General features: G+C 46.2%; 1 protein-coding gene across 2 annotated transcripts; it reads left to right on the top strand.

Moving 5' to 3' along the window:
• The first annotated feature begins 12,387 nt into the window (after nt 1-12,387).
• On the top strand, nt 12,388-57,436 carry IL1RAP (interleukin 1 receptor accessory protein). Of its 2 annotated transcripts, none has more exons than XM_082767139.1 (11): nt 12,388-12,614; nt 28,282-28,349; nt 38,025-38,310; nt 39,054-39,246; nt 40,944-41,109; nt 42,058-42,129; nt 43,247-43,376; nt 44,017-44,165; nt 46,497-46,646; nt 47,321-47,464; nt 56,699-57,436. In XM_082767139.1, exons 2-11 carry the CDS (start codon nt 28,283-28,285, stop codon nt 57,406-57,408), a joined length of 2,067 nt encoding a protein of 688 aa, XP_082623265.1. In that variant the 5' UTR covers nt 12,388-12,614; nt 28,282; the 3' UTR covers nt 57,409-57,436. The 2 variants fall into 2 exon arrangements, with proteins under 2 accessions (XP_082623265.1, XP_082623266.1); XM_082767140.1 differs by lacking the exons at nt 12,388-12,614; nt 56,699-57,436 and adding exons at nt 25,579-25,650; nt 50,615-53,945.
• The last annotated feature ends 13,530 nt before the right edge of the window (nt 57,437-70,966 follow it).

The following is a 70,966-nucleotide window of genomic DNA, read 5'->3' as shown; positions in this document are numbered from 1 at the left end:
ATGTGGGAAGGGTGAGCAGGGCTAACTACACTTCATCAGAAAACTGTTTTGCAAAGCTTGTGTATTCAGGTGCTGAAGAATTGCTCTTGGCAGATAGCAAATGCACATCACATCCTGTAAATCTTTTCTAAAAGGGCATCACAAATTAATCTCCCTGCTGGAATTCTTCATTTTTAGAACATCGTTTATCAATTTAATTTAACATTACTTCAGTTGCTAAGGAGCCATGATTGGAAACTTGCACCACACAGGTTTGAACAGTAATGCCTGGTCACTAATGAGAAAATATTAAAAAAATCTAGCTAAAGTCTATCGCTTCTAGCCACACTGTGCACAGACACATAGAAATTCTCCCTGTTATATATAATAACACTTTTTTATTAGTCAAGACTTGTAGTTGTTGGAGAGAATAGCAAAATCACAAAAAGTTCAATAAAAGTGACTTGCAAATTAATCTCATTAGGTTTGAAATTGAACTGCTTTCCATGCTCCTGGCAGAGAACTCAAGGATACCATAATTGCCTGTGCCTCTGTATTGCATTTCATATCATGATCCTTCTGCCGTACAAAAAACGCAGTAAGTCTCTACCATGCCAGTGATCGAAGGGGGATGTGTTCGCAGTGATATATGAAATGGTGCCTAAAACTTCAGGAAGCTTTTTGGGGAAGGGACAGTGGGGAGAGCTTTATTGTATTATTAGGTCATCACCAACACTAGAAACCTAGGAATTTTGTACATCTTTCAAATAATGAGCATCAAATGGGGGGAAAAAAAGAAACACTCGATGCCAGTTCAAATTTCTGCACATCTAAGAATGTATCTGCATTTGAATTAAATCTTGACCTATTTTCAATCAAAAGAGCCCTCTTTTCCTTGCTCCTTCAGAAGACCTGCACTTTCAGCAGGATGCTGAAGTCTCTGGTACTGGGTCCCTGGGTCTCTCATGGCACTGCGTTGTGCCTCTCATCATGGGCATGGATGTAGAGCAGCGCTAGAGCAGGCACAAGGAGCGAAATCACCCATCTGGTGTGGCAGAGCAGGTCTTAGATCTATCAGCAGTTGGACCCTGGAGCAGGAATCAGGCCCTGCAGCAGCCTGTCCCCGTGCGATGGAGGCTGCGGCACTGTGCTGAAGCCCACAGTGGGGTCACACAAAGAGTCCTGAGCTGTCACTGAAAGGAACAAGGCAGAGACACAGGTCTGTGATTTTTCTACATGAGTGTTTTCCAAAGAAAAAGATAGAGGGATGTTTTGAATAAACTCCCACAACATAAATAATAAATAAACAAAATCATATCAATATACAGACACACACACATATACACATGCATTATGAAGAGCTCTTCTTTACTCGTTAATTCCCTTGAGAGGTAGAATATCACAGCTGAAAACAATCACTTACATGTGGAAATATGGAATTTTCTGCTTTTAACTAAGGAGATACATTTTTGGTTAAAATAAAATAAAAAAAAAAAGTTAGTCATAATAGTGTAAAAAAGTGGAAAAAAAAGTTGAAAAAGGAAGGAATGAAAAGAAGATCAATTTTTGTGTTTGTAAGTCATTTTTTATAAATTTTATCTTTATAATGGCATTTATATTTAAACTTTATAATGGGACATTCAGTCCCATGTCTGCCCCAGCCCTTCCACTTGTCAGTGGGATCTTCAAACCACATCCCACGAATCTTCAAGCAATAGCATTCAATCTGATATTGCATAATTTGCTGAACATATAGAAATCAGGGAGACCAGACTAAATTCTCTCTTGGACCAGATGAACAAGTTTGATGTTATCTCCTGGTTTAAAAATAGATAAAGTAAAACAAAACAAAACAAAACAAAATAAAACAAAACAAAACAATAAAATAAAATAAAATAAAATAAAATAAAATAAAATAAAATAAAATAAAATAAAATAAAATAGATATTTTCCCTGGGTCTGGGAAGACAATATGCTCCCTAACACTTGAAATGATTTCCAGCCAACGTTTCCTGCAGCTTTCCTGGCCTTTTGCAGAATCCCACAACTTTATTTCTGATCTTAAACACTTAAGATTTAATCAATCATTAAATGATCTTGGAAATTTAATCAATCATCCAGTGCTCTTGGAGTAAAGCAGTTCAAAGCACTTGCATTTGCTGAATGTCATTAGGTCATGGTGATGAAGTGGCTCTGCTTGTGTCCTCAATCCCCAGCTTATTACAGGGGAACACAAGATAGAGCTATCTCTGCCCGGTAGCACTTTACTAAGTTAAGCCATGGACTCCGTACCGAAGCACAGTGATGGGAGGAGGAAAGGACAGATCTTCTACATTTCTTTAGGCTAATCTTAAAGGTTAATGGAAAGAGGACAACAGATTTCTTGTGAGTTATTGCCTTGCATATTAAACCTTCTTTCCCATGTTGAATGCAGGGCTGGAGTGTTGTTTGTTTTGTTACAGCAACTCACAGTAGCTGATTTTATCCATAGTGCCACCAAAATTTATCTACCTCTTGCCTGGAGAGCTGTTTCAGGAGAAGATGACAGATGCTACCAGCAATAACAAAAGCACATGCCCTTTGGAAATATAAATGAAATGCAAAGGACTCAACAAGCTGCTTCCAGAAGTGCAAGCACACCTGGCTACGGGGAGAAAAACATTCAGAGCTGCTCCCTGGGGCTTTGCAACATCTCCTTTCCTCTGCGGGCAGGCAGAGGAGGAGGCCTGAGGGATTCACCAGCTCTGTCAGGCTGGGTGCACACACCACTCTTTTGGGCATATCTCTAGCAATCCACCTGGCTCGGTGTTTTACTGTCTAGAGCACGATGCAGAGAGGACTTGTGTGATGGTTGTTCCACAGACCCTGCACCACTGAGCTGCAGAGCTTCAGGGGCCAAATGCTCCCTTGGTGGAGCTCACCAGCAGCTCAGCTAACTACAATATTTGTTATAAATGCTGTCAGGAATGACTAAACTTCACCCCATGTTGCAGTTCAGTTGTTGGCTGTGCCATGCTGTTCATAAATACAAGCTGAATATTTTGAACAAATCAACCTTAAACTATAGATTCTTCCCTCCAGGATATTCCCCAGTGACAGTTTGTGCTTTACATCGAAAGAAACTGCTTCCTCATCCAAAAAATGAAATGTTTTCCAGAACAGTCTAATAAAACCAAACTCTCTTCCCATCTGCCACCAGGCAGGAGCTGCTTTTAGCAGCCTGCAGAGGGGACCATGCTGCTGTTTTACCACCAGCTCATCCTTCGAGATTTCCCCAGAGCCCTCCTCACGGTGCTCTCCTTGCCTGCACCTCCGGCAAACACCCCCACAGCCAATGCATCGAAGGTCACCATGGCCTCTGGGGACTGCAGAGAACAGAGATATCTGCCCAGAGACAGTACTTATTAAAGCCAAGTACACACAAATTCTTTCACAAGCATGTGCACCATCTCTGAGCTCTTTTGGTCCAAAGATCTGGAACATTTCTTTCCCTTGGACAAGTAATTAAATAGGTGTTACCCTTGCTATATACAAAAGAGCATTTACGTTTGTCCTTTACTTGAAGAATAACATTTAAGGTTAAGATCATGTTTAAGTAACAAGTATTTTTCTTTTAATTAAGATTTATACAGGCTCCCATCTGCAGACTAAACGATGAAATCCTAATAAACAGCGAGCCTAATTATGGTCATTCTGTAACTGAAATAATGGTGTGCCTCAGAACAAGGCTATTACGTTTCCAGTTAATGGACTAATGAGCTCCAAAGAAGGACTAACAAAGGTCTGTAAAAGACTTGCAGTTCTTATGAGGACGTGCCTACTTGCAAACACCTCATTGTAGTATTCATACATGTACAACGTGATATAAAATATGACATGTCTAAAGATTTATATCAAGGTGTTGGTAATGGCTGCAGCCCAAGAGCATGCCTAAAAGCAAGGGAATCAATTATTAATGCAAGTCAGAAGAAGATATGCCAGAGGAGATTGCATGATGTTATGTAGGAGACAGATTAAATGTATAAAAAGGGAAGTCAGTGGGAGTCAACACCAGGAGAAACAATCAACATCTGCCACAATATTGGCCCCATCAGCTGAAAACAGCTCCTTCCATGCTCTTATTGATGAAATATGCTTGACTCCGATATTTTTTTCTTGCCTAAATGACCAGCTCTAATCATGAGCTCCACACATTGCTTCTCTCTTCATCGTTCAGCTGGCCAGGAAAGAAAAGGTAATTACAGAATGTTTGTTTAGTAATTGTCTGGTTCTATTTTGGAGTTTGTTTCTGGTGCTAACGAATGCGACTCCATTATGTCATTTATCATATGAACAGTCAGGTTGAGGAACATTTTAAATCAGGAACTATTTTGGTTTGCATGAGAAATAACCCCACAGAATGACTGACAGCATGTGTGAGCAAAAGAACTCCATGCCTGTAAATGATAGGTGAGATGATTTTTTCAAGTAAAAAGCTTAAGAAGGTCTCTTTTTTTCACCAGTAGAGCAGAGATCTCATGGGGAAGGGAAGAGTTGCAGCGCGCCATATTTACCCGCACAAGGAAATCCAAATTACAAGTTGTTTAATTGGCTTGCTAGGAGACTTCTCTGTAGAAAACTGTCACCCAGTGCAAGGTAAAGCTTTTATTTAGAATGTGAGCTTGCTAAATATTCTCCAAACCTGACTTAAGTACAGATGGATTTGGTTGTAATTACATCTCAGATGAGGCAAGAGCAAGAAATGGGAGCACTCATCCAGTAGGGTGGTATCTCAGGTGTATCCCCTGCCCTATGGACAGGAGTCATTCACCAAGCATGGTGACTTGGGCTCAGACAAAAAATAAGGCAGCTGGGAGCACAAGCTGTGTCAGAGCAAACTGAAAAATTACTCTAAGGGTATTTTTGGCCTCAAATTGCTAACTGATTGCACAACTGTGTGTTGAGAAACCTGTCTCAAGTGGCTGGTCAAAGCAAAAATATCCATTCAATAGGGTGTCTTCCCAGTAACAGTGGAACAGAAATTGTTTGACAATACTCTTTGGATAATATCTTGAAGGCTGTAGGTGACTAATAATAGCAGCTTTTTTTTTTTTTTTCTTTTTTTTTCTAGAAATATGAAAGTCAAAAAAATGATGGTTTAGAGGGACCAAAACTATTTATAAACTGAAGAAGAATTCAGTGAAGAGCTTTGACTAAAAAGAAGTGGAGGGGAGAATTTTAATGTGCTGGAAATAGAAGTCAAATCTTAAAGCAAAAAAATGCAAATTTAAAGTATTTTAAATGGTTTTTAAAAGAGTTGAGTGGCACATACATGAAAGGACACCTTTTGTTTCAGATTAGATGAAGATTTTATGTTTATCGGGATGAGTAACCTTGCTTTGAAATGTCCTCTAACTTTGGCCTTCTGAGGATGGGCAGAGGCCTTCATTTCACTCAGGACCTGTCATCCGTGCCATGCTCTAAGACATAATAAGACATGGCAATGTAACTAAAAAAAATAATAGAAGTTCCCAGGAGTGTTAACTGTGATCGTAGGCTTTATCGTTAATTCCATTTCGGCCAATTACCTTCCTCAGAAGTTTCTCCAGCATATTATCAGAAGTAAGTGTTGAACTCACGAGGTCATTTAACCTGCAGCCTGTCGAGCACATCTTCACATCGCTGGTTAACGACTTGTGAACCTCAGTGTTGGAGGCTGCCTTGCGACTCTGCCTCTCCCAGCCGATGGCTTCTTGCCACCAGCTGAGCAACTGGAGGTTTGAGGACGCCTTGCGCCCTTGTGAAATTCAAGTTCATTCTTTTTCTGCTCCCCTCGCTTTCTCCCGGCAAATTTATGACTTGCTAACAAATGCATTGCTCTTGATTCCCTCCTCTTCAGTGATCTTTAAGATCTCTCATTTCATAAGGAAGAGGCAGGTGGGTAATCTGCTTCCAAAAAAGAAGAGTTACCATAAGTATGGCTTGTGTCTTAAGGCTGCCTGTATTTCTAACAGTTTTTCCTTGACTTAATTCAGTCTTTTTTTGTCAAATTACATAGCAGTAATTAACTGCCCTAACCAAAGCTTTTTCCTCAAAGGTGCCCACATTCCTGTAAGAGCTGTAGGTTGCTGTACCCACACACGCAGGCAGCATCCTTTCATCATTTTTCACACAAACTGAATACTTCCTCTGCTGATTTTTAAGGCTGCTCTCTGAATATCATCCACAATTAATGAAATATTACTGTGGCTCAGCCAGTCGTTCAAAAAACTTTGTCCAACCTTGTTATGCCCTAGGAGGCTAATAATATTTATTGCACCTTGGCAAATTTTGGCTCAATTCCTCTTCATGCTACAGGAAAGAATATAGTACTAAGCACTGCTGATTTTCCCTTGAATACAGAAGAGGAAACCCTGTACTGGAAGTTACTGCAAGCATCTCTGAGTCCTGCCCTGTGTTTTCATGGAGCTCACGATGACATTTATAATCCCACTGATTTCCATTTAGAAATTGATCACTCTGATAGGCTATTTTACTGCCTCTTACCAGGAGGCTGCTCCAGAAACTTTCCTCCCTGGTTCTTCAGGAGGTGAGGATAAATGTGGGGGGTTCAGGGTTCACCTGCACCCCTGGTCGAGCTGCACCAGCACAGTGCTGGCCCTCTGCAGCTGCATGGGCTGCATTGCGCTGCTCCAGTGCCCGGGAAATCAATAGCATTTGGTCTGGGAGGAATTAGAGCACATTCCTGGTAATTGTACAAATGCAAATTTATTACTCTGAAGTCCTGTCTAATGTAAATCCAGTGAGGTCAATGGAGTTAGAGCAAAACCAGCCATTTTGTTTTGTCTGTTATGCTCGTTTTTATAATGATGGATCACTGCTATTGAGAGAAAAAGGAACTTTCAAGTGCCTGGAAATACACTAACCTGGGAAACAAGCTGCAAGGATGCCAGGAATCACTCTTTGTGCAGATGGTTATGCTGCCTAACCACAGCACTGGCCATTGCCAGAAATCTCCACCAGCATGAGCCACTGCAGCTCCATTAGCAGACGGTCCTGTCCTTTGTTTAAAACATGCCAGCCTGATGTGGAGGAATTCCCAGTTTTGGGACCTATTGCATCTGTACCTCAAAGCCTTGCTAACCTGCAGCTGCCCTCTCCAGGGACCCTGTAAGGTTTTCTGCAGTTTCTGAGTTTGCTCCGAAAATCTTCTGTTGCTTGTGTAACCTTTCGCAGAGTTACACAAAAGGATTGTTTTCCTTAAGAAATCCTTAACTTATGCACAGATAAACTGAAAGTCTAAAGGTTAATGTTGTTTCATCTGTGCTGAAGTGAAATCAAAGATTTAAAAGGCCATTCTGCAGGATGATCTTGCATTTTTAGGGGGAAAAATAAACTATTATTGATTATAATAAGTCTGTGGAATGTGCTAATGGAATTTTTTTTCATTTCCCAGACATGATGTTCTCTTTCTTCCATAACCATTGCAGTTCATTATGGGACAGAAAAGTTACTCAGAAAAGCTGGGTTGTGTTCAGAATAAAAGACTATCGAAAGGACTATTAAAGCATCAAAACATCTACATAGGCATATGTCAAAACAGGGAGAGGTTTTACAGTTAGATGAGATAAAACCATGATGTACTAAGGCCTTTCCTTCTTTTCTTAGATCTTTTCAGCGGCTCCATTGACTCAGGAGAGACAGTGTGTTACTTCAGCACCTTTTCCCTTTGCAATGGTCAGGCACAGCACTGTCAGCAAACCGTCAGACAGAAGCACGGTGTCTGAAAACAACTCCAGAGACTGCTCTGTGTAGAAATACCCAGCGGTAGGGAATCGTCTAGACGGCCAAGGCTGTATCCAGACTATCTAGTTTTATTAAATTGCTGACAGCCTGCTGCTTCTCGCTGGCACTGGTGAGCAAGCGAGGTGAGCTGCAGCTAATTAATTTGCAGGTTAGAGGCTTTCTTCAAAGGCTGGTTGAGACCGACGCTGGTCTTGCCCAATGAAATTCCAACCCAATTGAAGGGTCCCTACAAACTCCACTGTCAGACAGTTTATACAAATCATACATGATTGTATACAATGAGCTGTGCAGAAGGATGTTCAGGCATCCTAAACCCAAACTGTGTCCTATGTGTGTCCTGGTGGGTCAGATACCTGCCAAAAGTCAAAACCTTTTGGCAGGATGAGAAGATATTCCTCTCCATCACTGAATTGAAGTGGTTTTAGTTTGTGTTAAACACAGACTCACAGGACTGGAAAATCTCTCTGGCCTTAGGCAGTATCAAACCATTTGTGACAGAGATTTGAATGGACTTAGGTGCAAGTCATGTAAGGTCAAGTTTCCTTTTGCGAACTGTTTGCATTAGCAGTGCTACCACCGTGGTAATGCAAAGGAAGAGACACTAACGATGTTTAGCACATGAACATGGACAACAGCTATTTGCTACATCCCCAGGAATAAATGCAGGCAAACTCCTAATGATGCTGTGCTTCCAAGCCCTCCTCACACAGCAGGGCTTTTGCAGAGGCTCACGCAACATGCTTCACTGAGGGGAGAGGTGATTTGAGATCTGGTCTGGACATAGCCAACACAGCAAATAACGCATGGTGTATGTTAGTCAAGATTACCTGGCACCAAAACAATTGCAATTCTTTGTGTGTTTTGGTAAAAGAGTAGCAGATATCTGTGGGAAAGCCACGTGTGCTTGCACAGCCAGCACAGGTTTCTCACCAGAAAATGGTCTCAGCAGAAAATAGCCATCCCTACATGCGTGTGTGGGTAACCTCAGCTTCCTTGACACAAGCAGATGGGAGGTGCATGTGCTGCTGTGTTAGCAACGTCTGTCATTCTCCGGTTTCTCCTGTGTCCTGTATCTTAGGTTATCAGGCATGCTCTTCTCAATGCCTTTTAAAACGTAGGTGTAAAACACAGAAGGCACGTTCATTTATAACTACACAGACTATAATTATATGTAGTCTAGGGCTTGTTTCCTGAGCTGGGAAGGAGGAAAATTGGGTTAGGTGGGTGTGAGTAAAGTAACAGGCATGAACATGTCTTTTAGAGGTTACAAAACTGCCTTGATCTCCCGGTATCAGAAACGCTGGCTAAGAACAAACAAACCAGAAAACCGTGTGCAGGCTGGGAGCTGGGACAAATACAAGAGATTTGGGAACTGACAGGGGGAGAGTAACAAGACTCTGATCTAGCCTGGGAACTTACCACTGGAAGTAAAAATGGAGGAGAAATATGAGGCCACCGGTATGGCTTAGCTACAGAAAGATAAATGCAATCATGGAATTAACAGGTGAGATATTTCAGTGAGAAATGGGGATCTTAATATCGTTGTATAAAGCATCAGTGAGACCTCCTCCCACTTAATGCTATAACTGCTTTGGGTCATCGATATGCACTTTGAGATTAATTTAAATGAGAACGCATTCAGAGAAGAGGTCTGAGGTGAATGGAGAGTCATTTAGGAAAGAAGATTGAAAAGCCAGTCCTGTGGAGCTTGGGGGGAAAATGATCTCTGATCTCTGTAAAATCCCTGAGTAAGGAGCCATGAGCAAAACAGCTTCCGAAATGAGAGCCAGAGCTGGTGCCAGAACGTGAGGGAGCAAACTGGCGATGGAATGACAAAAAGGTTTCTGTTCATCAGGGACATAGACAGTCAAATTTGCCCAGGAAGAATAGTGGCCAGAAAACAAAACTTGTTTTTAAGTTGGAACATGGCTTGTTCGTGAAAACACCACACACCACAGTGCCTGATGCGACAGAGAAGTGGGCTGCACGATCCATGCTCCTTGTGTGCTTCTAGCACTAAATCAGCAACAGGAATAGCAGAACAGCAGCAAACCAAGGCCCAATTTGGCCACTTGTTACTGAAGTTCTGTGGAATATTTTTGTTGCAGTTGCAATGCCAGCAGCTCCAGTGTCCTGGCTAAACACCAACACATTCCGCTGCTATTTAAGTCCCCCCCTGTGGTTTCACTTAGTAATGCTACTTTTTGCTCTCTGCCCAAAAATTGTGGCATAATGCTGCTTTTTTGTGCTTAAAAAATGTTTTCTATTTACTGAATTGCTCTGCAAATTGTAGTACAATTCACTCTGGGGTGTAACTGTGTTGCATTTTAACCTGCACAGAAATAGCATTCACAAGCATAGAGAAAAGATGGGAGAAAAAATAGCAATACAGAAATAATCCTTATGAAAGCCCTGAGCCCAACTGAGCAATATTACCCTCATTTTACAGTAGGGAATTGCAGAAGGCTTTTTTTTTTTTCATCTATAAGCAAATAAGAATCTGAAACATTTCCTATGAAAACACAATAAGCAGGTGTGGCCCGGGGCTTTGCTATCAGCTGTCGCCTTAAAACTCCCTGGAAACTTGGCCTTGAACCTGAATTTGTGAGCCTTTCAATGACATCTAATGTTGAATTCTAGCTTCCCGTCAACATCAGGGAAAACTGATGACGTTGGGGTAAAGACCCTAATTTGCACTGATGAAGCCAGGCTAGGAGTTTGGAATGGAGGGAATTTCTCAGGGTATTTGTGTAAATGACTGTTAACCTGCAGTGCTAGTATTGCAACAGTGCCTGGATCCTCCCAAAAGTGAACAATGACATGTCCTATCCGAGATCTGTATCTATGGATGGATTACATTGCACAGAACAAGGTAGCGTTATTATTATTATTTAATTCTTCTAACAATCAGCAGAGCAGCTGAGCTACTCCCACAGCTGCATTAAATATCTTGACTAAAATATGCAATCCTTTTGTTATTTCATCTTCTGTGAGAAAAGTGGACTGTCTTGTTTCAACAGATTTTAAGCTTATATTTCTTCATAAAAATGCTGCAGAATGCAGCTCACGAAATGTGCCTGGCCATTCCAGTTTTGTGCATATTCAGTATCACAGCTGAGTGTATGAATACCTAAAGTAGTTCCAGACAAGATAGCTTGGATCCTGGAGCACAGGGCAAAACACAGATTAATCTGCTCCAGGTGGGGTAGATCAGTCCATGCAGAGCTCTGCCTTAACAAGTTGCTTGTGGCACTGGGATGCATTGGGTTAGAGGTGGCTTGAGTAGAGCTGACTCTAAGCAAAAGCCAAGCAGGCAGTTTTTCAAGGGCATTCGCCGCTGGGACAAGAAAGATGCTGAGACAAGAAGCTTTCTGCCTAATTTTGCTGTTCCAGAGCCCTGGTAAGGGAATGGTAGGAAGGTGCAAGAGGACGAGCTGCTCCTGCCTCCCACCACAGCTCCTTCACACCCAGTGGCCCAACCTTGGGGTGGGGGAAATTGTGGTGACGAGCTGGGGTGGGCTGGCGAGGACAAGTCCCCCGTTTCACAGCAGCAGGGTGCGTGCAGTGGTGCCTCCTGTGGCCTCGAGGGAAAGGTGGGGATGGCTGTGTGAGGCTGCTGCAAGCTCCTGCCCAAGCCCTGCTCTCTGGGTCAGGTATGCTGCAGAGGAGCTTCAGCAGGTAGAGTGACATTCAGTCTCCTGGATCTCCTGGAGCCCCATCCTGGGGATACCAACAGAAATCTCAAACTCAGTCCAAGGTGGAAGCAGTGCCATAGCCAACAGTGCCAAGAAGTGCTGCAGCACTTTGAAATGATAAAAGTTTCCTCAGCTTTGTGTCCAGACACATCACTTTGCTGTCCAGCTGCCAAGAGGTGACAAAAGCATGAATTAAGCCAGGTCACTCGCTGGCAGGAAGGAAGCCTCTTGGCCACCCTGCAAGGGGGGAGAGCTCCGGACCCTGCCCATGGTAAGGGCACTCCTGAGCTACAGGCTGCGTTGGTCATTGCTGCCCCATTGTCCCACAGAAGGTGCCAGCCCCAATTTCTGCAAATTCTTCTTCCACTCATCAGCCTCGCCGTGCTTTCCCTAGGAGTCTGCTTCAGGCCTTCCCTCCTCATCCACGAGCAAACTCAAACTCATCACCAACCCAGCACCGTGCCTGGGGCAGGGCTGGGGCAAAAAGTACCAGTGTTGCAGGCGGCGAGCTGGGGGCCAGGTGTGTGGGGCTGCCTCTGGGGATGTGGAAGGGGAGATGCAGGGATGAAAACCGGCGGAGCAGCACCCGCAGCACCCCCTGCAAGCGTCCTGGCACAGCGTGCATGTTCCCTCAACACCTGCAGCACGGTGCCACGGCTCCCACCCACGCCCCTTTCCCTCCCCACGCTCTGCGGTGGGCAGAGGGGGCTCGGCACGAAGCCCCTTCGCCCCCAGCCCTTTTTCCTTTCCTCGGGGGCTGCCGCAGCGCTGGGGCCGCGCCTCCTCCTCCCCCCCGAGCAGCTCCAGGCTGGGAGCGCAGCTCGGGCCAGGAGGGGGAGCCCTGGCCCACGCGTGGCCGTGCCACCCGCCTCCTGCCGGCAGGACCCCGCCAGCTGCGGGAGGGACGCGGCGGGGACTTGGCTGCGAGCCCCCTGCCTCCCTCCCGGGGTCCCCCAGACCGGCTGCTGCCGAGTGCCCCCCGCGGGCCGGGGGGGGGGGGCCCGGAGCCTCCTCCTCGCCGGTGCAACGAGCGGAGAGGCGGGGCTGGAGAGTGCGGGCCGAGGAAGAGGAGGAGGAGGAGGAGAAGGAGGAAGAGGGAGAAGAAGAAGAAGGAGAGCGCGGCGCGCGTGGGGCGCGCGTTCTTCGCGTGCGCAGGTGAGCCACGGTGATCGCGCGTGGGGCTGGGGACGGGAACGGGGATGGGAACGGGACGGGGATGCAAATGGAGCAGGGATGGGAACGGGACAGGGATGGGAAAAGGGAAGGGAATGGGAATGGGAAAAGGGATGGGGATGGGATTGGGGATAAAGTCGGGGATGGGGATAGGGATAGAGATAGAGATGGGGATGGGGAAGGGGATGGGACCCGAGGGTGCGGGCAGCAGGAGGGGGGCGCAGCCCCACTGCGCGCCGGGACAGGAAGGGTGGCCCGGCACGGCTCGGCTCGGCACGGCTCGGCTCGGGCCGGCCGTGAACTTCCCGTACTCGGAGGGAAAGTTTTGGGCGGAGGAGGCGGCTTCCAGCGTGGTTGCGGACGGTCGCGGCGCGCTGCCGGTAATCAGCCCCTTCTCGGCCGGCCCGGCGGGGGAAAATCACCCCTAAAAAAAAAAAAAAAAAGAGGCGGAAACACTCGGATGCGGTCGGGAAGGCGACGGGGAGCCCGAGGTCCCCGCACCGTGGGAACTGCCGGGAGGGACCCGCAGCTCCGCGCCCCCGGGCCGGGCTGGGGGACGGGAGCACGGGGACAAGGGGACAAGGGGAAGGGGAAAGGTCCCTGCGGCGTGTGCTGCTGCCGGATTTGCACCTCGGCAGAGGACGCAGCCGATGCTAAAGAAGGCGTAGAGCCGAGCTGCGGGAGCCCCGCTGCCCGAAATGCGGAGTGGGTCGCTGGTGGCCCTCCTCTGCGCCAGGGGCGCTTGGATTATCCAGCGATAAACGCAACTTTAATTTTCGTCTGCATTGCAAACGCACCGGCCTGATACGTGGTCTCTCCGGTTAGAATGGAAGGGGGAGAGGAAAGGGGACAGCTTCAAGCCGCGGCAGAAAAATAAAGTGGAAGGGACACGTCCAAGGAAGGCGCCTGCAAGTGAGCAGGTGCTGGCGGCAGGTGTGTGCTGGGGGCAGCGTGTGCCCTTCTGTTGTGGGAGGGGGTCTGGTGGAAATAGGTCGGGTGGGAATGCTTTCCTGAAAGGGCAGGGGGGAGAAGAAACGATCGGGGCTCCAGTTCTTCAGGTGGCCTTTTTCTGTGCCACTGCCACTTCCCCTCGGTGCAGTGGCTGTGCTTGTTCCTCAGGCTGCTTCCTCGGACTGTGTCTGCACGGTGCTCAGCATACCGGGATCCTGTTCGCAGGGCCTTCGGATGCTGCTGAACACCAGATTATAAATACACTTTCACAGGCACACTCTCTCTTTCCATCCCAGCCTCTGCTTTGTGAATAGCTGGTTATAATGCATGGAAAAAAAAATGTTTTCTTTTACGTATCTTCTTTTCTTATTAAGTACATTTAGTTTTGTTGTCATAAGAAAGATATGAAAGGGTTTTTATTTCTGGATTTGGGAGATCGCAGCAAGCTTCTTATCTTTTTTTTTTTTTTTTTTTTTTTATTTGCTATGTAATTAAAAAGTAGTATTTTCCTGACGCTCCATTTTTAACCGTGTCCTCCCTCAGATAAGCGAGCTGTCACAGAACTTATGATTCCATACACAGAGGGCTCGGAGTATTATTTATGAACCGTGCAGTGGAGAGTCCATATCTCATAACTTAGAGGGCCATTTATAACAGGTTGCTTTTGGCAGCTCCAGAAGATTTACGTGCAGTATTGTGTTCCATGCAGGAAGAGTCTCTCCTGCTTGCATGGAGAGAGCATCACTCCAGCCCAAGGACTTTCTGGTGGGAACGTTCATTGCCCAGATTTCTGCCCCCATTGCCTGCTTGGCTGTGGTGAGCAGGGAAGGGCGACCTGAGAGGGTTAAGCTCTAAAACCCGATGTCCTCCTTACCTGGATTTGGTGTAGAGTGATTCGAGTCACTCGCAGCATCCTTTCCACAGCAGCTTTCGTTCCATTTCTGGATGGTTTGAGTTGCAGGATATTTATGGGCTTGGGGAATAAGGCTGTGAGGATCTGGCATGGTGGAAGCAGTAAGCTGGGAAGGTAGAAGCTGGTGCATGGAGGTGGAACAGGGAGCTGTGGGACAAGAGGTTAAGCTGTTAACAAAGTGCCAGCATGCAAGCATAGGGCAGCTTTACATGCGTGCAGCCCTGTGACTTTCTTTCCATGTTTCTGGGTGTAGCTTGAGTTCAGTGTCTACACAGTGCATGGGAAGAGCTGTACTTGCTCAAATCTGTCCGTGCCAGGTCCCTCTGAGAGTCGGTGAAGGAAAGTTTGTGTATGAACATGTCTGGGCTTTCTCCTTCCCCATCTTTGAGGTCTGTGCAGGTATCCTGCATCTGAGTGCTGCTGGTGTACAACGGGGATGAGTGCTGCCAGGTCTGGGCTAGAGCAGGCTCATACCTGGGCCAGGTCACCCTGATGAGCTTGGAAGGATTGTGTAGGTGGGAGAGACTTCAGGGGGGTGGGTGAGCAGTGTAGCAGGAGGTTAGATGATGCCTGGAAATGTGGAGGGATGGGGAATGCCTCCTCACTGGCCCTGGCGCTCTAATGTTGTGCTCATAAATATGCGTATGGGAAGGAGGAGGTGGAGGGAGAGCTTGTCCCAGCTCCGTTCCTCCAAAGCCAGCATGTGCCAGATGCCAGCACCAGGGAAGAAGCGTTTTGCTCCCACAGAAAAAGAGGCAAGACCATGCTTTTTTAATTACTATTATTCTTTCTTCTTTCCTCTCACTTATTATGTTTGGATTTTTATGCTGGCTATTTTGGCAGGCACACAATTCATATGTCTTTTCCCATCTGTCCCGGGTTCCCCACTGTTGTCAAATGCCCTCCTTTTTCGGCAAGGCTCTGACTTGCAAAAACTTGCCATGGAGATGGCCCCTGCAGCTGGCAGCATGGCCAAGGAGTGTCCTGGCTTGGCTCTCAGAGCACAGGTAGCATCAGCAAGGTGCACGGTTAGGAAGATTACAACCAGCATGTGAACGTGTTCAGATAGCTGAGAGCATCCGTGCTGTCCGATCCTTCTTTTCATCATACAGCAACCGGGAATGCTTCGTGAATAAAAATAGATATATGGAAAAGCCTATATAAGCTGAAATCTGTGAACAGCGCCACGTTATCTGGGAACTGAAACACTTTCTATGGTGAAGCTTGCAGTTCAGACGTTGCCTGCTCTCTTCCTTCCTCCCCAGCCCTTCTCTTGCCACAGCGGATGGATTTTGGTGTCCCCACGAGCTGTGCCTGGCAGATGAGAGCTGGTGGCCCTCCGGCTGTGCAGGGTGGGCCAGCTGGAGAGCAGGAGGAAAGCAGAGCCCGTGGTTGTGTTTGCCATGCTTGAGCTGACTTCCTCAACGAAACCCTGTGGGCTGGGTGTAGCTCGGGGGCCGGTGGGTTTCCTTCCCCACGTTGTTTGTAACCGCTTCGTTCGGCTCCACCAGCAGCAGAACGGATGGCTGAGATTTGGTCGCTGTAAAACTAGAACAAAAGAGCTTCGTGTTCTGGGAGGTGTTTTAGGGTTTCTCCTCCCTCCTCTCCAATGTGTTTGCAAAGCAGAAGGCTCATCTCATGTTTCTCACCGAAGATTTGTTACACGTGGGGCTTTTGCGTGCGACTGAGCCATGTGTACACTCAGAGTGCAAAAAGGAAACAGATTTGGGGAAATTAGCTCCAGAGGTGCCTACGCCTTTGGGATCTCTGAGGTCAAGGGTAGTAAGTGCACAGGCTGAGGTCCAAATTCCCAATGAGAAGCATAGAGAAATCCTGATATTTGTAGATTTAGAGTCTTATTTGATAGAAAATAAAATACAGGAACATGAATGTACAAGCACACATATTTTGTTATAGGGTTCCTTACAAATAGTTGCTAGTAAAACAGGATTTCTACTATGAACAAAGAATCATTTCTTCAGTCAGTCCCTTCTTCATTTATCAGCTCTCAGTTTTATCAAACAGGAGCTACCTCCGCAGGAATTCCTCTGACAAAGGGTTTCCCTGGGGTCTGGGAGATTATCCAATTACAGTTTTAACAAAATTGCAGCAAGGATATCTGGCTGAAGATAGAAGTCTGAGAGAGCATTAGGAAAAGAACAAGAAAGTATAAGGGAGCCAGAGCTTCACTTTTGTGTATCAGTAAATCGGGGAGAATTATTCCCATTCTTACCTTCTGTGGTGAGCAGAGCAAAGGTCCTGGTGTCATGTATACCTGCTTGCTTTCCTTCTTCTTTCCTCCTGCTTCTTGCACTCCATATTTACATGTATAGGAAAACCCTACATTAATTCTCACGGAGTCCTTTTAGACAAAAAGGGGCTGCTAACCTAAAGGCTGTGTGTGGTGTGGGGGAGTATGGGCAGACAATAAGAAATTGGTTTGGGTCCTAGGCTGAGTCAGGGGGTGGGAGGAGGCTTTTCCTGGAAGCAGAGACCCTTTACCCTGGAAATCCCACCTGGAGCAGGGTCTTCCAGAGCAAAATAGCTCTTTCCAGGTGCTGGGAGGTGCCTGAGAAGGAGCACTGCGTGGTCCTGCACTCCCACCCTGCATCCATCATAGCTGCAGGCATCCCCAAGCTGCCACAGGAGGGTGCCCAGTTGGTGCGGAGCTATTTGAGAACCTGCCATCAAGCTCCTTTACTCTTCTTTACCACTAACATCTTGCTTACCACGGCTGGGCAAACCTTACTGTTTAACACGGTCAGCTTGGGGCTCTGCTTGGAGATACCCCACTGAGAGGTGGGTAATTGCCTGGGCAGGCAGCTCCACGGACAGTTTTGTGGTGCAGCTGGGAGGCAGCAAATCACACCCTCGCACAAATAATTTAGAATAGAAGTCTCTTCAGCTTGAGTGAGCAGAGGTGTTATCAGAATTAGAATAGGACTTTAAAAAAAAACAACAAAACAAAACACAAAAAACTTTTAATAACCCTGTATCTAACTAGAAAAGCTGCTGTTTGTTTGTTTGTTTGTTTTTTTTGTATTGATTCCAGTTTTGCTTAATCCCTTTCATTACTGACATAGAAGTGTAATGGAATATCTTGGCTCTCTTAGGCCTGATCCTGTCCACTCATGTGGTATTTTCAGATCTTCAGAGAACGATTCTTATATGTTCAGTCAACTTGTGTGTAAAAGCTTGCAAAGCTGTGACCTAAATGTTTATCCTTAGTGCTGACAGGATGCTGCGGAGCTGTTTAACTCGATATTTATAACAATTATGTTGCTTGGTGAGAAAGATGTGACACTTTCTTCTTAGAGGGAGTTTTTACTTATTTTTTGCCTTTTTCTGCCTGTTATTTGTGGTCGCAATTGCCTTTCTTTATGTTTTACCTTTTGTCCTACATGTAAATAATGAGCTAATTACAGTTAATCTCAGAGCAAAGGAATGAGACTTTTAAAGAGTGAAAAATAATTCCCATCTGTTAGATCTGCGGTAGCATTTTGGGGTTTGCCTTCTACTCGGAAGGAAGCCAGAACTTATCTTGCTCAATTTCAAGTTTTCCTTGCAATATTTAAACTGGATTTTTAATCATTTAAAAAACAAACAGAAATGGAAATAGCTTTTCAAATTATGTTTGGCCACGTTCTTAACACATTGGCGGATAAACCTGAACAGCTCTGTTGTACTCCTACTGAAATGAGTTGAAATCTCACTACCAAATTCTATAGAAACAGGTTTGAGGCTTTATTCTGGAAAGGCATCTATTTTTCATAGTCATATATTGCATTTCTGTGTTTCCTGCCTGCTGGGGCTCCCAGTGCCCAGCCAAAGAGGACTTGTTCCAAGGGAACTGCTGCTTAAGTACTTACTGTTTAAGACAGGCTCAAACCCAAGTTTTCTGTGGTGGGTATGTGGTACATTTATCCCCATCAGCTCCAGTGGCTGCTGAGCCTGGGGAATTAATCTATACTTTGCACTCATATGTCATCTTTCATCTCAGCATCTCTAAGCATTTTAGAGACATTAAGACGCACAGCTGTGGTGCGAGGTGGGGAGAGGCTGTTATAAATGTGGCTAGAGAAATGGAGGCACAGATTTTAGGAGCCTCTGATAATGTCTTCAATTCAGGGGACAGCCGTTTGTACACTGCCTGATGCCTGATTACCAGGGAGGCACTACATCTTTTCATACACTACACGCAGTAATAAATGGCTCTGTAGGCTTCATGTAGATTAACCAGATACTCATATTGGTATGCTAAACTAGTGGACTATTTAAAAACTTCAGTGTTAGGGACTAACAGGAGCACAGCACAGGGGTGGGAGCCCAAAATTCCACTCTCTCTTTTTTTTTTTCCTCAAGCAGACCTTATTGCAAAAAGCAAACTTCACCAAGAACCAGAATTAAAATAACCTCACCTCCATCCCACTGTGGTAACATCCAGGGCCCCACCTACACATGTTGATCAGCAGTTTGTTGATTCAAAGCTCCAGGATCTGTAGAAAATACTTATCCTGAACAAGAAGGCTGTACGAATTCACTCTAATACACGTAATTGGATTTGTTCTGCTGGGATATAGCTGCCTACCCCTCCCCACCCCCAAGAACAACCTCCTTCCAGCCCATGTTTACAAAAGGGATCCTGATAATGGGAGGAGATACATGTTGCTGCCTAACACGATAATGGTGGCAGGCTGCAAGGGCTAGTAGGGCACCCAACCTCTCCAGACAAGCACTGGCGTGCTGCACAATCCCAGAATGTGTCACTCTAGCAAATTGTGCCTGTTACAGTTGAAACCCCATGGGTTGTCTTCCCTTCTCCTCCATCAAGCAAAACCAGCCACAGCCTCAGTGCATTTTCTCTTTTTCTACCTCCCCGGTTCTGTCTGGCACTGCAGTGGGGACTTTGGGGAGACCCTGCTTAATCTGGCTCCCTGGGAGGCTGCAGAGAAGGGAAATGCTTTTCTCCAGGCTTGTTGTGTCCTCTTCCATTACACAGAAGAGCCACACCTAGCAGCCTGGCATGCCAGTCCTATTGAATGGCCCATGCTGTGGCTACCCAGGTGGGCCACGTTTCCCCTCTACAAGCCTTTTTTCCTTGCCTACCAGGTGTGATGACTTTGTAGTTGTTGACAAGAAGTATCAAAGAGCAAGAGGGAAACTCAACCCAACTTTCCAAGGGCACTCAGCAGTTGCTTCCTCGTGGCAATGGACCAGCCCAGGGCAGGGGTCAGTGCAGCTTTGAGAATATCGAGGTACCCATTTCCTGGCATTGAGAGAGCTCAAGAAAGACAGTGTTGGAGACTTTTCAGTGTTATATCCCTTTGCAGCAGGGTTTTTAATGTGTAGTGGTATTTCCTCGTGTCACCGCTCCTTTAGAAATGTCAGCAGTGCTTATATTGCCTTTTGTTTGTCATTCAGCTGGAGAAATGAATTCATTGCCCTCAAGAGATCACATTCTCCCCAAATAATTAATACCGATGACAATCACAGCTTGCTGCTGCCTGCAGCTCCCTCTTGGCCTTCCCACCCTGTAGGTGCAGGGGTCACAGAGCGGACAGGAGAGCCTTGCAGGAGGCTGCTGGACTCAAAACTTCAGGGTGCCATGGTTTGAAGGCTGCGGTTGGTACAGACAGAGCCTGAGCAAGTTCTCTGTAGGGACCAGCCCATTATAAGGCTAAATGCAATTAAATTAACCTGATTATAAGTAATGCCAGGTTTGGAAACCCTGTGTGGCCCAAATTTGAGAATGAAAAATCTCAGTTGGCTTGGTTTTACCCTTGAATATCTTGCTCATCCCAAGATAAATGGAGTCACCTGAGGAAATCTTTCCTTATGCTGTAGGTAGGGTTAGACACCAGTTCTTCATCCCTTAACAGCAGTGTGGGTAAGCCTGTCTGTAGTGTTGGAAACGTTGCAATCTGCATGGGGGGATTGTGGTAATTGCACAGTAAGAAGGTTGCTTGGAAGGGGCAGTGAGACGTTGCGTTGTGCCTCAGGGTGCTTGGGGCTTTTTGCCTGCTGTGGGAAATGAAATGGGAAAGAGACTGGAGCTCAGTAGCCATCCTGGGAATGTGGTCTGCAAGCACTGAGGGGTATAAAGGGAAGGAGGCAAAGTGAAAGAGCAGGTATGTACCTGGCAGTAAGTGCTTGAACTTAAAGAGTGTGATTTTATTTATTTTTTTTTTTTATATTGAGTGCTTATTACAGCTAGTGCTTAGCAGAGCTTGTGCAGTCCCTGTTGTGACGGGTGGGCTGTGCAAAGACACTGCTGTTCCCTGGCATTTGGAGCCAAGCACTTGCTGTGCTTAAAAGGAGATGCTGTTGGGAAAGCTGTTCTGGGTCTGAGAGTCCCAAGCTGCTCCTATGAAAGACGGTAAGCCCAGCTGAGGGACCTGCCCAGGTCTGCATTCTGCTCTGGGTTTAGAGCCTTGGGCTGAGCAAGCTGGGGACTGCTGCTGGGTGCTCTGTTGTGCAATGTGGATGTGCTGCCGTATCCATATGGAGAGTGGAATAACCTCTTAAGGAAGGCAGTGGCGTTGCCTACATCTAAAAGCCATTAAAAAGGTCAAGGGGATGAACGTATAAACGAAATGCTCATTCTCAGATGTCTCCAGATATTCCACAGGAGCTCACCAGGGCTCTTGAAGAGGGGGAGGAATCTGAATTCCTTAAGTTTCCCCAGGTCTTTAAGCCACATTGGTTGCAGATTTATATTTATTTTTATTTTTTCCTGTGCAAAGATTATTTTGTCAGTTTATTTTCTGCTGGGGCAGCACACTGGTGTTTCTTGGAGCTCTTCTTTCACTATAACATCGCCATCCAAAATAGAAGCATTGTCTGGCTTCGCAGAAGGTCTCAGCTCTCTTTGAAGCTCTGTTGGAAGCTTTTCATTCCCTGGCTATTCAGACTTAAAAAATAGAAAATCTTGGCTGGATACCTTTTGCCTGAGCACAGAAGTGCTCTTGTAGATTGGTGTTTGAACTGTTTGGTGGCCAGCATGTATGCATTAGTAATCTGTGCCGTTTGATTTCATAGCTGTGGCTCAGCCTGTCCCTCTTCAGCCCACTCCACAGATCTCTCTGTAACAGTCACAGCTGTTTATTTGTCCTGTCCAGGTGTGCATACATTTCTGAGAGATGCTGGATTATTGAACTAGTTTATTTTAAATGTATGAAATGCAATGTGCTCTGCCTGCTAAGCAGCTGCCAGAGTATAATCGGTGGCACCCTGGGCTCCAGCAGAGCAGTGTGTAGGATCTGTAGCACTTCTGCTTTGCCAAGCCCTGAGAGGACCCCACAAGAACTGAAAAGGAAAGGTGGCAATGATGGCTTTCTCCAGATGTATCTTCAATACCTCTCTTTTCCTCTTCGCCTGTCTGGGTCATTTTCCTTTTTTATTTCTTGGTGTGTGTGTAAATGGCCACTTCCTCTGAATTCTGATTATTAGCTTTAAATCTTTTGAGCTGAAAGGACTCTAGGAGATGGTATCTAAATGTCAATAATACATCACAAATTTCCTGCTTGGCAGTCACCTGTGACCTAAGCAGATGAGCATTGATGGAGCCAAAGCTTGCACCACCAGAAAGCTCCCAGAAATGACTTGCTCCCAGGAAACCTCTTCCCACTTTCCCCTGAGCCTCTGAGCTCAAGGCTGCTCTCTGCTCACTGGAGCTTTTGGTCAGCCTTCGACAGGCACCTTGCTGCTGCAGTTTGCTTTGCTGGGTTAAAGCAGAAACAGCCTGGGAGTTGTTCTGTCCCCGCTTCCCTGTGTGACCCCTAGGGTGATGCACCTCTGTGTTTTGTTCATCCACAAGATTTGCTGTCAAAAAAAGCAGAAGAAAAAATGTTTCTAGAGGTCAATACGTCTTGCCTCAAAGGATGTCCTTAAAATCAAGGTGATGAAAGGATTGTGTCCTTTCAGGACAGCAGGGCTTTAGGATGATGTGCAGGAGGAAATGAAATCCTTCCTTCCTCCCACTCTGATGCCCTTTGTGTAGGCAGGCTGGCTTTGGGCAGGGCAGTGAGCTCCAGCTTTCCTTTGGGTCGGCTGCCAAGCACCAGAGGCAGGTGCATGGGACTCCTGTGAGGGCTCCCATGAGCCTGGCTTTCCCCTGGGATCTCAGGCAGGGCATGGGATGCTCGAACCTAGCAGGCTGCTGCCCTGCTAGCCTGGTGTTGTGACTGGGAGCTGGCAAGGAGCTGGCTGAGCTACTGACCAAGAAGATCGCTTCCAGGTCAGGTTTAATAGGTTTGTTTCATTAATTATTATTTTTTGGTTGGGTGGGGAGTAGTTGCTGTAAAGCTGAGTGTGAGTGCTGTAGCTCCCAGTGCTTCCAGAGATGGTGTAATGGAGACCAGCTCTGGCCAGAGAGGACAGAAGATGCTTTGTGCTAGCAGCAGGGGAGCTGTCTCACCAGGGCAGCTTTCCATCCGACTCCCACTAGTTTCCTTTGCTTCCCCTCTCTGCAAAAGCAAGTGTGTAATTGTTGCTGTGATTTTAGCTGGTAGAGAAAGTTTGTCTGCCCAAATCTGTTTCCTTTGTTTTTGATGGCATAAATTGCCTTTGTATTAGAAACACCTCAGAAGGAAATGCTTTCAGCCTGCTCTGCTGTCAGGTGCACAATTGCCTGCACAAGTTTCTGAGGATGGGAAAACTGGGGGGTGGAAGGTCTACAGGGACAACCATGGGTAATATGCAAAGCTTGTGGTAAAAGTGGGATTTCCGTGTTGGTCTCGCAGTCTCCGCAGCGGATGCGTCACCCAAGATGTGCTGACTGGGTCATGCTTGCTGCTCTTGTGCTTGTCCCTGACTGAGGGATGGGTTTAGCCCTGGCACAGCCTGCCAAAATGTGCCTGGTTCATGGAGCTGCTGCAAAATGGGCTCCCTGCACTTAGGAGAAATGCAAATATGTTTTTGAAGGAGAGCATTTGGGACCCTTTGTTGGTCAGTGGGCCTGTGTTTGAAGTGATGTGACAAAGCTTGTGAGAGCAGAGAAAGTGTGCTCAGCTGCTTGTGGTGGTCATTATCAAACCACTGCTGGTTTAATGTTGATAAATGTGCTGCTTCATCCTGGAGAGGGAAGGCTGGACTTCCAAAACCTGTCACGTGTCCTTCAACTCATGTCTCCAGGGGCTTCAGTGTAATGTTACATTGCTTGGGAGGGCTTTCCAAGGGGCTGGCAAACTCACTGCAGGAGTGGCTTTGCTTCAGGCAGGGATGAGAGTGGAAACCCGGACTCTGTAGCAGAGGCTGGTGCTGCTCAGCACCCCAATGGCCTCGGGAGGAGAGGCAGGGGCAGCATGAGCTGTGCAAGTCCCAGCTAAGTGGCACCAAGCTTTATGCTACAATAATCCCCCCTATTGTCTGCCTTGGTCCTAAATGTACTGAAAAGCAAAAATGTTCCCTGGAGCCTGAAAAGCCTTTTCCCACTCAGTGTTTTTCTCTTTCTGTTACTTAGGCTGCAAAGGCAGCTGCAGATACCCTTTGTCTGCCTTTTGGGTTCTCTAAATTTTGCTTTGATTGTACACATAAGAAACACAGTAAATGCATCAAGCAGCCTTCTTCAGTGCTGTGTGAGGATGCAGGGACCCTGGGCTCATGCTCACACGGTGACATGGGAGCAGAGGAGCCCTGCCTGTCTCCTGCATGCTGGCCCCGCTATGCAGCATGGCCCTGCACAGCCAACTTGCCTGCCAGCAAAGGGAGTGGGGCTCTCTTGCTGATGCGTGCTTTGAAGCCCTGGCAGCATCAGCCCAGAAGTTTGTTCCCTTACTGGTGCCCCAAAGAGCCCCAAACCTATTGAGTTTAGAAACAAAGCAACTCTGAAGCTGGCCTACTCTGTTTTTAGTTTGTCTTCCAATGTCAGCATCCCTCTTCTTAGAGCCAGTCCTGTATTCTCAAATTCCTTTGACTCAGAGGGGCTTGGGACAGAATTACATAATGAAAAATATGTAACACCGTTCAAATGACCAGAGCAGTTTTATTTTTTCCCCTCTTCCCAACAACTGTTTTATTTTAAATGCCCTTTCAGCCAGAGCACTTAGTGGCTATGTTTTGAAGGGTGCTTTTGTTCTGTGTACAGTAGTGTGACTTCAGTGAAAAGGAAAAAGGCTGTCAGATCTCTCTGGGTGCCTGTAGTTAGAAGGGGCAAAGGCAGTTTCTTAAAATATGGCATTGTTTTGTAGAATTAGTAGGGTTGTCTTTAAGAACAAGTGTACAGTAGCTACTTTGAGAGCAGCTCTCTTCATTAATTGTTTGATATGTCTTTGTTTTTACAGTTGTTGGGAAAAAGCAGAGGCTTTGTGGGGTCCATGCTGCTAAAAGCAATAGTGAACAATCCCTCACTTAGATCTGTTTGGGAAAGGTGTTTTAAAAAAATGTTTTATATGAAAACACCATGTGTTTTGGTGACAGTAAGTCTGCTTTTAGTCAGTATCAAATGCAAAACCAACCCTCTCTACCACCTTGGTTTTGAGAACAGGAGACCCCACCATGACCATGCTCCCCCTGCTCCTTTTCTTTCTTGCCCAGTAGCAGACAAGGTGGAAGGTGAAAGTTTGAAGAAGAAAGCACTCAGAAACAGAAAGAAAATAAATTCCTTAATAGGATTCTTAACGGCGGTGGTGAATTGTTTTCCCCAACTGCTCTATGAATTATTATTAACATGTTAATTTATGGAGGCATTAAGAACACTTCAGAGTATATTGGTCTCGTGAGAAGTTCCTGGAGTGCTGAGGATGTATCTGAGCTATCCAGCCTTCTTCTGGCTTCTCTGATTACCTGCTGTCTAGCTGCTGTGTGATTTCTGAGCCGGTATGCTCCTCTGCTCACTGATTTATTCCTGGCTCCTGTTGGGGTTTGCTTTTTGTGCAATTTGCCTGTGTGCCGGAGCTGAGGTCTGTGACCAATTTGGGTGAACACAGCTGGGGGAGCCCCACCAGCGCAGTTTGGGGTTTGCACTCCCTGATTTCTGGCTCCTCAGTTGCAGCCGGAGGTGCTGGTTTTGCAGGCAGTGATGCCAAATTGTGCAAGAAGTTAACCAGTCACTGCTGCAGTTGTCACGTACTGGTAAAATTACAACATGCTTTCCGGTGTCATGAAACAAAGAAGCAGGTTGCTGGAAAAGGCTGAGGAAAAATCCTTCTGTTCCTGGTAAGAGCGGGTGGGTTTTAGTGCGATTGCTTACAGCATTACAAAACCCATCTCTTCTGTCTGCAACAAAATGGGTGCAATGCTCTTTTCCTGATGTCACGGGCAGAAACATGTTGTGCTTCTGGGGATAAATGACCACACTGCGTGACAACGGGACTGTTCTGTGAACACCTTTCTCTTTGGGGCACATCACAGCTTTTTGGGCCATGTAAGTAAAGCATCACAGTTCTAGCAGCATTGAAGGGGGTCTTTCAGCTTTTAAGTGCTGGGGTGGTCAGGGCATCGAGGAGGTTGTCTGCTCCCCTCAGCCAGCCTGTGGTTCAGTGCCTTGTGGGTTTCATAAAGTGTCAGAGCAGCCAGGGCTGAGGAGAAACGATTCACAATCCAGTAATGGAGAAATTGCTGTAATCTGACAAGCTCTGTGTCTGTCTGTCTCCACTGATAAAATCTCTGGAGAGCCTGGAATGAACCAGAGGTAAATCAAGCTGTGCAGGACTTCTGACTTCATAGCTAGGTAGAAAAAGAAATGAGAATTTCCATCTTAGCAGGCAGAATATGGGAATTCTAGATACCTTGCTCTTGGGAACAGACCTACTGGCTCTGAGACCGCTGAAAGGAGTGTGTTCTTACAAGCAGTTAATGGATGTAAATATTAGCTCACTGCAGAGTTTATGTATCACAGAGCGAAACATAGTAGTTTATTTTGGCCTCAGGCCACATGAATGGCCTTGCTCTAAAGGGGAGAAACTCATCCAAAGTCAGTAGTTGCTCCTGTTTGCCTGGTCAGGTCTGAATTCAGTCTGATCTGTGCAAAACACAGGAGAGAATCGGTGGAAAATAAGGGTGAATTAGGACGTGCTGTGCACTTATCTAATGACAAATGGAGAGGGAGTTGTGAAGAAACTTTATTATGGAAATGATCTCCTGCTGTTTATATGTCCTCTGTTCCAGCATCTGAATCCCCAGAAGCTCTTACATTGCCACCGAAGGTGTAACATACTGGTTCTTTCTCGCCAAGCTAATAGTGCAAAGATGTTTCAACCATTCTTGATCATTTCCAAAGGATGGATGTACTTAACTGTGTTTCTTCCCCATGGAGGCTTCCTGTGTGACATTGGAGGTGGTTATAGATGGTTGTAGCAGGGGGTTTGGCTAGTGGCTGCCCTGTCAATTTGGGTGACAGAGGTAGGGGATGACCGGCTGTCTCAGCTGGACCTTAGGGAATACAACTGAGCAGCTGCCCGCGGGTTTCTGAAGGACTCCTGGCTTCCAGGGCAGCCAGGTGCGTGGGCTGTGCAGGGAAGAGCGGGCTTGCTCCAGATTCCCTTTTGTCTCTTAGAGATGAGCCCAGCATAGGGAAAGCATTGTTCCAAGGCTTTTCAAATCCAGGCATTGAAAAGGAAGGATTAAATATCTGCTGCTGGATTTCGAGTAGTTCACACATCCCATTCTTGTTAATACCTGCAATCTGTGCAATCTTAGCCGCTCTCCGCTTGTGCCTGAAGACCTTCAGCATAATGTGTGTATTATGGAGAGGCTTCTGAGGGACGTGTTTCAGGGAGCCCTGTGGCTTCTCTCCCTGCCCTTGCAGCACACTCTGATGGAACAGTCTTCCATGTCACCTCAGGAGCGTGCTCCTGGCAGTGTCACCGTGCTCATTACTACATCTGCCTGGCAGGGCTGAGCTGCTTTGAGGTTCATCCTTTTTAACCATCTCTTCTCCCTCTGTGCTCTGACGGCACCCAGGAATATCACGTGCAACCTTTGCTCCATTAACAAGAGTGCCTGGTAAATGTCAGCTGTCGTGACTAGCAGCTTCCAGGTTGTGTCCTGGAAAACCTAGAAACACGGGGAAATTGAATCTAGTGAGTGAGCAGCTCTCAGAGCAAGCCGAATGCCAAACACCAGAGCACGTGGCAAGTGAAACTGGCAGCATTCGTTCATCTCAAATTACAGGAAATGAGCAAATAGCAGGAACCGAGAAGCCTGGGATTGTTTTCTGCCTGCCTTAGGAAGTACAAAGGTTTGTCTGGATTACTTCTGAAGTGTGCACAAGTCAGGGACTTGTTGCCCCGTGTGGGGAGGTTTTGGTGGGCTGGCTGTCCTGTAGGGCCACAGCAGCGTGCAGGCCCTGTAGAGGCTCTGTGTGGGCCTTTGTTGTGCCCAGCAGTCAGGTGTGTGTTTGGTGCAAATGTGCTTCAGCCCTCTTTTTTTCTGAAAAGCAAGTGTGTGCACTGGCAGAATGACTCCTGAAATATTGAAGTCCTTTGCTGAAACCTCAAAGTTGGGATTTCTCCCCTGCTGTATGTGACAGGCAAGTAGCTTCCTTACTCTTTGTGTGCATGAATATCGGCTGTTCCAGTGAATAAAGAGGCTTGGCTGTCCTCTTCTGAGCTGTCACCTCCTAGGCTGGGAGAGCTCCCGTGGGCAGGACAACACTGCCATGCAGATTGATGCTCTTCTTAGAGTGTCTTAATGAAAAATATATATATACAAGAACTAAAGGATCTGTGGGTGGGCAAAGGATCTGTGGGAATAAACACATGCTCAGTTTTCTTAAAAAGTAACAAATGCCTGCAGCAATGAAGTGTTATGGAATAACCAGAACCCCTTGGTGTACTGTGTTGGCAGGATGAAGATGGTCGGTGCCCTGCTGGTGACACTGTGGCTGTGCGTGATCCCCTTCTGCAGCAGCTCTGGTAAGTGCCTGCTTATTGCGGGAATTAATCAGCCGAGGCCAGCAGAAGAAAACTGACTTTTGGTTATTTTAGGTGTTTGCACATATTCTGGATGAAATGGACATGCGTAAAATGCTTTGTCTTTGTGCATTTTGCCAACACTGGCTGTCTTTAGGGGTTGTATAGTGGTCACACAGTGGCTACGAGCATGTTGTGAACGGTTCGTAAGCAAACTGATAGTGGAAACCACCATCTCTGACTAAAAGCGTTTTGCAAATTCAAGTCTCCCTGCTTGGTCAGCATTGTTATTCCCCTTCTGCAAGGCATGAAACCAGGGCTCAGCACATGGCAGCGACTTGTTGTGGAGTTGCAGGCAGGACCTGGGCTTGAAATCTTCTATTTCTGCTTGGATCCGGAGGGGACTGAAATTCTGGCTCTCGGCTTCTGACTCATGCCTCAGCAACGCGAGGGGAGAGGGGAACTTCTCGGGTAAGAGGAGCTCTTGCAGCCGTCTCACTGAGTCACTTTCCTGACAGGAAATATGCTGTCATGCTCGCGGCTCCCCTGGCACGCAGTCAGCCGGGCTCTGGTGAAGAGGCAGATTGTGTGCGTCTCGGCTCTGGACTTCCTATTTGGGGGTGGAAGGAGACAGCACGATTTGCAGAAGGCAAAGGGGGAGGGAGGAAAGAACAGGCAGTGGCTTTGAGGGGACAGCAATCAAAAATAAACCCTGGGGATTTAGCAAGCCCACCCCCCAAAGTGCTTGCCTCTCTGCAGTGCTGGCAAACAAACAGCAAAGGAGAAGGAATACACTGCCCAGGTCTCTTCTGCCACTCCCCACGTGTTAGGAGTGCCTGGAAAAGAGGGACCCAGCCGTGAAGATCCACTGCTCTCAGGGAAAATCTGTGTGGATTTCTGGACCTGCCGTTCTGTTGCTGCTGACGTGACGTCCTTCTGCTGTCACAGCAGCATGGTGACCTCCCCAGGCAGTCGCTGTGGGGTGTTGGGAGCTGGGTCTGACACGGTGGGGACTGCCCAGGAAATGTGGCAGCAACTCTGAAGGCTCAGAGAGTGAGTTTGGCATTTGGGTTACACAGGCTCGTGCCAAGTGATCTGACAGGGCTCTCTCCCTGCTTTTCTGTGTGGTGTTTAGTGCTTTTTAAATATTCCTCCTCAGGTTTTCTGTACGGTATAGTTAAAGTCATGGTAGAGTGTTGCAGGAAGATAAATGTCAAAGGGTGATGCATGGGACACATGATCACTCGAAACATCCCTTCAGCAAAGCTGCTATAGTATATGCATTTAATTTTCTGGATGTCTGTGGATGGCAGACCCACTGCTCAGTGCAGAGCTCTTTTTTGTTTTGTGTATGCCATAAGCCACTTTGGCTGTCAGAACATCTACTGTCCTTACTAATGGGCTTTCATGGCTGTTTGTGTTTGGAGGGAGGGGCAGCCGCCTGTGCAACCCTCTGCTATGCTGTGTGGTTTCCTGTGGCTGGCACCAAAAGGCAGCTAAAGCCCGTTTCACCCCAGCAAAGCCATAAATAGTCTAGTGTGGGAGACTGGAAATGCGCTGGTAATGGTGTATGGTGTTTGGGCTGTCTAATTTCTTCCCTAACTGCAGAAGTTGGGGAGGGAACTCAGAAAGGCTGGATGTGGCCTGAAGCTGCCCCAGTGCTCTCCTGACACCAAGCAGCTCCATGCAGGTGTGGGCCTTGCACCACGGCACCTGGCTCCTGAATGCACTTTAAATATCCCAGCTGAAGTTTTTCAGATGCCTTGGAGCCCAGTTTCACAGGACATTGTGTGGATGAGAGCTGGATCTGTGTATGGGTATGAACTGTTTGCCTGGGCACCTCTGCTGGCTCAATCGTCATGGAGATGAGCCCTGGCTGACAAGGTGGGTTGGATTTGTGTCAGGGCATGGTCTGACTGGGGAGGACAGAAGAGGAGGTGATGAGTGGAAGGAGCAGGCAGGTGAAAGTAGCTACACAGTGTGGGATACAAACAGGCTTGGGGAAGGGAAGGAATTTGTCATTTCAATTGGATGCCTGAGTCTACTACTTGTTCATGCTGTGCACATGGGCGAATATCTTCTGGTCTTGAAACTATATATAATCTGCAGTGCCTGGGTTTGATTTCCTTACATGTGACCTCTGGGACATTGTTTGCAACAGTATTCAGGGTCTTCTGTTTTCCTTGTCTCTGCTAAGCTATCCTTAAGATGGAAATAAGGCTTAGATCTCTACTTGTGTTGTAGATGCTTAATGAACCCAAATGTTTTTTTTATTCAGAAAAAAAAAAGACAGCAAAAACCAATGAACCTAGTTTCAGTCTTCTAATGACTTCTTTGACAACACTGGGGTGATGTAGATACACAGTGGTTTAAGAGATGAAAAACCAGTCTAAGACAGTAACAGTCAGTATGAATACAAAGTAATGTTATCCCTTTGTCTTCAAACAAAGCTGGACTATGTTAGATACTGATTTAACAGGTAACAGCAGTCCACAGATAATCCTTCAGTGCCAGGAGGCACCGTGCTTGTGTAAGAAACTCCTCCGAGAGCTGCTCTGGGGGTATTGGGCAGGCTGTGTTAGGGTGAGCCCAGCATGGGCTCAAATCCTGAATGGATTTACACCTGCAGCTGTAGGGCAGCCAGGAGCTCTGGTCTGGCCTGGGAGGTTAGAGCTGCCTTCTGCACTCCCTCTCGAGTGTCAGTCTGCACCCTGTGTCTCCCTGCTCTCTGCAGAGAGGCAGAGTAGTTACTTGTGGCCAGGGGAAATCTGCGGATTAATAAATTACTGTCTGTAAAACACTTTGAAGATGGAAAGCCCTGCGCAGCTCCTCAGGATTATTACTGTATCGCTCTTATTCTACTGATGGGGTTCCAGTGGCCTTATTTTCCTTATGATTTGTGACAGCCCCAGAAGCTGAGAAGCTTATTTTAGTGTGTAAAGTCAAAAGAAAAATAGATTAAACTGCATTATTGTCTTCTAAAGAGACTAAATCCCTCCCCCACCATCTTCTCCTGGGATTTCCTGACTTCCTCCTACTCTTCCCATCGCAGCTTCTTGCTGTCCTAATTTAGGACATGATTTTATAACCATCCATACCAGTCTGAGTTACTGCGGTTGTAGAAGTTTATGGCACTTGGAGGGCATGAAGTTGAGGGTGTTGAAAGGTGTGTGTGGCCCTGAAGTAGAGACAAAACCTCCAGGATGGAGCTACCCAGGGTGTCTACACGTAGCTGCAGCCTTCAGCCTCTCTCCGTGTCAGCCAGAATCATGCCTGGCAAGGAGAGAGGAACAGTGTTCACTTCCTCTTCTTGGCCACAGAGAGGCTGAGAGGGGTGAGTTTTGTACAGACATGAATGCAGAGTGACCTTTCTGCACAGAAATGCAGAAACGTGTGGAAGAAAGCTCATTTTGGGAATGTCACTGTTACAGTATTAGATGGCCACTTGTGCAGTCACAGTGCAGGATCTTTTGCTGTCTTTTAAGAAGGACGGGATGCAACCAAGATCCTGGCTCAGTGCAGTAACGAGGCTGCACAGGTTTAATTCTGCAAGTCCATGGTAGGGCCAGGAGTTCAGCCTGGACCTTGACTTGACTGGATGTCCCGGGTGTGTGGAAGAGACCCTGCCAGCTTGAGCATGGTTTTATCATGGCATGAATCAGGCAAACCACCTCTGCCTTTCATACAGATAATATTGCAACAGGCTGTTCTGTTTTCTCTTTATCTCTCTTTCTCTCTCTCTCTCTTCCTCTTGTGCTGCTCTACTTTGCTTCATGCAGCAATTTCCTCAATGAAGTGGGATGGAAAGTAGCTATTTGCTCCTTTTCTCCTTCAGGCTTTGAAGCAGTTCATACCCATACCTTTATCATTTTGATCTCATGGTGTTTTTTTTTTTTTTTTTTTTTTTCCTCTAAAGCCTTCAGGAAAACATGTCAAGCTTGCTAGAGAAAACTGAACACTTTTTTTTTTGTGTGCCTGTTTTTTTGTGTGCTGGAGGTAACCAAAACACTCTGTGCCACATTCAGTAAACACAGCTTTAATCACAGATAGAGAGTGAAGGCACAGAGCTCACTGTGGAGGAGTCTTAAGACAAACAACAACCACCCTTCTCCTCATTACAGACTGCTTGATCGGTAAGGAGGCTCTGAGTCAAGTGCTGTGGGCTCTGTTACAGGTTGGTCGTTTTTGGATGTCATGCTCTGGCTGCTTCCTCTGAAGTCCTGGCTTGTGCTGAAGTCAACATAAGTTCACACAGCTTGTTTTTTGTGAAGCTGGCACAAGCACAGGCTGTCACACCTGTTTGAACTAGACTTGCAGGACCTGAAGTTTATCAACCACACTGTATAAGTGCTTCTGGAAACACCGAGTCTCTTTCCTCCTTCCTTTCTTGTCCATCCCATGTATTGAAATGATAAGCATTCAGAGGGAGATGCTGCTCTGTCAGCAGCATCCTGTGGAGATGCTTTCACAGCAGCACTGCAGCTCAGCAGCACGGCAGGAGGAGCCCTGGGAGAAGTGTGAAGCCCCACTGCTGGTGCCGTCGCAGCAGGAACGCACGCACGGGGCTGGGCTGCACGCTGTGCCTCCCAGCTGATCGCAGGAGGTTTGTGCTGGCACCGCTTTCGCTTATGTTGGAGAGGCTGGGGGAAGGAGGTAGTGAGGCTATGACAGGCTCTTTTTGATGTGTTCACACTGGAAGTCAGATTATAAACTCCCGCAGAGTTCATGCAGCTTCTAGGCTGAGCCTCCAAGGTGGTGCTGAGCTCCTCCTGATTTCCAGACCCTCTGACCAATGTCTCTGCTTTGGAGATGGTGGGAATGAATGCGAAAAGCTAGCTGATCTAGGCTGGGGCTACCCGAGTCCTCTAATACCCACTGATTTCAGAGTGTTTGGATCTGCTTCTTCTCCCAGCACAGGGAGAATGTTCTCTCGCTCTGCTCGGTGCCACCCTTCCTCGGTTGTGTGCGTGGTCAGATGGGGTACAGGCCAAGTGGGAGATGCTCTCCTGCTACGCTGCCTCGTTTCTCAGCTGCTGAACAAAACATGCTGTCGTGGAGCACGCTGTGCCACACTCCTATGCAGGCTGCACGTGTGAAAGCAAAACTCCAGGCCTAGTGGAAGCGTGGGCGCTCCTGGCACCCGTGTGAATAGAAAGCGCACCCACGCGTGGTGGCTGGCCACAGCTGGTGCCTCCTTTACTCCGAGAGCAGCTCCACCATTCAGCCTGGCTTCCTCTGCTTCCCACTCGCTGGCAAACTGCTGTGCGCTTGAAAGAGGGTGGGGGAAATTTTTTCTTAGAGGTGGTAGTGATTAATTCAGTCTTAATTGCTTTCCTGGACCGGCTTTCTGCCTTATTGATGCTCGTATCAAGCTAACCATTGGTGTGACTGCCCTCTGCACAAAGAGATGGACTCAGCTCAGCTTTGCCTTAAGATAATGCAGAAGGAAGTAGGAAGATGGTACAGCCCCCTTTAGTACTACTGGTGGCATGGAGTGGGGAAAAGCATATCCCAAATGTCAGCACAGCCCCTCTCTGCGTGGGGTGGGCCCCCTCCTAGGGATTGGAGATGACTACAAAGGATGCATCAATTTGGCAAATAGCAGGATGATTTGTGCTGGTGTGATGGATGGCCTGTCACAAGAGTGGCTCTATATTTCTTTGCAGAAGTTTTAGCTAGTGGAAGGCTTTTGTTTGTAGCCCCAGGGGAGGGACAGAGAGATGGGGTGGAAGCAGGGTGGAGCTGGTGGTTTTGTGGTGGAGATTTTTTTTTTTTTTTTCTTTAAATGGAGGTACCGTGAGCATACTTAAAATGACTGCACAGAACTGCTAAACAGGAGGGAGAAAAAAGGGCATTGTGCTTCTTGATGTGGCCTTGCTCTCTTCTTATTTTTAATCCGTAGGTTCTGCAGTTTGTCTCCCCTTGAAAATCCAAATAATTGCACCAATTTTATCTCATTTTTGGCTGTGTGGGTGCTTCTAATAGGTGCTGCAGACACATCTTGAAGGGAGCGTTTCAGTTGGGTGTACTCAGTGTTCAGTTCCCTAGGGGGTAAATCAGTGCGGTAAATTAAAGGTTGGGAAAGGTTTCCAGAAATGTCTGTTTTCACCTCTGTGCAGCTAAGCAACATCATTATTTTTCTCTCCTCTCATTTTCTGCTTTGCGTGTGGAGAAGCCACTTTCTTCAGCTTTGTTTGGCTTCTGAGGAGCAGTCTGTACTGGGATGCCTGATGTTGAAGGGTGTTACAGCACCAGATTTTGAAATGGGGCAGATCAGGCTGCTTCTGTAACAGAAGAGCTTGCCGTCCCTAGTACAATAGTAGGTATTCCTATGAATGAGGGCTGCAACATACACACCAAGCAAGGAAGACGCTTTTGAATTAACTTTGCTGATTCACCTACGTATGCAAGCTACTTCTCAGTGTGCATCAGGGCAGAGCCATAGTGCAGCAGCATGCTCATGTATTTATCTTGAGGCACGTGAAGCAAGGTGGGCATCCGTACCATGGCCTTTCTGCCTGCACTTTCTCTTCCTGTGCTGGAGGCATTTTTTCCTACCATGCAGCCTACCACTTCTGGTGCTCTCTGGGACCTGTGAAGCACTGGGGCCTTTAGGTGGATCAACCCCTGCTGGCAGTTTGCTGTCAATGCAGCAAATACATTTAAAAATACACATCTTCCTTACCTCTATCTGCGTTGTCTGTCAGGGAAGGTGTTACGGGTTATAGATTGCTTTGCTGCATGGTTGCAGAGCACTCAGCATAAGGGGGTCAGCTGAACCATGAGCAGTAAGAAGAAAAGGGGGGCTGCTTTCAAGTGTTCTGCAAAGGCATTTCTGGGAAGATTCATTTGTGTGATGGATTTTTTTTTATAGAATTTTCTCTCCTTCTGTTACGGGTGTAGTGCTGTTTGCTGCAGTGTGGAAGGGACTGTGGTGTTGTATATAGCTCCCGTAGCTTCACTGGGTTTCTGTTTGTCAAGGGAAGCCCTGAATTCGGAGTATGAATGCTGATCCCACTCGATTTAAGCCTTGTCAGTGCAGTGGTAAGCACAACCTGCAGGCTCAAGCCACAGGTCTGCTGCTGTCATCTCTGTGTAGCAGCTTGCTCTTGGCTTGGTTACGTGCTGCGCTTGGGGTTGAGCTTGGAAGTGTGCCGGACACCTGAACACGACCTGATGGGGCAGCCTTAGGGCTGGCCACCTGGTGTGTTGGCATTCCTGAAATCATGTGAACTGGCCAGCTCCGAGACAAAATCTCCATGTACTGCTCTTACAGTGCAGAGCAATGGTCTCACTTCCTCCCCCAGCTAAGAAAGCAAGGCCCATACAATGATGTATTTTTTTCCCCTCTGCATTACTCAAAAGCAATATATTTATTTTCAATTACTCATTCAGGTAGAACGAGTAAGTAGCTTTACAATGCTGATTTATGAGCTCTTGCAAAATGCAAGACCTGCTCATGATTGCAAAATTCATTGATCTTTACTCCAAGAATTTCAATACGGTAATTTTTTATATAGTTTACTTCCTTTTCAGTCCTGCTATTTGAAGTAATAAGGATAATTTTCCTTTTTGCAACCCAAGAGGACACTGCAAAGTCAGGTGCAGGGAAGAGAACCTGGGTGTCCTGATGTACAGGCACAGGTCTGCATTGAGACCTTGCTCCTTTCAGAGGGGAAGGCTTTCTTTATGAAAACAAATGCCCCTCACGTGAATGGTAATGAGATCTTCATCATGCAATTAGAGCCAGGCACTGGCAGGCTCATTTGTCTTGTTTTTGACTACATGGAAACTTGACCTAATGCAATTGCCTGATGAGCATGAACCAGCATACTGGTTCCAGTTGGCCTCCACCATGGTGGTGCAGGGTGACTGTACCTTCTCATGGTGTGATGCTTCTGGTAGTGATTTTGGTCTTTCATAATGAGCCTTGTCACTGGCTGCAATAGCAGTGGTACAGACTGATGGGTGCAGGCTGAAGCAGAGTAGCTCTGAAAGAAATCTGTATGTCTGAGATGATGAGCTAAGGCATTCCTCATGGTTCGGGTTGTTTTCCTAATACTTGGACTCTTGCTAACCTTGCTACCTCCTCCCAGCCCATTTCCCTCTGTCCAGAAGTAGCACTCCATCACATGGGTGTTTGCCATGCTGTAGCAGCCATGCAGTTTGTATTTACATTTATGTATAAAACAGCCAGAAAGCATTTCATTTATTATTGGCCCAAATTCTGTCTCCCCATGACTAAACACTGCTGAGCCACACGAGTTAGCATTGCTGCCTTAAAGCACTGTGGGCCTGTCTTCTCAAAGGTTTCTATTTGCTTTTTTTAATTAAGTATGAATTTGGGGCCAAGCTACATCCTACTGTCTATTTAAGGAAGATAAAATGCCAGAAATTGTGCTTTGGGCCTGTGAAGTCAGTTCAGAAGAATTGGGCTCAAAGAGCATATTGTATTCTGTTTTTCCTTTCTGTCCAAGTTCTTCTAAAATCTGCAAACTAGAGAAGCTTTGCAGTGCTGTCTCTGGAGTGGCTGCGATGCCTCTCCTGGGGCAGCTGCAGGCAGCAACCCCTTTTCTGTTGGACTCATTTAGGGCTCAGACATCAGGCTGCCCTAGCTAATGCCTCGCTGCAGCTGCAGGGGTGTGCTGGGAAGCGTGCCGTGTCACCTCTGCCCTGTCAGCATATGGGGATTTGGGAAGTGCAGGTTGTTCCCAGGTTAGCTGGCACCCTGCTTTGCTTGCACCCCATCCCTTTGTGATGGGGCATTCTCATGGGTGGGAGGAATAGGGTGGGAAGGAGCTCTTAGAAGATAAATGAGTGTTGAGCGTGCTGTTTGTCTTGGTCCTGTTCACTAGAAGCAATTTCAAAAAATAATAAAAATAATTGAACAGCTTTTACTCTTACTGCCCAGTTTCTGTTAGCTGGAGTCTGCTGTGAGCCACGCTGATCCTGTTGGACAGTACTTGGGGAAAGCACCAGGGGGCTGCTTGTGATCCCCAAGTGAACCTGCTGCTGTCTCCTTTGTAATGTCTCTCCTGATCCTTAGCCTCCCTTCCCAAACTTTGCTGTGAACAGTCACTATGTGTCACTTTGTAGTTTGTAGTGTTAGTATGGCATGCACAGGAGTTGCACAAATCCATCACAGAAGAGGCAGCGCCTGCTTCCAGCTCCGCCAGCCCAGCTTCCTCTGGCAGGGGCAATGGCCCATAGCTCTAAGGGATGGTTGATATTTGCAGTGCTCATTTTTTCCTCTTCTCAGGACACCTCTATTTCCATCTTCCCTGTCATTCTGTGTGATTGGACGCACCTCTAGCATTGTTTTCATGCAGATCTTATATTCCCACAGCAGTTATTTTTTAAGGTTGTATTATCTTGGAGCTCTCTAGGAAGCCTGGTGTTAGGCAGGAATATCCTATCATATTTATTTCCCATCATGACAGTACCTTGGAAGAAATGTAGCAGGTCTGCAAATGAAAGTAGAGGTTTTCAAGTTCTCTAGAGCTCATCACACCATTCTTGTTGTGCTTTGTGAAAACCAAGTTTGTTTCCACTTAAAACACTAGATTTTTGCCTCTGACTTCCTTGGAGACAGTACCAAGGGCTGTAGGAAACGGGGGGCAGAATTGATTTTTTCCTGGAGATGTGCAAGCTCAGGCACCTTGTTCTTCCTGCTTGCAGAACGCTGTGATGACTGGGGTGTGGACACCATGAAACAGATCCAGATTTATGATGGGGAACCTGCCAAGATCAAATGCCCGCTTTTTGAGACCTTCTTGAAGTATAACTACAGTACAGCCCATTCTGCTGGCTTAACCCTGATCTGGTACAGGATCGGGCAGGACCGGGATCTGGAGGAGCCCATTAACTTTCGTCTCCCGGATAATCGCATCAGTAAGGAGAAAGACACCCTTTGGTTCTGGCCTGCTCTTCTCAATGACACAGGGAATTATACGTGCATGCTCAGGTAGGTCGTGTGGTACAACTTCTGTAATCAAAGGACTTTCATGGAAGCAGGAAAACAATGCTGTTAGCATCATATCTTTCTGCAGGAAGAAGAGCATTTACAAAAGCATTAATGGGAAAAGAATGTTACAATTATAAGACCACTCAGCACTGCGCCAATTTACATCGTAATGGTGCTTAGAGCCTTGCAAACATTAATGAATATGACTCCTTGCTAATTGCAAGTGTCCATGAAAATATTATTGCTGAGCCCATGGCAAAGCCCACAGGCGCTCACCATTAAGAAGTGATCTGTATGCCTGGGGTAAAAATAGCTTCAGATGCAGGGGTGATGTTTTGACTGCATGCTAATTTGGCAAAGATTCATGAGTTTTAGACTTCTAGGAAATTAAGTGTCTTTAAGTGTGGTACAAAATGAACATAGCATCTGCTATGCACAGAGCACAAGAGCTCTTTCTGATCTTCCTTGTGTTGTTTCGTGTTCATAGTGCCTTTGACCCTATTATCTGCTTTACCAGCAGGAGAGTTGGATGTTGCTTGTTAATCGTGTTTATGGGCTTTTCTGAGCTGGCGCAGCCATCTCTGATAGCACTTCCTTTCACAAATGTAAATGAATCAACTAAGGCTGTATATACCACATCAGAGCTACGATGCTCATTATTGCATATGTGATTCCTATTTCATTCCCCTGATAGAGAAGTAAGCCACTCTCATTTAATCAACCCTATCCTCCTCTGTCCTTAGAAATACAACCTACTGTAGCAAAGTTGCCTTTCCCTTGGAGGTTGTTCCAAAAGACCAAGACTCCTGTGTGAGCCATTCAATAAAACCCACTGAGCAGAAGTTCTACCTGGAGCATGCTAATGAGAAGATCATATGTCCAGATATTGATGGGTTTTTCCCTGCTAGTGTGACACCAACTGTCAAGTGGTACCAGGTAAGAAGCACTTTGTCTTTACTTGGGCAGTGGTGGGATGCAGTGTTGGATCTGAAAAAGGAATGTGTGGCAGAAGAATCATGGAGTTGTATTTCAGAGTCTGCCCAGCAATTAAAGCGTTAAGATGAGTAAAGCTACAATAAAAGTTTTATTTCTATTGAGTTTGAGAGTAAAACTGTCCTTGGATAAGAGAATTAACACTGAATTTTTTTGACTGGTGTGCTTAAGTGGAGAGGGCTCAAGTAAGGGGTTTGTATGCTTGACCTGTAAGGCAAGCAAATTGCTATCCCTGTGAAGAAAAACGCTTTTCCATTTCTAGTTAAACAAAAAAGCAATTTCTTAAGTGAGGAAAACAATTTCCAAATCCCATAAGATCAGGGAATGAAGCTGTACAACAAGGCTCTGCAAGGACCATGGATGCTCTGTTTGCCATAACTTGGCAAACTTCTTTTCTGAAGATGGAGACGTTCCTACCCCACTCTGCTCTGATAATTAGGTTGTTTCCAGCTATCCTCAGGCACTTGCCTACACGACTACTGCCTAATTTTATTAAATTTTGACCTCCAGTGTTTTTTTCTAGATGGATGCCTTTAGTCAAGAGAGAATAAGAAATTCTCAGGGGATGCACAGCCAGGGGGTGTGGGACTGAATTTTCTGGCAGCTTTGTAGAGCACTTTCAGATTTCAAGGTAGAAGGTACTGTATGAGCAAATTTAATAGTAAAAAAAAAAAAAAAAAAAAAAAAAAAGTTGGCAACAAATATATCTGCAGTTGAAAAGAAAAAAATAAGTTAAAGAATACCAAACTCTAAAACCCTTCAGGAGAGAACTTAGGTTTGTAGCCAAGAGGAGCAGTTTCACTCTTGTAGTTGAAATGCTTTGCTTGTACTCTTCATTGAAATTCACATCTCAACAATCAATTAGCAGAGTGAAACAAAAAGCCCCATGGAAGCCATTTTTTAGGTAGCAAATCATCCTATGCCTAATAAAAACCATTAAGAATGGTATATGACCCCTGTCTTAAGCTGCCCCATCAGGATATATCTGATTTGGAAATGTACCATTCAGAAATAATCTCTTATAAAACTCAAAGATATGCACATTTTCTGACAATCAAGATGTCATCTGCATAACCCCTTCCTGAAAAGGGATCTCTAGCTTGGTAGTTGGCCAAGGTTTTCCTGCCTTACCTAACAGAAAGAGAAGAGTTACTAAGGTTTATGTACTATATATTCTCATTTGCCAGTTGCCAGTGCAGGGGCCTCATCCTCAGCTGATGTCAGTCAGGGTAGCATGATTAGTCCCAAAAGAGTTAGAGATGCTGACATCAACTGGGGACATGTCCTTTAGTGTGAGTATCAATTTGTGAGTACATCATCATTTTCTTGTCTCTTCCTGCTTTCTCTCTTCATTCTGCTGAGGTGTTCACCTTGATTGCAAATGCACTTCTAGATCAGAGCTAGATTTGTCTTTTGAAATCCTCTATATTTTGAGGTGGGATAAAAACCATTAGGGTCATCACCTCGTTTTCAAGGTGAATGTACTAGTTTGTGTTCCAGGGTTCATGGCATTTAGGTCTGACCTGTATCATATACCCAAGTATTATATCAATAGTCCCCAAACAAATATTCTTAGTGGGATATAAACCAGTATCTCTTTGAGTCCTAAAGCACAAATGTTGTTTTCTGCTTGACTCTAGACCTGCAAGTTAGTGGATGGCTTCAACAACCGATACCCCCAAGGGCCCAAGCTTGTCATTAGCATTGTCCGCAGTGCATATGAAGGGAATTACACTTGCATTGTGACGTTCAAGGACCACGGAAGAACATATAATCTCACCAGAACTGTAATGATGAAGGTGGTGGGTAAGAATGACTTTTAGAAGCGTAAGCTGCAGGTGGCTAACACCAGAAGCGGTGAAAATGGCTAGTAAAGTCTGTCACAGAATCTGTTTGTGTTCAATCTGTATTACCCAACTGACCTGTCACTGGTTTTTGCTTGCTGGGTTCAGCCTCCTGTGATTGTCCAGGGCATGTCATGCTGGAGGTCCTACCTACCATCATGTCCTGTGCCCTGAAAAACAGAGGGACCGAGGGTGACCAGGCTTAGGAAGGTGAGGTACAGCCCATGAGATAGTCAGGGGTACCCTCTGCTGGCGTGTGAGTGCATTGCCCTGGCACTCTTGCTCATTTTTGTCTCCAGTTCACTCTGTTGATCATTATTTGATGTCCCAAAATAGCCAACTTGTCCCAGTCTTCTTGCAACCTCAAAGCCTTGTGCACTGAGGTTGAGTGCCAGTTGGTCAGACGGGATTCCAGCTACCCAGCCTAGTGCTTGGACGAGTCTGTGCCGGGGTCAAAGGCTCAGCCTACCTGCAAGGGAATTGTAGATGGAGCTTAACAACCTAGTGAACAGTAGAGCATGTGCTGAGTTCCATGACAACTACTGCTTTAAAAGCAGAATTGAATGCTTAGGACAAGAAATTATGTTTATTTTTTAGGAGCAGAAATAAAAAGAATTTCTGTGATAAGTTGTAATTTATGTGAGATGCTGAGTATTCAGAGGAGCGTGGGCTCTTCTGATTTGAGAATCCCAAACCGTGCATCTAGACTTCCCTGAACTTTGAAGGAGCCTCAAAATCTGGGTCTGTTTGGGAACTAGGATTAGATCTTTTTGTGCAAAACTCTGCAGCAGGATGGTGTTACCATAAAATTTGTGATGTGCACCAGAGCAGGAGGGCTTCACAAGCAAGGCTGCAAGGACCATGCTTCTCACAAAGCTCCTGATGGAGGCCTATCTGTTCTCTCCCACAGGATCTCCGAACAAGGCCTTGCCACCACAATTCACATCCCCAAATGAGAAAGTCATCTACGAACTGGAAGCAGGTAAATTGCAACGAATGCCTGCAGGGATGGGAAGGCATGGCCAGCTGGGCACAGAGGCTCTTCTCTTCAGCTGCTTTCCCAGTGCTTCCCCTCGCCAAGCACTCAAGCTGCCACAAGCCGTCTGGCAGATGGTGTGGGGTGCCAGTTCTCCATGACTGAATAGAAGAGCACAGCTTTAAAGTTTTTGTGCACACAGATTTTATTTTATTTTTTAAAATAATCAGGCATGGATATTGAGGACTCCAGCAAACTGGTGCAGCTGCAGAAGCAGATGAAATGGAGGACCCTCAGCTGCATAGAGGAATTCCTGTAGGACTTTGTATCAGCCCTGTCCCTGGCTGTGGTTTGCTTCCACCCTCCTTTATTCAGCACATAGTGGTTTCAGCCTTCTGGCCACTTCTTTGCTCATCTCATCTCCCTTTTGGCTGGTTACTTCCTAATTAATGACAGCTCTCTGTTTGCTGGCCTTACAGCATTGTGTAATGGGGTATTACACCACTTCCCCCACCCCATCTGTTTAGACTGACAGCTCTTTGGAGCAATTCCCTACTCTGAATGGATCATGTCCCGTTACACTGCTGTAATAAATGTCATGCCGATGATGATGATTAGCAGTAGAGTCTTCACTTTAAAGCACCACTTCTTGGCTGAGAAAATCAGACTTCTCCCACTGACTCTCTGAGACAGTCATGTATGGGCTGATCACAACTATATTCAGGCTCCCAAGCCTGATCTTGGGGGGAAGTGAAGTGCCTGAACAAGTGTTTCAACACCAAAATGCTTCTCTTCAAGGTCGCAGTCCCCTGTGCAGAGGGGATGATTAGGACTGCCAAGCTTTCTAAGAAGTGGTTAGCATGGAATACCTCCCATTGGGGCATCACTTGATGCAGTCAAGAAGTTTGAGTTATTTAGGAAAGCAGGATAATTTTTCCTGTTTGTCTGTCACAAGTCAATGTGTCCAGGATTTTCAACAGTTAGATGTCTGAAGGGGTGTGCTGCCCTCAATGCCTCCTGAAGGGGAGGCAGAGCTCAAGTTGATAGTGTCACCGGGAAGCTCAGCAGTCACTGTGGTGCTGTTCCTGCTTTGCTCTACTTCACTGTGGTCCTTTCTTCCCAGGAGATGACCTTGTTCTGTCTTGTGAGGTCTTCTTTACCTTTCTGAAGGACTCCCGGACTGAGGTGTGGTGGACCATAGATGGGAAAAACACAGATGACATCATGGACCCTAAGATTAAAGTCACACAACGGTAATGCTCAGTAACGTCAGCCTAGGCTTGTGTCTAACCCCCTTCTGTGTCCCACAGAGGAGTGTAGGTGCAGGTGTGTGACACTACCATACCCCTGCTAGAGCTGCCCTTGTTTACTGGTTCGCATCATCACTTATTTGGGTCCTGGTAGCAGTACAAATAGCTGATGGTACTGTCAGATTTCTAAAACAGGGGCAGACACAATTCTGTTTAGAGGCATGCTCTGTAATACCACAAACGATAATGTTTCAAGAGACAGAGGCTGAAAACAAATATATAGTATTATGCATAGTATTGATCGGGGGGAATAGAGAGAAATGCAATTATGTGAAAAACCCAAATGAGCTTCAGAAACCTATTTGTTGGGTGCTGAGTTAGATATGGAAGGCAATCACTGCCTGATCAGCTTGCAAACCTATACAGAAAAAAAAAGCAAAGGGAAAAACTTATCAGGTTTAAAAAAAAAAAAAAAAAAAAAGGATAAAGGGATAGCTGCAGCTGCATTAAAAAACTGAAGTCTTTTTCAATTTATAAATACCAGTTTAGGTACCTTCCAGATAAGTTGTATCAGGAAAGGAGTATTTGTCAGTAAGAACTCACTGCAGTTTCATGTGTGTAATACTCTATTTTTTTCTTACAGTGAAACTATAGAACGTTTTGAAGACAAAACTATCGTAAGGACTCTAACAGTTGCAAAAGCCACGCCAGAAGACTTGAAACGAAATTACACTTGCTATGCCAGAAATGCCAGAGGGGAGACCTATAGCCAGGCCATAGTGCGCATGAAAGGTAAAGTACTTGCAGAGCGTAGTTGTGAAATGAGGTGTGCTCAGGCTGGGCTGTTAATCCAGCCTTGAACCTTGCCTTGCAAAACAGCAGGGGAACAAATAACTTGTTCAGGCCTTTTTCTCCAACACACACTACTCTTTATGCATAAATGTATTGTTACTGCTTATGCCGTACTTCTTCTCAGAGGCCGGGAGCAAAGTCTGTGTCACACATTCCCATGCCATGGTCAAGTATCTGGGGAGAAAAGGGAGGGGTAGAGCTGTTCTCATCCCATCTGTGTACCTCGGTTGATGTAGACCCAAAGGGACAGGCTATTTGAAATGATTTCAGATTCCTTTATTGTGTGAGGGTTTTGTGTGATGCAACAGCTACCTGTTGGCATCCTGCAGAAGGCAAGCTGCACTCTGTGATATTGCACAGGGAGTAAGGTGTTCTGAGTGCAATGCTCTGAGGTTTTATTTCTTACCGTGATGATGCTCCAGTCTAGATACAACCATTTCTGTGGGACTGGTATGGACTGATCTAGCTCTGTTCAAGCTTTGTTCAGAGGGGCATTTTTTCTTACATCTCTTCAAAGGCATTTTTCCTGTTTCACAGCCCCATCTCTGAGTAATAAGAACCGTGCCTTCACCACAGGTATATGAAATTTCCTGAGTAAGGCGGATATTTCTGCCTCCTTATCAATCTCATCTAGAGATTCAGCACCTGTTTGCTGTAGGTCAGACCTCCACTTTCCCATATGAGGTGCTACTCTGCCTCGTGTAGATCATGCTAAATACAATATTCCTCACACTTTTCCCTGTTAGCGTGGAAAGGCTCATAGACCTGTTTTCTCGGGGTTCTCTCTCTTCCTTCTTGATCCTCATCCTCTTTACTTTTTAGTCCTCTTTGAGATGGACCTTTTCTGAATCATTAGGAAGGAACAATAATCCCAAAACAGAACTGAAAGACTGAAGCAGTCTGCTAGTGCATTCACCCTACATCCCTAATTCTTCTGGGGTGATGATATTGGTACAGAAGTGATTCTAGGGCCTTCAAATTCTTTCTCTATACAGCAGTGCCTAAATGCTGTTTCTAGTGGACTGATCTGCACTGTCTTCTCTCTTCCTCCTCCATATGCTTCTGCTGTTCCTGCAGCAGTTGAGTGGGTTTGTTCTGAGCAGACCTTGTTACTCACCACACCTCCTTTCTTCTTCATTCCACAGCAAATTGCAAGGACCAGCTGTGACCACTGTTGGCAGAACAGTCTTAAGCTAAGCTCACTGCAGACCATCCACCCCACTGTACATAGGAATGCTGCCAAGCAGGCTACAACCTAACCCCTCACCACTTTCCTTCCAGTTTCTAGCAAGTTGCTATATATTTTGGCTCCAGCTATTTCATTACATTAGGCTATATATGTTTCCTGACTTTTCTGGATGCTTTCCCTTTCATCCTCATGCACTTTTGCTCATCACCTAATGAAACTTGTTAAATTCCTTGTGTTTTCTCTTTGGTAATTAAGTTTCAAATAAAACTTAATGAATCTTGGAATTTGGTGATGTTTGTACTCACTGCTGTTCTTCTGTCATCCAGTTTGTCAGTGTGCATGTGAGCTGCCACCTGAATCACCATGTAAACCTGAGTTGCCCAGGGATACAGTTTTATTTTATGCCCTTAATACAAAGAAGCAGCAGTGGAATGACAGATGCTGTATGAGTTGGGGGTGGGTAGGGAGGGCTGTGATTTTTGTGGCTTGATGCCCACAGGTTGTCCTGTTTGTTTGCAAACGTTTAATCTTTTTTGGTATGAACTCTGATTCTCCTTTCCTGATTGGAAACAATATTTTGTGGCTAGTTATATCCATGCTATCAGTCAGGGACAAGACACAAGAACTGTGTACCTGTGATGGGGGGGAGAAGTGATGGCCATTGCTTTTATTTTGCTGCAGATGAGCTTTAGCTGGCTCTCCTAGAAGTAAGTGCAGTTCTGTTACCCTAAGAAGATGCATATCTTCACGCTCAGAGGACCATGCTCATGAGCTGTCTTTGGACTTTACAAGTGACGTCCATGTGCAGGCCATTCTACCATCCAGCAGCTCCCAGGGTTGTGCTCAGAGGCAGAAGCCCAGCCTGTGCTTTGACTTGCCCTGCTAGCCCAACCAGACCCGGTATCCCAGACTGGGGACACCTGGGTGGCCAGCCACCATGTGTCGTGCCAGAAAAGCCTTGGCTTAGCCATATTCCTCTGAAGGGCCAGTGTTTCGGCTACATGTGATACAAGCTTGTTCCTACTTAGCTGAGGGCCCATCCTGTTTGGTAAATCAGACCTGCTTTTTTGTTTTGAACCCAGTTATAGCACCAAAGTACACCGTGGAGCTGGCCTGTGGACTGGGAGCAACCATCCTGCTCGTTGTTGTGCTGATCGTTGTCTATCATGTATACTGGCTGGAAATGGTTCTCTTCTATCGGGCTCATTTTGGAACAGATGAAACCGTTCTAGGTAAGAAGTTAAAGGCTTACAAAATAAGTAATTCCCTGGTTTCTCTGGTGACCCTTATGTAGGATTTCATGAATCGGGAGCAAATCACTTTAAAATGTAGGAAGGCATCCAAAAGGATGAGATAATTAAACACCTGAAGTACAGGGTTTGGAAATCACTCATCTGCCCTCAGTTTTTCCACAGCTTCCCTGTGCTACCAGGAATCCATCTTAAGAGACTGTGAGCTGAGATTCCTTCCCCTGTAGGATGAATAGGGCATTTGAGGACCCACTGCTTGTTGTGTGAACCTGCCAGGGGGGTGCTGTGGCTCTGAGTATAGGCAGGGTGCAAGGCTGTCTGGTGGGATTGCTCATATACGTAGACAGCAATGGGAGGAAGCAGTGGCAGAGCTGAAAGAAGACAAAAGGATGCTGGACAGAATGGGGTAGTCAGATTGCTGCAGTCTGATGCCTACAGCAACCCAATGGTGTCTGGATGCTTGCGTGCTCAGGGTGAGCAGTCAAAGGCAGCACTGCTGTCTCATAGCTATGGAAACTGATGTGTATCTGCAGTACCTCGGCTCAAAGTGAGCCTTTGTGTTTGCTTTTCCTCTGAAGCAAGTCAAAGGCTCAGCATGCACAGTATCATAAGTGTCTCTTCTGCTGTTTGTGTTTCTCTGCATTCCCAACGCTCAGATGGGAAGGAGTATGATGTGTATGTGTCCTATGCACGCAACGCGGAGGAGGAGGAATTTGTGCTGCTGACGCTGCGGGGAGTCCTGGAGAACGAGTTTGGGTACAAGCTGTGTATCTTCGACAGAGACAGCCTCCCTGGGGGAAGTGAGTATTTCACAGGGGGCTGTGCTCCATGCACATCCTCTCTTTATTGGTCTTTGAGGTACTGAAAATTGATAGTTTGGAAAGGCCAACTCCTAACTTCTATATTTCTTCCTTATCTCCAAGAACAATCTCTTGTTGGTATCTTCTAACGTTTTTGCTTCACATTACAATGTCAGATGCTCCAAGCCACCAGAAATATTTCTATGGGCAAGTGATTTTTGATTGTTTCAGTTGCTCTCTCCAGGCCAGAAGTTATGTGCAGGAGTTGTCGATCCATCAACATGAAGGAACTGGTCCACTGACCTTCACAGAAAACCTCTGAGTTGCCTTAAGAAAGGGGGAACAAAGTCAAGGCTAGAAAGAAAAGAGAGAGGGGAATGTGATATTGGGCCAGACTGGTAGCTCACGTAGGGTGTTGGTGAGCGCCTGTAAAAACCAGGAGTGTCCGCTGCAGGGAGGCGTGGGGAACACTGTTCCAGCATCAGTGAGAAGATAATGTGCCCTCCCAGGAGGCCTCCCACTCACCCTCGTTAATTAGAAAGTCTGTGTCTAACATAGCGTAAAATTAGTTGCTATGGTTAAGAATACTTTGCATGTAGTGACACTCATCTCTTCATTAAGATGGAGTGGGTTTTTTTGTTGTCTCAAACTAAATCATGCACCAAGTTTTTAGGCACAGTGTCTGCTAAAGGGATGCAGGAATCACCAGGAATGGAAGTTTGTGAAGCTCTCCAGATACGCGTACAGTCACAAACTGCCAGAGCTGGGGGTTGGATGTATGATCCCTGATGCCTACTAAGATTTCAAAGGCTGAGCTATTGCCAGTGCAGAACCTTTGAATTCATGGGCTTTGGGCTTGGACCCCAGTGGTCAGAACCTGTGCAGACGGAGTCTGTTAGAGCCTCTTCTGAAAAGGGCAGGGTGGATTGGCAGAGTCCTAGCCCAGCTGTTAGACAGGGAGCAGAAGCAGTCTGAGGTTCTTTTTTCTTTTTCTCCCAGATCACTGCCAGGTCACAGCACCTCTAAGTTTGAGGGCAGCTAAGTGCAGGTGCCTCGGGGGAAGGGAGGCAGCTGTAATCCTGAGGCTGCTCCCTCTGGAGAGCACCTGGATGAGGTGGCAGGTCACCCCCCAGGCTCTCAATACTTGTTCCAGGCTCAGAGCAAGTTTGCAAGCTCTCACACCTGAGGCTGGTTAATCTGGCACTGACAGAGCTTATTCTACCTCTCTGCTATTTAAGGTTGCTGTATGCCAGAAGTGTATTCACCAGCTGCACAAGGAAACTCAGTTTAGTTTGCAAGTCTTCTGGGGCTGTTGCAAATATTGCCTGTTAGCTGTGCTGTCTGTAGCCCTGCTGCGCTCAGCACTGCCCACCAAACTGCTCCTTGCTGCTGGCTGCTCCCAGCAGAGCCCTGGGGAGCAGCAGTTTTGGCATGACAAAGCCCCAGAGCAGGGCTGCTGAAGAGGGGATTGCAAGAAGGGCACTTTAACTTGTTCTGTAAACGATCAATAGCTGAGTAAATACTGGATGTAACTTGACATGAAAGGCTTGCCAGATCATTAGGAAGGCAGAATGGACAGATGCTAGTCTGGTGCTTCCTCCCTTGTGCACAGGCATGGGACTGTGAAAGGGAGAGACATGCTGTACCAGGCAGCCTGACTTCCTCTGGGTTTTGCAGGACCACTGCTGACGCTGAGCAGACAGACTTATTCCCACCAGTTGTTCCTCAAGACATCCATGTCCTTTCTGTTTCAGTCTGCCACTTCTTTCCATCCTTTCCCTCTGGACAGTCTCGTTTTCCTCCCAGCACAGCTCTCCTGGGCTCCCTTGCCTTCACCACCACCCAGTGGGTAATGCTGGCCTCAATCCAGCGAGCTCCACGAACCAGCCCTCCCCAGCTCGGCTGCGGTGGCTCGTCCTTGCTCTGTTTGCAACACTGCTGGGGCTTCCCTGTTGCTTCTGAGCTGGGATTTGACTAATCTTCTTGGAGAAGCACGGCAGGCCAGGAAATAGCTTTTGGCAGCTGGTGTCATGCCTCTGGAGTGTACATCTGTGTCATAGGTAGAGTTATGTTGTCCTTGATGGAGAAACAGTAGGAGATGGATTATCCTCTGAGTTTGCTGACAGGAATTAATCAAATGTGCTTGACAGCTAAATGAAGTTGCCTGTCAGCGTAGTTTTATTCTCCGTTGTATTTTCTGCCCAGTCAAGAGCATTCTCTTGTCAATGAAGTGTGGGAGATCCTGCAGCAGAGTGAGCACCGGAATTCACACTTGCAAAGGATTTTCACATTAATTACAGAAAGGTGGCTAAGGACAATTTACCTGCAGGTTTTAGAAAAACAAAGAGGATAGAAAGCTACCATGACATGCTCTGAGGCTGTCATTTTTTGGACTCTTCATTAAAACTTCATTAAAAGTCCTCTGAATGTTTTACTTGTCACTCTTAGAAATGCTCAAATCTGGTTTCATCAATGACAGCAGCAGGAACAGCTGGATGAGTAGCACTAGTTGGGATGACAATGTTTCCAAAATAAGTTAACCCTCGAGGCTGCTCAGGGTGAGTGTAGATACTTATTGTATGTATTTGGTGTGGGAAACCAAGGTGAGAGGAGCAAAGGGATTACCCAATTACCCTGAGTCATTCTGGACATCTTCCTGATGAGCGTAAGCATGCTGGCTTCCTGGTGCTTGTTCAGGCTGAGTCTTGTACATGAGGTCCCATGTTGTCCATTTGGTGATTTTCCTGCTTTGCTCCAGAGAGCCACTTTTCCCACTGTCCCTAGAACAAAGCTAAATCTCCTCCAGAGCAGCTCTCGTGCCAGATGGCATCCTTGTAGCATCAGATGCTGCCAGGCCAGCACCTTCCAGATGTAACTACATCAGACACTTCTACAGAACATGAAGAAGAAACACATCTGTAGGCAGCCTGGGGCTGGGACCAGATGTCCCTCTGTGGGCAGGGGGTGCCAGCCATGGGGTAGGAGACCCTACCTGAAATTCCTTGTAGGACTGGGAAACACCAACGTAATCTCTGGAGAGAGCGTCTGAGGGATTTTATTGTCCTCTTCAGGAGAGATCTGCTAGCGTGACTCCAGGTCAGCAGTGTGTTCTCAGCCGTCACTAACCACCTTGATGTTTCTTTCTCCCAGTTGTCACAGACGAAACCCTGAGCTTCATCCAGAAAAGCCAACGCCTGCTTGTTGTCCTGAGCCCCAACTACGTCTCACAGGGGACACAGGCCCTGCTGGAGCTCAAGGCTGGTCTAGAGAATATGGCCTCCAAGGGCAACATCAAAGTCATTCTAGTGCAGTACAAAGCCATCAAGAAGAGCACAGTGAAGGAGCTGAAGCAGGCCAAGGCAGCCTTGACTATCATTAAATGGAAAGGCGAGAAATCCAAGTTCCCCAAGGTCAGGTTCTGGAAGCAGCTGCAGGTGGAATTGCCAGCAAAAAAAATTGCTACACATTCAAGCTTTCATGGGAAAGACCCCTCATATGTTTGACACCATCAAGAAAAGCAAACAAAAAAGCAACACAAAACAAGAAAAAGTCAAGCTGGGGAGTGGGAAGGAGTTCAGGTTTTGCCATGAAAGGCCTCTGGGCATTTCAGAAGATGGTTGTGCTTCTCTGCAGCTTTTCTACTGCCCTGGCAGTAGAAAGACCAGAGTACATACCCTACCTCTCTGCAAATGCACACCTCTGTAATCAGCTGCACAATCCCTGGTCTCAGTCTGAATTTGGGCTCTTGGGGTGGGATGCAGCTAGCACCTTTTGGTAGCATGGCATTTGTACAGGCCAGTACTCTTCCACCCTGTCCCTCTTGGGCATTCCTGAGCTTCCAGGACAGGGCTCCTTTCCTCTCATCGGTGGCTCTGCTCCTTCCTGGTTGTTGGTCCCCATAGCAGAGCATGGGGTGCAACTTAACTGGTGTCTCCAAAATAGAGCCTTTCATGTGCGTCCCAGCCCTCTAGTCCTGATGGTGGTAGGACCACAGATTTCCGCTTCGGTGGGGAAAGCATAAACTCTTAAGGCTCCTCATGTTTTTTCCCTGCATTTTTATAGGAGCAGATGCATTCAGGTAGTCTGGCAATGTGAAATTGCTTATACTGAAGTATTTTTTATTTAAAAAAAAAAAAAAAAAAAAGCTCTGCTAGGTGCTTTTTGTACTGTAGCATTTCTACTAACAAGTGGTCCATCTCTAGGACACTGCAGTCTTCCAAGTATCCTAAATCCTTTAGGGCCGTAATGCTCATAATCCAGGGAAAATCTCTCATTAGCACAGGCCACAGAGCATGTCTGAGAGATGTTTCTTTGTAGCGTAAACTCAGGGACTTCACAAGCACTGCAAGGAACCCCAATATACTACTGAACCTGCCTGCTGTCTCTGAGCTGCTGGCTGGGGGAAAGCATTGTGCAGGGCGCTGCTGAGGACTCTGGGATGACACTGGATATACGCCCAACTCCTCAGGGAGCCCTGCAAACTTATTTGAGCTTACTGAAAGCTCCGTCCAGCTGGCCAAGACTCAGTGTGCCCAGCCCAGGTATGAGCAGCATCGCTGTTCACCATTTGGGGCTGAGATTTAAACTAGCCTTGGTTTTACAGAACCTCCACCTGTCTTGTTTCCAAACTGGAGTTGCAGAACAGAGCATGTATCTCAGCTTCTGCAACCTTTGCACAAAATGGAAATGCAGAAACCACTGAGTACCAGTCCTTGCTTCAATAGAAGGCAGCAGGCATTGGAAAAGACGTGGTGGGTTAACCCCCAGCCGACAGGCCTTTCAAAGCAAGGATGGGGGTGTCCCCTCCCTTGTAGGACAGACCAAAGCACAGCGGGACCCTGGCATTGACTGGTACTGTTGTTCACAACATATTCACGTAATACTACAAGCTCCAGGGGTGCCTGCACTCCTGTAGCTCCCCATGCGAGGTCCTTCCCACTTAATTGTGGAATTCAGCACTACGCACACTACATGCATGCTTATCTTTTGTAGGTAATGGTTACTCCTGAGTCACCTCTGACTCATGCTTTCACTCTGTTGGTGTCCAGCAGGTGAAGTGTAGCCATTGTGAATGGCATTAAAAAGCACTATGATGTGGAGTCTATGCACTATTCGCTCAGCCAGGCAGTGAGCTTTGAGGGCGTCCTGGTGAGCAGCCCAGCCTCAATGGTGTGGGTCTGAATCCTGGCTTCAGCAAAGTGTCCTGCTCGTAGCATCTCGTGGTTAATAATAAGAATGCCGGGGCAGCTGGCAGCCCCAGCCACCCATGTCACTGGGGAAGGTACTGTACAAATGTGGAACACGTAGCAATTTCTTCTTTCTCACCTCCTTCTCCATCCCTTACCCACTCTTCTCCTCCACCCCCAAATGAGCTTTGCTTTAAGCAAGTGAAAAATTGCAGTCAGCCTCACTACAGATTGTGGAGCTCCTTGTCTGCTCCGAGTGCATCAAAGCTTTGCTGTCAGTGAGCCTTTTCCTGTGGCTGTCTGTGGAGGGGCAGAGCTGCTTCCCACGCTCCAGAAAGCTTTGTTTGGATGAGGTACCACCCAAGGCCATGCTAAGCTTTGCGAAGCCATTCCAACAGCATTATTTTGCCCAGCTTCCCCTTTGCATCAGTGATTTCGGCATCCTTGTAATCAGCTGCCAGATCTGCAGGCAGAGGGAAGGCCCTGAGGCCAAAGCAGGACTGCATTAGATTCCAATTTGATTGTTAAAAAGTTAACTCAAAAATACATGTAAATTCAATTAACATCCCAAACCTCACCACATCACACCACACTTTTGGCTGAGGTACCAAGAGATCTGCTGATGTTTCAGTAGGTCTGATTATTTTAGGAACTAAAATCCACTTCATCTATTATGCTGACTTTGTTCGGTTTTCCAAATAAACAATGCACTGGGTCTTTCCCTGGCATTCATAGCAGCGGCTTTTGGTGCCACTGCAACCCCAGAAGAGGATTACTGAGAGGCGCCAGCAGAGCACCCACCAGGCAGAAGGTGCAGTGGTGTGAAGGGGGCCTGAGGAGCGCTGTTTCTGGTGCTGCTCCCCCAGGATCATCACCGTGGCCTTCACTGGGAGCTGCCAGGCCAGGGACAGACCCCAGTCCCCGCTGTCATGCTGATCTGAACCACCCCTCAGATACACCCAACCATTCCATCCAGTGCCACCTGTGGCTTCCATGTGAGGCTTCTGTCACAGCCTCTGTCCAGTTTCAGTTGATTCATTTGCGTCTCCGTGCTGTGACCTAACATTTATCAATATGCAGCTCATACAAAGTTCCTCATTGTTATTTCATGAAGCAACAGCATTGCATGAATTGGAAAGAATATTTATCTCCCCATGCCATTTGATGTCTTACAGCTGTTCCAGAGTTTTACCTTCTCTTCCCTGTATGTTTTTGCCTTTGTGTTATTTGGTCTGTGAAGTGTCAGTATTATTTTATTTTGCTTTTCAATAAAACATTTTCACTTTTGCATTTCAGTCCTTGTGCATTTCTCATGAGTATCATTTCCCTCCCCCCCCCATCATGTCTGCAAATGGTTGTGAAAGAAGGATGACTGTGTGTAGTCCCAGCATCAACACCATTTGGGGATGCTGCGTTAGCGGGGGGATTTTCCTGGCTGTTTCATGATGCACCTGTACAAATCCTTAGGCATTACCACTGCTACAAAGGCAGAAATATGGAGATGTACAGCATTCAAATATCACCCAGCAGTCAACATGCACACACACCAAGCCTCTGAACCAAAGAACAATCACAAGATAGGAAAATGGGAAGGAAATGTCATCCCTTTGCCTGAGGTACTGAGCTGTGAGCCAGAGTTTTGAAAATCTGCCCTGAATACCGAAATCAAACTTAAGCTTCTTTGCCCATCACTTTCCAGGTATTTGGCTGGAAAATGTAGTGAGCTTTCTTGTTGTTATCCAAGCCACTTTTTTAGCTTCTTCCCTTGACTGTATGCTACCAGGTAAGTTCAGAATGAGCCCCAAATGTTAAGACCACCAGCAAAACAAATACTTGTGATCATCTAGGGATTTGGGGTCAATGAGGTGTGGTGTCTGTGACCCAGGCAGAGAAGTTTTTTAGTGTGAGCAGATTGCCAGGAGTATTGGTTTTCCAGCTCTGTTGTTACCTGGAGCCCTGCAGTGTTGTTCCTGGCTGTCCAATGCTGTGCTGATGGTAGCACTGGCAGGAACTGCCCTGCCTGCATGCTGTGAAACAGCCACCCGGTGGTTTTTGTGAGCTGGGATTACACTGTAATCTGAACATCCCAAACTGCCCTGGTCCGCCACGTCTAAAGGCATCCCATTCTCAGGAATAAAATGTATCTTTGGGGATTTGAATATCAATGCTGCCAGAAAACGTTGAGTCTGAAAAGGCTGCAAATTTTAAATTGATAAAAAAGAAATCTTCACTGTCAGCTCAATCAAAACATTTCATTTCAGCAGTTTCAGAGTCATTCACATTAATTGAACCTGTCCTTTATGAGCGGGAGGGTAGAAGAGGTGACCTCCCAGGAGCTGCTCCTGCCTACATCCCTCTGTGATTCTGGTTTCAAAAAGATAGACCTTTCAAGCCAGCAAAGGCGCTTTTTCTTTCAGAAGATGCTGAAGCTTGGCTGATTTCAAAATAGATCTCAATCAGTTACAGAAAGGTTTGAGTGAAGCCTGGACTCAGTAAATTGGGAGATTGCTGCCAATTCTTTGTGCCTTTGAAATAGGGTGTTTAGAGTGCTTCACGTCTTTCAGTTACAGTTCTGACAGAACTGACTTTATCATCTACTTCTGATTTCGATGAATCAGTGTTTTCCTGTACTTGTGCTTGTGGAGGGGGGAAATCCCCCAAACCTTTTACACAAGAAAATTATAATCCAAATAGTTTGATTCAAATTCCAGTGTTATATTAAAGAACCAAACAGTGCCCTACTTTCTCCAGAAGGATATTAATTGTTCAATCATTTTTCATATCCCAAGTCTTTGGTCCCCACATAATCTAGGGACATTGTGCTTTACAGCTAGTCACGTCTTTGAAAAAGTATTTCTTTGCAGAGTGTTAAAATAAGATGCATTCAGGTGCGCAGTGCACCTTCAGCTGTGAGGTAAGGAAACAGACGGCCAAGGGCTCCAAGAATAAAGGCATTGCCACCGCATGGAAGGAGAGGTATTTTTATGTGTATAAATCTCAGCTCACAGAAGGGAGCTGGGTGCTGCTGAGATTCCTCTGCCTGCCTTTGCCTAGCCCCTCTGCGGCTTTAGCAGCAGTAGCAGTGCCAGCTCTCCTCCCCGCTGCGGCTCTTACCAAGGCGCTCTCACCCTGCCCTGCTTGAGCACTGCCTTGTCCTCAGGTGCCCCCATCTCAGGCCCCCGCCTGCAGTAAGTGGGTGGCCTTTCCACCTGTTATCTTTTAAAGTTTCACAGTTCTGTTAATCAGCCGGAGTTAATTTGCTAAGTGCCACAGCCCTATTAATTCCCATCCTTTCTGCTGCTCACCCATGAGCCATGACACCTTCAATATGCTTACTGCATCCCAGGCCATAGATAGAAGCCCAAGGACATCCTTTGGGTTTGCTGCTTTTCAATGTTTATAATGAAAGAGATGCTGCCCTTGCCTGGCACCCTTCCAGCCAAGCATCTTGCTGAGCTTTCCAAACTGCAACCAGCCCCAAGAAATGTTTTGGAGGACAGTATTTTCACCTCCCCATCCCACTTGGGGAACTAATGCAGATGTTTAAAGCTGGCATTTTCCTCTTTCTAAATTTGGAGGCTTCTGTTTCTGGGTGAGCAGCACGAGAGGGAGGTGGATCTCCACTTCAGCAGCATGAGCTGTGGCACAGTGGGGCAATCGCTTCTCTTTGATGCAAAGGGCTGCGGGCAGGTGGTCCCCAACCAGGACCTGTCTATTAGCAGGCTCCTGCCCTTCCCTGGCAGGGGTAGTGGTGTGTGGTGCTGAAGTCAGAGTATGGTCCTGGCTTATCCTGCTGTCCTGGCCTCTCATTTACCACTTCAGCCTTCTCAAAAGCTAACTGCAGAGCGAAAATGCTGATACTGCTCCTGCAGTCCTGGCTGGCAGGAGTGTGGGCAAATGGAAATTCACTGGGCTTGTGCCAGGCTCCCTTCAGTGGGAAGGGAGGGGGTGTGTCTGTGCAGGTTTGCCATCCAACAGCTTCCTTTGGCTTTTCTCTCCCTGCTCCCCCACCCCTGTGCACCCCAATTCCTCACCCTTGTGCTCCTAGATACCACGGAAGCAGTGTTCGACTTCATTCAGAGGAGCCGCAGGATGATCGTGGTCCTGAGCCCCGATTACCTGACGGAGAAGAGCATCAGCCTCCTGGAGTTCAAGCTCGGCATCATGTGCCAGAACGCCATCGCCACCAAGCTCATCGTGGTGGAGTACAGGCCGCTGCAGTGCACCCACCCCAGCATCCTCCAGCTGAAGGAGTCCGTCTCCTTCGTCACCTGGAAGGGGGAGAAGTCCAAGCGCTCGGGCTCCCATTTCTGGAAGGCCCTGCGGCTCGCCCTGCCCCTGCGCAGCCTGAGCGCCGGCTCCGGCTGGAACGAGAGCTGCTCCTCGCAGTCCGACATCAGCCCAGACCCCGTCCAGAGGAGAAGGAGCCGGTTGAAAGGCCGGCCTGAGCCGCCGGGCATCGCGGCCACAGGCATTGCACCCAGGGGGACAGCCGCAGCCTCCACGCCAAAGGCCAAGCACCGAGCCAAGCACTTCTTGGCCTGCCGGTGCTGCGGGACCTACTGCGATGGTGGCAACAGACTGAAGCGCAAGCACCAGGCGGTGGCGGAGCCCTGGTGGGAGACCCAGCTCTGCAAGCCCGGGGCGCAGGGGGGGCCGGGCAGCAGTCGCCCTGAACCCCCACCCTCACAGGCTCCTGCTCTCGCCCTCTGCCAGTACAGCGATCTGTCGAACAACAATGACTTCTACGTCCTCTAGCCTCGGGGCAGCGCTCGGTGGCACTGCAGGCGGTGTGCCCAGGGCAGAAATTCACCGTATCAGACATTTGTGCAGTACTGCAGGCTGACTTGGTGTCTTTCTGCACCGCCTCACTCACTGCCAGGCACAGGGGACTCCTGGTCACCTTGCTGCTGCCGATCTGAGCCAAGGACCTGTGGTGACGCACAGAGCAGTGGCTGGGGGCTGCCTGTGTTGCTGGTTCCTGCTTAATTCACACAGCAAACTGGAGCTGAACACTCCTGAGCATCTCCCCGGTGTTTCTTTTCCCCAGCTGTGGTCTTGTTAGCTGCAAGGCTGCTGCTGGGAGGGCAGGGCCCACCAGTGGGGTGGGAGGGTTGCAAGGGTACAGGGATGCAGGGATGGACACAGAAGCAGCGTGCCTGGTGGGAACGTCTGGGAAATGTGGAGGCTTGCAAAATAAGAATAAAACTTTGCAAATGAGTTCATCGGGAGCCCCAGCTGCACAGGAGTGCACCATGCAGCATGGTGCTTTATCCACTGTGGTTTAAAAGAACTTGGTCAAAACCTTAAAGTTCCTTCTCTCTAAATAAAACAGAGTTCTTTAACCTGCTGTTGTTAAGTGTACAGTCTCGGGAACAGGTAAACGCTGGAGTCTTGCTCACCACACAGCGCCTGGGAGGCGATTTGCCCACTCTGGTTGAGGTCTCCCTGATCCCAGCACCTAGAGTCTGTTCCTGGGCTTGGTCCCCTCCTGGCTTCCCCAGTGATGAATTTATTCTGTCAGCTGCATGGCCAGTTTCTGGTTGCTGCCTCTCAGGTTTGTATTTTTTTTTTCCTACCTTGGAAATATGAGCTGAGCCTGTCTGTGGCTCCCAGGACAGACCCATATTTGACATCCTCAGCCACAGCCCTTGTAAGATTGCTGGAGCAATCCACTTAAAGCCACATTTCACCCATGTTGACAGTGCTGAAGCCCAGGTATAATTCACACATCACTTTCCTTCCTTCAGCTGCACCTCATCCCCAGCAGTGCCTCGACTTTTTCTGCCCTTTCTCTCTGAGATCAAGTAAAGCTGATGGCTCTCCCATTACAAGTTTCTGTGAGCTGAATCCTAACAGCTCTGCTGCAGCAGGCTGAGAAAATGGAAACCAAAAACCTGGCGCTGAGTCAATCTACATAAAATAAGGGCAAAAAACAAACAAACAAAAAACAACAAACCCTACCAGCTCAGAAATTCAGAATCCAGCATACTATCCAGACATGGATTTCTCTGTAAATTCAGGCAGGTGCATTTTAAAAGGCTCAGAAGTTTTGTCCATACACGGCCGTTCTGGGTAATCTAATAGGAGAGGGAATGAGATATTTGGAAGGTGAGCTGATAAGTTGCAGAATGCTTTGTGAGAAATTATCAAAATCACATTAATTGGTTAAATGTTTCTGGTTGTCTACAACTAAATTGTCAGCGAGTCTGGTGGAGCTGAACACAGAAGCTACAAGATACAAATAATTTGCAATCAGTCAACATCCAGAGCCAGCACGTTTGTTATTTGTTGGCATTTACACAGCTTTTACTTACAAACCTTGTTCTTATTTGACCGTGTTGCTGTCTCAGTCGACTACAGCAATCCAAAACTGCAGGAAACAACAGCTGGAGCTTGTAACAGATGTCCTAACTGGCCTACTCCAGCCTTTTTGGGCTAAATGTCATCCCTTCATGAAAAAAAATAAAATTAAAAAAAAAAAAAGGTAAGGATCATTGTTACTCCTGTTGCTTCAACAGAGCTAGCTTAATTTTATTACCTTTAGACTGCCCACCAAAGTAACCCAGGGCATTGGATGCTCTCATAACAGATGCCGAGAGACACCAGACTCCAGGGTGTGCAGAACTATGGGCTTTTGCCCCTGAGGCCAGGCTCACAGAGCCCAAAAACACACTGTGCTGGATGGCTTATCTCTGCAAGGACACAGGGACAAAACCCTAGAACCCATGTCAGTTGTATTTGTTTCTCTTCCCAAGCATGTAGCTTAGAAATATCCCCAAGCACCCAAACAAGGTCCCAATTTAGGATCAGAATAGACTTTTCACATGGTTTGAGTTCTGCTCTGTGAAAATCAGTTAAATCTGTTCATATCCCATCTGACGCTGACTGGTGCAGATGGACTGTAGTCACCACTCTCCTCTTTGGTACGCGTGTATTTATCAACTGCATAAAAAATGCAATCGTCTCTGAAGTTACCAGTCAGCACAACACTGTTATCCCCTCCACTCTTCTCAGTCCTCCTAAGAAATGACTAAAATTGGTACATGTGGAGGATTTCCACTATATTCTAGTTTAAAAACAAAACACCTATTTAATATTCTTATAACCTGGCATATCCTACCTATGGCATGCAGTCTTACAAGGCTACTAGGCCGTAACATGCAGAGCCTTTTGTACAATATTTCGGCTGTTACCTAGATGTTTTTAATCTGTGGAAGGCTGGTGTCATCATGAAGACACAGAACAGAGCTGGCTAGGAAGCTCAGGAACTTAGTCCCTGTGAACATCAATCTATCTTCATCTCAGCGACTGCAAAGCTTGGGCACCCAGGAGGTCTCTCCCTGGCAATTTCCACTGGACATGCCAATATTGGGCTGCTCCTCACATCTACAATCCGGATATCAACAACAAGTCTATTCTCGTCTGTTAGAGAGCTGCTGAGCTTGGAGCATCTGATCTAAACGTATTTATAGCAGACATTTTCCCAAATGATAAGACTGTGAAGGAACTAACACATGCCAGAAACAGGGGAAAAAAATACCTCAGATTCTTAATTCTTGCTGCACATAAATACACTTCTCTCCTATTGTTGATCCACCACAAAGCTCTGTGAAGGGTGATTCCACCACTGAGATGGGGTCTGCCCAGTGTGACATCCCAAGCACAAGGTATATCCCAGAGCCACCTCAAGCAGGTGGGGGGATTTCATTGAGAGGGGGCACCCACAGCTCAGAGCTGCACCTAGGGGTGTAGGTGTTCCCTGGTCACCACCCAGGCACTCAGCCTCATCTGGCACCCAGAAGCATTGAGAAACCATGGTAATCCATGAGTTACAAATGCTGCCAGGAGCAGGAAGACATGCTGCTAGGTGACCCTGTAGTTGCCTGCCCTTATCTGTAGGTAGGAGACAAAGCTTGACACTTGATCTCATGGGTGTACTTGCTACCTACAATTACTGACCATGCTGTGGAAGGGCTGCAGCTCTAAAAAGACAATGCACACTCAGGCACCTTCTGTAAAGATGTTAGTGAGACACATAAATTTTGTAGAATGATTTGTAGAAGAATATGACTTTAATTCTCCATAACATTGGACACAGTGATGGTCAGACACAGGGGAAGCAACATTTACACTGGCACACCTGTAATCAGTCTAATGATTTGTACTTCACTAAAATATGTCAGCCACAAGGTCATTTGATTGCCATCAAAGAGTCTTCCAATTCATCAATAGTTTCTTCAAGTGAATAATCAGTTGCCTTCTTAAAATCATGATTGATTTTTGTGTTGTCTGTTTTTTGCTTCCAAACAAGGTTCTTGTTATACTTTGCTCTGCTGCAGCAAAGAGACTTCTTGGGGATTTTTCTGTCTATTAGGGTATTTGCACATTGTCTACAAGTCATCTGCCAGTCTATTGCTCACGAGAGGTTTCTTCTCAATTTTTCTGAAAGCTTTTCTTCCTTTTCTTTGCCATTTAATTTTTCAGTGTCATTTTCAGAACATGGGTGATGGAGAGGGGGCTCCTCTTGCCTTGGCTGTGCAAGGAGGTGTTTCCCTGTTATTCACTGCTTCCTGCTGACTCCTTCCTTTGTGCCACCACAGCGCGGTGGGAAACCAGACTGCATCGCTTGTCCACTCCAACACCTTTCCCAAGGAGGAGTTATGGCTGTGGTGTCCCCCAGCACTCTGCCGGCATGGTCTCAGCTGAATTTTCTGTTACGCTGCACTGTATCTGCCTAGGGCCAGTTCATCAGGCAATCCAGATCACGTCGCATGCTTGGTGAAGCGGGAAATAGTGATGACAGGCAATCTTTGTGCCATCTGCCACAATTATTAGTAACTGATGTTTTATTTATCTCCAAATCAGCCATGAAGATGCTGACTTCCATTAGAAACATGTTCAATGACAAATTTTCATCTTTTGAGATCTGCTGGTTAAAGGATGAAGAACCACAAGCCTGCCATGAATGTACACAGGGCTGCTTACAAAAGACTGCCATGTCTATGCATCTACAGTTACCAGCCAAGCTGGAAATACCATTGATTGGAAAAGGTCATTTGGGAATATCTAATCCCATAAAGCCATGTTCATTGGCTATTAATTAGTTACGCTGACACCGTGAAATTCCATATGTAGACAACTCCACACTTACCTTCCCAGTACTGAGATCCAGTCTGGGAATGAGCCTGCAATTACTCCTAGAGATTCACAAAGTATTTGAGTTTCCTATTCATAGGAAATTCCATTGTTCTGGTTAGTTTTCCTCTACTGATATCAAAACAGAGCACAAATAGCAGATGATGTTATTGTTTAGCATGAAGAAAATGTTTTCTTAGCAATCTGCATCCATAGTGAGAAGAAAGCATTTAATTCCCAATTTAACTTTTTTTTTTTTTCTTTTTTTTAACATAAACATTTTAAATGTGCTATACCAGAAGTGTCAAAAACATGTTGGCATTTCATTTCTGTTTTATGTACAGCATGTTTTGTTGAAACTAGTCCCTTTGAAAACACTTCAACTGAAACAAAAACAGCATTTTCCTTTGAAAAACTTCATTGTAAACATGCCATCAGGTTTGCTTTGGTCATTGCACTGGCCTGTTTCTACATATTGGCCCAGCATTCTCAGTTTTCAGCATTGGCAGTTTCTCAGTATTCTAAAATTTGTTAAAGAATTAGGTCAGTGATGCCATGAGCTCCTCAACCAACACTTTAGCAACTGAAAAGCCTCCAACTGTATTCTTATGGCTAGCTGGAATAAATCAACATGTTTGCATATCAGATCATATCAGCTCCTCAAATTGTACTATGTTAGTGTGTCAGGTCCAATTCTCTTGGCTGCAGAGAATGTCTTACTACCTCTTTCCTCTTATATATATTGCCAACACAAATGGAGATGTCTCTGAAGACAGTAATCCATGCCTTCTGCTTCACTCACTCTCTTTCAACGTACACTGTTGCCAGTGAAAGAAAACCCTGTTCCTTTCATGCTTATATTTTAATTGCATGCTTCTTTCTGTAGGCAGGCGAAAGTAACATCTATCGTTTTGTTTCCTGTCTCTATGTCAAATACATCTGCTCCACTTGTGGCGGTGTACTAGAGAACAGCTGTTTGCTCCCATTCAGCATCAGCCCTGCTGACACATGTTCATTTACCTGCATTTAACAGCCTGATAGAGTTGGAAAGCATTTCAAACTCACTCACTATCCTCTTCAGATTTACATGCATGAAAATAAAAATCAAGTACTGGCGAAGTCCCTTAATATCTGCATCTGTTTTGGCTACTTTCATCTACTCAGCAGCCTGCCAGAGCCCTGGCTCATCCAAACAACAGTAAATGTTCAATTGGTCTACTCTTGCCCAGAATTTGACAAAAAGCTGGACCTGAATTAAGAAAACTGAGGGCATCTGGGCTATGTCACAGACACCACCACCTTGCATCTTTACTTTGCTCACTTAGAAGTGAGCCAGACCACTTGCACGCTGCTTTCTTAGCCCTGCCAGGCTCCCGCACACTGACATTACTGGGAAGAGGCCCAGAGCTCACTCAAAACCTTGTGCTTTGTTCAGTGCAGCTCTGTTACTTGCAATTCCTCTTCCATGAATTTTATGTTTTGAGATCACCACCTTTTTGACTAGATCAAAGTGATTTAACTTCCCATCCTCATTGCAAATTTATCTGCCTTTCTTTCTTGCCTGTCTGTATCTGAAGCCTCTTGATAGCCATTGTAACACATGTAACAAGCATCCAAATCCTTCCAGCTGCTCTGCACACTAGGCTGGGTATTAGAGGGAGACAGACTTAGCAGGTGGCTGGGGCTCACTGCCTGGCTGTACTCCAGCCTGCTGCCTTTCTTTATCTTCCCTCATTTACTCCTCTCTGAAATCCAGCAACGTGCACCCTGCCCTTCTACCCCTCCGTTGTCAAAGTATCTGGGCAGTTCACAGTCCCTAGCACATTCTTCCTCTCCATCCTCCACAGGTAAGGACATACATGCCAGGTACTACGTAGATGTCAGGAGACACTTTCAGTTCTAAAGAGTTTCTGCTCTTATTTTGAGCAATCCCAGCTGCCAAACAGCCCGACAGGACAGCTCCTGCAGGTACAGCAAATCTCCTCGGGTTTGGTCCTGCATAAAATGAAGAGGTCAGCGCAGCAGATGCTTTTGAGCAGTGACTTCATCAGCAAATGTGGTCTCAGCCTGTGTGCAGACACCTGTCTGCCAGTTACCAGTCCAGTGCTGGAGCAGCCGGATCTGAGCAGCCTGCAGGGTGTCACCTCCTGTCACTGCTTGTTTCAGTTCGGTGCACAGCTTATATTTAGCCTTTAGTAGGTGATGTTACAAGAGGAGATGGAACAAGGAAAGACGTGACAGAGGAAATAGATCACATCGTTCCCATTAAAAAAAAAGTATTAATTCTGGCATTTTTACTTGTACTTTTATTTATGGTAGAGTAACATTTTTTTTTCCTCCCCAGAAAGAGAGTTGACAGGCAAATAGCAGCTCTCTGTTACAGTACTATGAAGTGAAAGTCTGGCCTCTCATTTCACAGACTAAAGCTAACTCTTATTATCCTGCATTTAGCCAATGCTTCTCCTGATACATTAAAATAAGATCAGCTTGCCCAAAAGCACACTCCAGGACTATTGTTGAGAATTCACAGCTGCGTGGCTTGCACCTTAACAGCATTTCCCATTAGCTGCTGTCACCTTTATTGTTCCATTGGAATACCCACTACATTATTTGATTTTCATCACTTTCCTCTGAGGTTGGCATTTAACCTTTCTTTTTAAATACCATGTCCTGGATGTAGCGAGGGACAGTTAGAAGCTCTTGCTCTACCAAGCAGGAGCAGAACAGATAGAATTAATGCTACACCATAGTACACCAGTATTTTCCTTTCTTTCTGAAGGGTGGAAAGCACCAAAGAATGAGTACAAAGCTCTGCTCTGAGTTACTTGGAACCAACTTTCCTGTCAGCAAATAACATTGCTAGCAAATGGCAGGGAAAATCCTTACAAGTCCCCATCATTAACTAATTAATCACAGCTTGTAGGTACCATCAGCTGTGTCTGAGGATTATAGCAAGGCAAACAAGCCCCCTCATAAATGGCTGAGAAGCAGGGTTGGGTTGGGGGTAGATTGCTATATGTGTGCTTTAGAAGCAGTGGTTATTGGAGGTTCTTATGGATCATTATGGTAAAGTACCAATTATTGTTTCCTTTAAGAAAAAAAATCCAGATATCTGAGTATTTTTGGATACTTTAAATAACTGCTCTTGGTTCCATACAGACCTCATTGCAGAACAGACAAAAATTTTTGTGTCTGTTAAGCTTATCTTGCTCAGCTTGAGTATAGATTCTGTATTTTCTTTATGGAAAAAATGGAAGGCATGTGTACCGATGCTTCACCCTGCTATTTTCAAAATGAGCTCCTTTGAGTTTGAGGGATCTGGATTCCTAGTGCTTGCATAAGTGGCTAGGTCTCTCTCTTCTGTGTGTCCCCAAATCCTGTTAATGTCAAATGGGTGTTCTTACTACCGAGCTCAATAGTGTTTAGTGCTCATCTTCCTCTCTGGATTTTTGTCAAGTTAGTCCTTATCAAGCTACCCTAGATTAGCTGTCACAATGCAGAGCTTATTCTGGACAGTCCCAGCCTTGATCAACTCCCCCTTCCCCCCCCACCCCCATTTATTTATTTATTTGTTTTCTTTCTGACTGTCTACAACTCCTCTGCTGGTCCATTTGGTTTTGGCAAGAGAAGGGTAACCAGATCTTGCAAAATCCTGACATTGTGTCTGTGGCTCATGCTGCACAGCAGTTGGATATTCTGTAAGGATAAATACAAGTGAAATCCATAACCACTTTGCACTTTCCCCACCGTGTCATCAGATATAGCTAGTACAGGCTGACTAACACGATGGAGGATATCACACCCTTCCGAAGTGCCTGGAGGGTGGAGGATGTGAGTGGGTGATTTTGTCCTGTTCTGCCTTTTCGGAGATGTCTGAGAAGCCCTGTGCTCCTAATGTACAGCTTCTTGTACAAGGACGATGTGTTCAGTCTTTTCCTTGCAGCTGGAGCCCCCAGCAGCTGTGCTTCCCTCTTAACCCTTGCTCTGCCTCCAGGGCCAGACAGTCTTCTGCAGAGATTAGTGGTGTCATCTGTAGATAGAGGCAGACAATTTCCCTCAGGTCCAGCCTAAAAGGCAGGTTATCCTCAGAAAATGCAGCCAGCAGCATACACTTCTTTCTGCATTAAGTGCACATTAGAGGGGACACGAAGGGATGAGCAGGGTATCTTTGGATAGGGTTGGTAGCGTGGGACTCAGCTGGGTACTGCCCTACTCAGAGCTCTCCTGCCAGCATCCACCTTTTGTGGGCATGGGGTTTGTTTGCAGTTCTACCACGAGACAGCATACCTTGCCACTCTGATGAGGCAGCTCTTTTGAAACGTCTTGCTTGCTCGCCCAGGACACTTCTGCATGGAGGCGTCAGCTCCTATTGCATTACCATGGGTACTGGGAGTGCTGTGATATTTGCTCTGTGCTCGGGATGGGAGCTCTTCTAGCCTCCCCCACCCACTTCACATGCAGATACACACACTTCAAGCTGTCCAGTATATCTCCAGAGAGTGGAAAGTAGTTGCTAAAAATACTTATGTACAAGTTATTTATGGCCCACATCAACCCTGTGGCACCCATTACACAATGCTGCACAAAGAAGCCCTTATCTGGAGGAGCTCAGAGCCAGTTTTACAGCCCACAAGTAACCAAAGGGCAATCCTACTGGCTTTTCAATTGAATCGTAGGAATTTGAGGTCCAGGCATTCAATTTAGATGTCAAATCTTCTTCAGCGGGATCTGCCAAGTTGTTTTCTTCTGATTTGCATGGAGCTCTGGTAGAAGGGATCAGAAACTGTTGTGCTACCAGAAGGCATGGTATCCTGCTACCAAAGAACTGGGGGCAGGCAGAGCAGATCTTCCCAGATGGAATTTAGTTCAAGATAATTACTTTCTTTCTCTCTTTTGTATAAAGATTTGCAATCCTCCATGGAAGAGGAGGGAGGCTTACCCCTTAGCTGGCACTGGGCAAATACCTAGTGTCAGGCACAGAAATTCCATTTGGTTCACAAATGCATATCTGGTCTGGGTGGCTTTTGTCTCAAATCCTAATATAGCCATCGGAAATTCATAAAAATCTTTTTTTTATTCATAACTAGGTTTGAAGAACCAGAATGACTCAAAACACAGTGCAAGGAAGATCCATCCTTTTCTTCTGGACCATATCCACTTTTAGACAGCTTCTGATTACATTTATGTTCCATATTGGCCTCATGGGTGCTGATCTTTAAAGGTCTGTACTTCCAGTTTTAATATGTGAGGACATGAGAAGCACGCTTATGCAGGTAAGAAATAAGATGCTTTTGATATAATGGTACTGGTGGAACAAAAATATAGAGAGGTTACAGGAATAATAGTACTTCTTGGCCTGCCAGCTCACAAGTCAGAGGTGGTTGGAGCATAATTCCTCGGTTTACTTATAAAATGACAGTGAAACAGCAGTGGAAGCTTCACCACTGTCAGGCTAGGGCTGCTCATATCACGCTCCCGTTCCCCATCAGGTCACTCACCATCTCAAGGAAATCAGATTGATTTGACACACTTGTTCTCATCAAATCCCTGGAGATGGGTCCTTATCTTCTTATTCTTTTGCTACTAATGATGGGATGCTCGGTAATTGCTTGCATGTCCTGGCTCCTGGAAAGGCTAATCCCCAGAGCCTCTATCTGCCCTCTGAGGAGCATTACACTTACCCTCCTCTACTCCTTTGGGACCCTTACTGTCATCTCTGCTTCCTCAAATGCAATTGCTAATGTTTCAGAGGTTTAGTTCAGCTAATTCTTTAAGCACTCTAGGGGGAATTTCAGCACTCCTTGCCAGCTTGAGCACATGCTTTTTCTTTAATCCTAGATATTTCTTTAATTCATTCTTCCTCTATGCTGCTTTGGAGTAATCTATTCTCTTACAGTAATTAGCCATGCTAATTGCTTGGTTAAAATTGACTTGTCAATTAAAAATGGAACAAAATAATTCTGAGTGTTTCAGCTTTGTGTGTTTCACTGCTGGCACTTCTGTTCTGTGCAGTGGGCAGGTAGCTCCTTTTGTCACAGCCTGTTCCTCCCCCCCCCCTGCACCTCTGTCTCCCCTCTTACAGCTGACCAGGCCAGAGTGCTCCTTCTTCAGGGTCTTTTCATAGCAAAAGGGATAGAAAGAAGCCTTCAGAGCTGGAGAACTGGGCAGGATGTACATGCTGGCAACACCTCTCTGCTTCTGAGCAAACCTTCGCAGGACTGCAGGACTTTGCCTGCAGCACTTGTGTGTTGGTGAACAGCTCTGAGGGGAGTTTGTACACTTTTATGTATTTGCTCCTCCTGGTGCTATTACCTCTGCCTTGATTAGATTTCAGCTGAGGCCACCGGCAGCTATGTCCCTCTGGTCCACAGGGGTACCTGAGCTGGTGTTTGTGTCTCACCTGGGTCCCCCACATTGAAGAGAATGGCAACAGAACTGCCCAGCAGTACTGCCCATGGTTTGGCCACCGAGGACATACCTCTACACAACATGGCCATAAAGCCACCCCATTTAGAGACATGTCTGGGAAATAGGAGGGGAATTGTTTCTGGTTAACACTTCATATTGCTTGCTGGCATTCCTGAGTTGTTCTGCTGGGTGATCATCAGCTACTACTGAATGAATTTGGAAAAAAGCATTAGATTTATTTTTCTGATGTTTTTCTACCTCTTTCAGGTGTCAAGAGCTAAGGAACATAATGTGTAAAAGTCAAATGGCCAAGTTCTTGTTCTCCTGAATCTAAATCAGTTACTAGCTACTAAGATCTGTAGCAAACTGAGTGTGAGATTATCATACATCTGCTGCTGTGGTTTTCCTTCCTGTGAAGCACTTGGCTATTATCTGATGCAAGTTCTTGAACACCTGATTTGGGTTATGGAGCAGTTTGTCTTGTGTTTCTAAAGAGTCAAATAACAACAACAGGAATACAAATTTAAAAGCATTGTAATCATTGTTTTAATCAATTGTTATCTTCAGGCTGATCTGCTTTTGGAAGCATGGATTGCCACCTGCACGTGCTGTAGTTGACAGTGGATGCAAGCAGTTTGCCCGTCCAAGGGCAGCCAGTGTCTTACAGGTACCTTCTAGGTGTGTAGACCCACTATTAAGATTAATTTCGGGGCTCTTAGAGCAGGGCCATCCCCAAAGCCAAACCACCTTCCAACTCTCCTCACTTGATGCCACCTAGTGGCTGCTGGCAAACAAGAGCTCTTAGCCCAAAATTTGGGGAACACCCCATCTTTAGGAAAGTAGCACTGCAAGTGGCAGTTATTTTTGGAGTTGCAAAGATAACATCAGATGAGGTTACTCTCAATTATCTGCTGGCATTAATCAAGTTATTGAATCCATGGCAGAGCCCAGCACAGGCATGGCTTATCAGAGTTGGCCCAGCTGTCATCTCAAAAAGCCCAGCAGGAAACAACCTGTAAAAGTGAATTATTTGTAGGGGTTGTCACAGAAAGCACAGAAAAAGAACTTCCTTAAAAACTTATGCCCTATCCACAGCATGGATGTGGAGCCAATGCTCATCAGCAGTCTCAAACCTGTCCACTCACACTTCACGCAAGTCTATTCCAGTTTCTTCCAAATTCTCTTATGGTAGATCTGAATGACTTAACAAGGGGAGCCAAACACTTTTCTGCAGCCATCTGTATCCCAACTGATTGCACTGATTTGCATCAAATGCTAATTAAGGCTAAGTTTTTGGGTGCAACTGTAGGTAATAACCAAATAAAGCATATTTAATTTGGTTAAAATTTGCAACTGAGCAAGTCACCCAATGAAACTTGTCCTCTTTTATTCACAGATTAGTTGAGGCAGACTTTAATTTTTACTGAGTCTAGTGATGATTTCAGACAATGGCTTACAGTCTGCCTGGAATATCCATGTTAATAGATATTTGCCCAAAAGCTAAAGATTATTTCTGGCTTATGTTTTCCAACAAAACTCATTTATGTTCTCAAATTTTTGTTTGTTTGGCTTAGTGAGCACTAGAGCTGTGTCTTTTATTTTTAGTGTTTTTGCCTGAGTATTTGAGAAAATACTAATATTTACTCATCACAACATCTAGGCAAATACAGTCTGAGCTTCTGTAGAGTGTCCAATTTATACATAAAAAACATGAAAAGGTATGTTTTCTATCACATGATCATAAACCTGTTTTCTGATAACAAGAACTGACTGTATGAGAAAGTCCAAATGGAAATTTGATTTCTTTCCTTTTCTGTGATGCTAAAAACTCTAGTTGCATTTGCTTTCTTGGATTATCTGTAGTAAGTTTTTCTAATTTAGCAAGGGCAGACTAGCATTTTCAAAATGTAAAATATTTAGTATTTATTCCTATAAAGAGAAATAAACTATTTCTGTACAGTACTTTTGAATAATTTACTTTCCATACAGCTCAGCTGTCCCATCTATCTAGCTATCCCCTCTAATCCCTCTCTTTGCCTGCTACTGTTTAAACAAAGATCATCTTTATTATTTTTCCAACTAAAAGCTCTTTTAATAGCCACTTACACAGAGCATACATCGCAAAGTCTATGGCCCCATAGATCACAAATTATGAGATCATTGGCTGATGAATTGTCAATTGTTACCAAAGGGTTTGTAGGCAACACAGTTTTGGAAAGGAATGTAGAGAGCCTATTTTTGCTTCTATTATTCATCTATTCCTTTTGCCCCTGAAATAGCCTCTTTTCAGTTCCAGTGCATGTGCAAACTAGAAATAACATCAGCCCTGGAGGATTTTCCTTTGCCATTCCCTCAGACGTTCATTCCCCAATTTAGGGTGTCTGTTCTCAACTTTTCAGAATAGCATCTCCTTCCCTTGCTTCGTGCCACATGCATCCCGTACGGAGGCAGTGACCGGGCTGCCTCGGGAGAGGGATGTTCTTATTTAAGCCAAACAAAGTCAGAACAACCCCTCTGCTTGTCTTCTGCCCAGCAGATGCAGCAGGGACCTGACTTCATCCATCAGAATGGGTGGTGCAAAAGTTCCTGTTCTCTGCTTTGTAGTCACTAGAGGGCAAAGCAGGTCTCCGTAAGGCAATCCTGCAGCCCGAAGGGGGCTGACCTGGCACAGCTCCTGCCTTTGGCTCAGGAGGCTCTGGTGTGGGGATCCTGCTTGCAGGGGCAGAGCTGGACGTACCCAGCCTGGCTGCTGAACCTGAGCTTGCTCTGT

This window comes from Aythya marila (genome assembly GCF_965140915.1).
Source record: "Aythya marila genome assembly, chromosome: 9".
In the NCBI taxonomy this organism is placed as follows: domain Eukaryota; kingdom Metazoa; phylum Chordata; class Aves; order Anseriformes; family Anatidae; genus Aythya; species Aythya marila.
Note: the sequence above shows the minus strand (reverse complement) of the source record. Positions and strands in the feature narration are given on the sequence as shown.

Bases quoted from the DNA above. Each gene is read 5' to 3' on its own strand.
- IL1RAP (XM_082767139.1), top strand. From the start codon at position 28,283: ATGAAGATGGTCGGTGCCCTGCTGGTGACACTGTGGCTGTGCGTGATC. The intron at 28,350-38,024 runs GTAAGTGCCTGC...TCCTGCTTGCAG, and splicing joins CCCCTTCTGCAGCAGCTCTG to AACGCTGTGATGACTGGGGT. The intron at 42,130-43,246 runs GTAAATTGCAAC...CTTTCTTCCCAG, and splicing joins CATCTACGAACTGGAAGCAG to GAGATGACCTTGTTCTGTCT.